The 72089-nt window shown below is 39.9% G+C and overlaps 1 long non-coding RNA gene across 1 annotated transcript; it reads left to right on the top strand.

Moving 5' to 3' along the window:
- On the top strand, positions 45468 to 52282 carry LOC110257300. Its single transcript, XR_002339732.1, has 3 exons — positions 45468 to 45572; positions 45779 to 45838; positions 50466 to 52282. It is a non-coding gene; the product is annotated as an uncharacterized LOC110257300 (long non-coding RNA).

Raw genomic sequence — 72089 nt, 5'->3', positions numbered from 1 at the left:
ATGCCACGCTCTATATTAGGTACAATCCCTTATGTTATTGCTGATTTGATCCTCACAAAAGCTCAAAGGAATATGAGTTTATTATACTCTCCATGAGGAGAATAGCCCAAAGATTTCACTCTCCTTGTCCAAAACCACACAGGTAGTAAGTTACTGAATAGAATGCAAGATCATCTGACATAAGCATCTTGTTCTTTAGGTACTGGATCTTGTTGATCCCTTAGATTACGGCACAAGCCAGTCTGAGGAACATTTGTGGAGATACTCCATCCAAAAACATAGTTCTCTTCATGTAAGGAGATCTCTTAAAATTGATAAATATGTATAAACTCCTGTGTATTGTGAAACATGTCATTCGGATTATTTCGGTAGATATCTGAGTTAATTATCCTTTGTCTTTCAAAAATCTGTGTGAACCACTGTGCTGAACTATTCCCTGCATTGTCGCATAAAACCCAGACATGCTAAGAAAGAACAGAAAGAGTCTGGAGAGAGCCATTGTAATAGATTTCACTCCTCCTGGAAGGAATCAGAAGTATAAATGAATAACTCCGAAACAACTGCATGTGAACTGGCTTATACCAATTGTCCGTCTCTAATTAGATGTGGACTTCCATTTAATGGGAGTTGGAATGAAGGAGTAATATTTGGTGAGAATTGCCCTCAGGAATAAAGCAGGCAGTCTTTAGCTGCCCACATGCAAGACATAAACATAATTAACCACAGCTTCTAAAGAGTGTAAAATGTATGAAGTTTTGTAACTTCTTATGCTATGATAATTTGCTATTCTTTAGCTATTTCTCCATGATGATTAGTAGGAAAACTCATAAAAGACAAAAGACCTGGGTACTTGTACAGTCTATACTATGGTATCTTCAGAAAAATTTTGACTCTTACAGCCCTGAACTTCTACTCCAAGGAAATAACTAATTATGCTCTCCTGGGAAATAGCTCCCTTGTGATTTCTGCCAAAACACTCAAGATGAACCCCACACTATAGTCTTTTTACACAAAGGAGAATAATTTTGAACAAGTGCATAAGCAAAGCCTAAGAAATTTTTGCGGGTCATTACAAAGGCCCTAAGTAAGGACCAACATACTCTTGCGGATTGGTGAGAGTGGAAAATAGTGTAGGACTCAAAAGAAGACCATGGAAACTCAGGGAAAAAACTTGGACCAGAAAAATCAGACACTATTTTATTAATGGTTAAGTGTCCTTACCAGAGAGAGAATTGGAAATTAATATCAGACATTCCTGTTATGGCTTAGCAGGTTAAGAACCTGACACAGTGTCCATGAGGATGTGGGTGTGATCTCTGGCCTCACTCAGTGCCTAAGGAACCATCCTTGCTGCAAGCTGCAGCGTAGGTCACAGATATGGCTTGGATCCTGTGTTGCCATGGCTGTGGCATAGGCCTGCAGCTGCAGCTCTGATTCAGCTCCTAGCCTGGGAACATCTATATGCCACAGGTGCAACCCTAAAAAGAAAAAAAAAATTTTAATGAAATTAATATCAAATGAGCACTATATTGAATTTATGCTGAATATAATTATTCAGCATTAGTTTACCATGAAGATAAAAAACATACAGAGTTCTATTTTTTGTTGTCTTTAACATGTCTTGCATTAAAGCACCCCTCCAGGTATTCCTGTAGATTATTTGACTTTTTTCCTATGCTTGTTTAAAAAAAAAAATCTTCAAAGCAATAATCCTTCAAAATGTTGCTTTAATGGGTTTATTTCTGCTTGCATATGCTTCAAGATAGAAAGAAAATCAAGAGCTGCAGAGAGTGTGCTTATACCCAAATTCCAGAATAGAGCTGGAATAGGAATCCTAAGAGATAGAATGGCTCAGGTCAGCATTAAAAGACGTAGAAAAGCAGACTGTGTTTCTGGGGTAACATTTCAGGGTAGAAAATAAATCTCAGGAAGTGTCCTTGATCTCAAAAGTGGCCTCAAGGACTTAACAATAAAATGGTCACAGGATTTCAGCCATTTTAAAGCCACCCAAATAAACACTGGAGGATTTTGAGGCAAATTTGGCTAAGTCAAATATTTTGATACTTATTACAGTGTTGAAATCAGTGGACTATTCAGATATTCTTAGAGATCATCATATGTAGATTCTCACGAATGAGTTCAGGTTTGTTTTTGTTTTTGTTTTTCCTTTCGTATCCCACTGACAAACGATGGGGACAGGTCAAGTATTCATTCATTCAGCAAACTTTGGATAAAAAACTCACACTCCGCTAGCTCAGCCTGGATTAAGCGCCCATCCCTGAATTAAGTCAGCTTAACCCCCAAGGAAGTGAGGGTTACGGTGTAGGAACTTGGCTTTGATCTCTTACAAAGAGGATAAGAGAAGGGAAGAGGCATTTCCTACATGATGCTAAGAAGGTTACTCCATAAGTATCTGATATAGCACATATGATTTTTTCAGCTGTCCAGGTGGTTGAATTTTTGACTATTGCTCAAATTTTTTTTTTTGTAAATCTATTACCTAAGGCCATGCAAATAACCTGTTAAATGTTCTGCAAGTGTTGGTTCAGTGAATTAATGAAAAGTCCTCCATCTTTTCTTTTGCCAATTCCATAACCTGAATTTCAAAGATAACACGAATCTTTTATCTGACCCTGCATTTAGATTGAATTCTAAAAAAAAAAAAAAAAATAGCATTTTGTTTTCTCTCTACACTTTCCTTCTCTCAATAATTTGACCTCTTTCCATGGCTGTAAATATGTTGACAATTCTTAAATATTTATCTCTAGTAGAGATCTCTTTCCTAAACATGAAAGCATGATGAATGATACTTGAATAAGAGTGAGTGATCAATAGAAGAAGAGAAGATGGGCAAAGGGCAAAGTTCTGAGGAAAATATTTGGGGCACCTTATGCCAACTGGTAGTAGCCCCAGATCACTGTCCCATGAAAGATTCTGATTCTGATTCTGATTCTACATCTGGGCTCTGGAGGAAAGGATGCCTGTTGTAGGGGGCAGAGCAAGAGGTTAGGATCAGTGGTGCCACATGTTTGAGCCATTCAGTAGTTATCTCCAATGAAAAGGCTGTACTGAGGGAGACAAGCCAGCAAAGAAGACAGAATAATTAGGTAGGAAGAGAATTAGGATGAAGTCTTCTCAAGGAAAAACACGCTTATGGCAGGAAGGGAGGCTAAAATATGAAACACCCAGTATTGATCAAGTATTATAAGGTCAAAAGATATGTCTCCTCATTTGGTAGTAAGTCACTGAAAATAGCTGTTTCAGTGGACAGTTCATTAGGCAAACAGAATGAGTAGATTGAGAAGTGAGTGGAAGGTGAGAAAAAGTGGACAACAGTGGCAGTCTACTCAAGGAACTGCCTATGATTGAGAAGGGAAGGTGGTGGCTGAACTGGGTTACAGGGTTTAGAGAAAAGTTATCTTTTTTAACAGGAGAAGTGAGCAGATTTGAAGCCTGTGTAGGAGCAAGGGAGTGGAGTATTATTGGAAATTTACTTTGAGCCTTTTATTTTTTGGGTTTTTTTTTTTTTGGCTTTTTAGGGCCACACTTGTGGCATATGGAGGTTCCCAGGTTAGGGGTTGAATCAGAGCTGTAGCTGCTGGCCTATGCCACAGCCACAGCAACACCAGATCCAAGCTGTGTCTGCAACCTACACCACAGCTCATGGCAATGCTGGATCCTTAACCCACTGAGCGAGGCCAGGGATCAAACCCGCATCCTCATAGATGCTAGTTGGGTTTGCTAACCTCTGAGCCATGATGGGAACTATACTTTGTGTCTTTTAAAAAGATTTCCCAAGGAGTTCCCGTTGTGGCTCAGTGGAAACGAATCTGACTAGTATCCAGGAGGATGCAGGTTCAATCCCTGGCCTCGCTCAGTGGGTTAAGTATCCAGCATTTCCGTGAGCTGTGGTGTAGGTCACAGATGTGGCTCAGATCCGGCATTGCTATGGCTGTGGTGTAGGCCAGTGGCTACAGCTTCAATTCGACCCCTACCCTGGGAACTTCCATATGCCACAGGAGCAGCCCTAAACATAAAAATAAAAAAAAAGTAAAAAGATTTCCCTTCTAAATTAAGAGGGGGAAAGTCTAGCTTCATGAATGCATTACTCTCTTTGAAAATCTTGAGGCCTCAACTATCTATAAAGAGTAAGAGAGATTTGGGGATAATGACCCTTAAGAGTTGGCCGCACATTTGAGGAAGTTGCATTGGCCAGATAACCAGGTGCTCAACCCCTGAGCATCTGCTTGTGTCAGCATTTTGGGGAAAGCATCAAGGAAGAAGGAGTATTCAATAGATGGAACTTTACTGGTAGAAATGATTGGCTGAGATGATGGCAGAGGTAGAAAAAACACCTGGAAGCAAACATACATAACACACATAAAGATGTGTTCAAATTATGATCAGTTTGTTTGGAGTTGAGAATGAATGCACAGGATTTGTGGGCAATAAGCCTGGGCATATTTAGGAAAGCTCAAGTCAGTGCTGGCTTACAGGCGCTTCCACCTTGGAATGCGCCCAAACATCTCTGCTTAGGACCAGTGACTCCAGGAGTTCCATATGCTAATACCAGTGACAAACATAGGGAGATCATGATAAAATGCTAGGTATAGATAAAGTTGACTTCCAATTCAGATACACTGAATTTAACTGAGGCATCTAGTTAGGAATGTTAACAAAAATTTGGAAATGAGAGATTGAGCTCCTAAAAGGGATTAAATTCTGGTATTAATGAAGATGATCTACAACTTAGGTGGTAAATGAAGCTGGGACTCTATGAGTTATTATGGTGATATAAATAAGAGGGTGATTAGAACAGTATTGTTTAGATATACGGAATCCAGGCCAAATAAAACCAGAGACAGTCATACAGTGGACTACAAAGAAGTTATTTGGACATGGTAAGTTATCCATAATACATGAAGTTGCCAAAGTAGGTTGCAGAATACATATAGTATGATCAGTTTTGTAAACACTGACACACATAAAAACAAAAAAGTTAATATATGTTTGTATAGGGATAAAAATCTAGAAAATATACAAATAGTAATAATTTACATTCATTCATTTAACACATACTTAACCACCTACCATGTGCCAAGCATTGTGCCACGTGGAGGAAATGTGATAATAAATAAGACACATAGTCCCTGCTCTTGCAAAGCCTGTGATCCAGGGAGAGAGAAAGAGATTGTAAATGAGTAAACAGATGAGTAGGTTATTAAACACTGTGATATAATCAGGCACTATTCTAAGCACTTCAGATTTATTATCTCATTTACTCTCTTTAGCAATCATAAGTGTTACTCTTAATAGTTTCATTTTATCCATGAGAAATGCTTAAGGAACTCATTCAAATTCTTGTTTCTGTAAGTATAAGAGATAAACCCCAATATAGGAGAATAGCAGATAGTGAAAAGATTAAAAATTATGGATTTTTTGCAGTAATTTTCACATTATTTATTGTCAAGATAAGTGATAGATAGAGGAAGCTAATAACAATATAAGTTTCTTAACTTAATAGGTAATTATAGAAATGCAGATTTAAATTATGGTAAACTAATACTTCATAGCTGGTAGATTGGCAATATTTTCTTACATGATAGAATCAATTTTTTTATTATTACTCAGTGAATTTTATTACATTTATAGTTGTACAATGATGATTACAACCCAATTTTATAGCGTTTCCATCCAAAACCCCCAGCGCATCCCCCCACCCTGCAACCTGTCTGGTTTGGAAACCATAAGTTTTTCAAAGTCTGTGAGTCAGTATCCTGCAAAGAAGTTCAGTGTGTCCTTGTTTTAGATTCCACATGTAAGTGATAGCATTTGATGTTGGTGTCTCACGGTCTGACTGACTTCGCTTAGCATGATAATTTCTAGGTCCATCCATATTGCTGCAAATGCTGTCATTTCTTTCCTTTTAATGGCTGAGTAATATTCCATTGTGTATATGTACCACATCTTCTTTATCCACTCTTCTGTCAAGGGACATTTAGGTTGTTTCCATGTCTTGGCTATCGTACATAGTGCTGCAGTGAATATTAGAATGCATGTATCTTTTCAAGTCACAGTTTTATCTGGGTAGATGCCCAGGAGTGGGATTGCTGGATCAAGTGGGATAGAAGCAGTTGTTGATAAGTTTTGGAGCAAAAGGTACTCTTATGCCCTGCTTGGAGGGAATGTAATCAGTACATCCTCATGGAGAGCAATTGGCCTTATGTGATAATGTTGGAGATGTACATGATCCAGAAATTCCGTTTTTAATCTTTAACTCTAGAGAAACTTTCACATCTTCTAAAAGGGAAAATGTACTAGAATCTTCATCGCAGCATTGTTTATAATGACAAAAAAATGGAAATGATAAATACCCATCAATAAAAAAGATAATTTTTATATAATCATCTATACAGACACACACACAAACACATGCACATTCACAAATGGTTGAATGGTGAGTTCCTAACTAGAATAGTTTCTGCAATTATTTATTAAATAAAATAACTGTACACTAAAAGATCAATATTTGCTAACCTAAATTTTACTTAGTGTCTGTCTCCATCTATTAGACTATAAGCTCAATGAGGGAAAGGATCTCTGTTTTGTTCAGTGTGATAACTCCAGTATCTAGAACAAAGAGTACTTGGCTCACAGTAGGTGCTCAATAAAGATCTGTTGAATTAGTAATATGGAAATCAACAAACCAGAGCTACACAAATGAATATGGACAGATTATATATAATTTAGAATGAAAAGAATGTCTCAAAAGAAATATATAAATGATGCCATTTATGTAAGTTAAACTTGTATAAAGCACATTGTTTTGTACATTGTTTTGAGATAAGCACATACCAAATGTGAGATACAAATATATGATATATGCAGGATAGACATATACAAATAAGTGTGCACAGATACATGCATATATACATACATACATATGTGTATACATATACATGTATACATGTAAGTTGTTTTTCACCATTTATAATAATCATGTTGTATAAAGTTATCACAAATACTGATGTGGCAAAGTCTCAACTATTTTTCCCAGGGGAAATTCAGGGTTAGGTGCCTGTGAGTCTCTGGTCACAACATTTTTGTCAACTGATTGATATATAACCTTCTTTTATATGTGCTTTATTTAAAGACCACTTATTTATTATACATTATTGATTCATTAGCATTGAACTCACAGCCAACAGTACAACAATGCATGCCTGAATGAAGCTTATCTAGCTCAAGGGTTTTCTCTGTAAGACATTTCAGCTTGCTTGCCCCTAGGAACCTTAGGCTGCACTTGAGCACTAGACTTGGAGTCCCATTGCAAACAGTGAGATCACTAATAAAAAGCACAAAAATGCACAAAGAATGGACTAAATAGACCACAAAAAGGTCTCTTGTTTATAGTTTGAGAGCTAAAATGAGAAAGCAGAGTATTGCCTGGCTCAGCAGCAGCTGGGAAATGACTCAGAAATTATGGTGTTCTCTGCATGTCCATGAGTGACCTAAAAAGTGCTAGGGGAATATTGATTTGTTCTTACAAATAAGTTTTAGCAAGTAGACAAATTTACAAATATGGTAGATTCTGTACATTATGGGAATCAACTGTATATTCGTATATCTTGACTGAATTATTGATTAGATTATTATTCATGTATATACACATATGCATATACATTTATACTATATATTGTTATTTTATATAGTATGGTATATATTTATGTACAGTATAAATAAATATGTGAAAATGACAAAAAGCAAATTAAGGCATAGTGGGAGCGACCTTGAACTATGGGAAAGAATAAGGAAAAGGGATTGATTACAAAAGTAGATTAAGAATATTTTTGTTTGAGCCAAACGGGAGATACACAGGTATTCCCTGTGCCATATAAACCTTTATTTCTTTTGTTTATTTGAAATAGTTTATAATATATTTTAAATTATTATTTTTAAAATAAGAGAAAATAAGTATTGATAATTCTCATAACAAAACAAGCAATGTCCCACCTCCATCCTCACTTAGAATCCTACTTCCTACTTCCTAGAGGCAATTCTATTCAAGTCAGGTTTTTTTTTTTGTTTTTTTTTTTAAGAATTTAACCCCATTAAGAAAATGCCTAGTTCTTGATCCTATATGGAATTTAGAATTGCACGTAACGAATGCATTATCAAAGGAAGAGTGTAGATTCTCCTTTAGAGAAATGGAATCCTGGAGTTCCCGTCATGGCTCAGCAGAAATGAATCTGACTGGCATCCATAAGGATGCAGGTTCGATCCCTGGCCTTGCTCAGTAGGTTAAGGATCCTGAGTTGCCCTGAGCTGTGGTGTAGGTTCAGATCTGGCATTGCTGTGGCTGTGGTGTAGGCCAGCAGCTACAGCTCTGATTCAGCCTCTAGCTTGGGAACCTCATATGCCACGAGTGTGGCCCTAAAAAGACAGAAAAAAAAAAAAAGGAGAGAGAGAAAGAAAGAAAGAATGGAATCCATTGCCAACATAGAGTCATAGCTCAGGTTCATCACCAGTTAGCTTTCAGATCAGTGTCACCCTTGGGAATCTAAACCGAGTGGCATATGCAGCAAAATTCCTACCATATTTCAAAAATTGTATGTTCAAAAAGACTTTGTTATTCAAAGCCTATGTATGGAAGTGAGGAGGAAGGAAACTGGAGATTTGATAGTGGAGGGAAGGATGGAGAGCAGGCTGCTGTTTAAGAGGCACTAAAGGAAGTCAGAGAGCAATTGTTATGGTGAAGAGGGTAAAGATGAAATACATATGAAAAGGTGGCCTAGAGAGCCTATTGCCAAAATATATTCCATACATTTTGTCTGCCTTCGCCTCCTTAATGAACATGGATTTGTCTGTTATATTCATTAATTCCTGCCACATAGTAGGCACTTACATATTTGTTGATTTAAAAGTGAATGAATATAAAAGTAGATGGAGTGTGGCAAATGTAGTAGAGTAAGACAGCCCTGGTGTTATGGATGCTTTCCCCTGAAGCATTCGTCCATGAATATAAATTGAAAATATTTCTCATCCAGGTTGGAGAGCTAAAGAAAAATGGACTTTGTGCTTCTGGCACCCTTACGCTGTTGGGGTCCCAGTGGAAATCTGATAGTGTAGGGTCAACAGCATGGCTCTTCCTCTCTCAGGAAGTTACAGTCAGAAGAACTCATTTCCCAAAGTACTTAATGATAAGCGTTCATTTAAAATCAGAGGATGAGGGGGGCTTCATTTGGAGAGAATGAAGAGGTTCTTTGGGGTGCTCAATTTTAGAAACTCATACTCAGATCTTCTCCTGTTTATCCTTCCCGGGGAGTCTATTTGCTTTGTTTCTTCCTTTACCCTGACTTCCCCACACACTTGGGCTGATATTTTCATACTTGAGACATTTTAATTATTTACAGAAGGATCTATTGCTGAAGAACTGGCTTAGCTGCTCATGACTTTTTCATTAGCATGTTGGTTTTACGTTTTTTTTTTTTATGTGCTACATTCTGGGAGTTCTCACCGTATTTTGTCAGTTTATTTATCACCCATCTTTCATTGCCAGAATTGGAATTAGCAAATGTATTCTTCTGTTTAATCTTATTGGGTTTTTTTCCTCTTCTTTCTCTGTACTTAATTCTGAGTAGAAAAGTCATCGTAGTGTTTTATTCTTTTGGTTCTAATCCATTGCTAACATGACTATAAAGACCCATGAATTCCCTGCTCATGCTTGTTTTGAGGATGATCAGTGTTCCATTTTTTTTTTTTTTTCATGATATGTCACAGCCTGTTGTGGAAAGAGTTGGGATTAAAAGCCCTGGTTTTCATCCAGGTTCTGAAATGTGCCAGCTCTGTGAATTTAAGCTAATCACTCAGATTCTCTTTGCCTTAATTTCTTTATCTGTCCAATGAGTTTAAGAATCCTGTACTTGAAGGATAGTTATTAAATCAACTGAAACAAAAGGCTGGTAATAGCTTCTGGAGCCAGCAAAGCCCTTTATCAATCTACAACACTATTGCCAGATGTGCTGACCCAGAAATATTAGGACAGGCCGAATCATAACCAACCCCTTGGTAGAACTGAAATATTGTCATTCCTTGAAACATTACTGAGCACTTGCTATATGCCTGACAGTTTTTGAGGCGTTGCAAATACACTGGTTAATGTTACAGAAGAAGTCTTTACTCCCATGAGTTTATATTTGAGTTAGCACAAGAGAATAGAAAAAGAATAATTATTGCAGAATGGATATGCACAGTAATATTTATATTATACTGCAGAAGGGATGTTATGTCATTAATGTCATAAATTATGCATTTTTATAAGAATTAAATGAATAATGCATGGAATATACTTTATGATGCAGAATGGTCACCCAATCAACAGAGAATGGCAGTGTTATTTCTAGACAGGGTATTTCATCTTAGTTTTACCATACTCTTCTAACAGAGAGCCTGGTGGCTTTGAGAATGAAAAAGTTTTGTTAGATAAATGTAAGCTCATATTGGTTCATGATTTCGAATGTAGGAAGCTGTATAATAGATGAAATGTTTTAGACCCTGGTATGTGTGACCCCAGGTAATATGTTTGATTTCTCTGGGAGATCATTTCTTTGCTCACTAATTACACAAAAGGGTTCATTTCAAGTTCTGAATGTGATCTTGGAAGGAAGAGTTGCAGAAAGGAAAAAAAAATTATAATGAGGACTCAAAATTATTCAGAGGTGAAACATGAATAAGAATCAAATGGAGGAGTTCCCGTCGTGGCGCAGTGGTTAACGAATCCGACTAGGAACCATGAGGTTGCGGGTTCGGTCCCTGCCCTTGCTCAGTGGGTTGGCGATCCGGCGTTGCCGTGAGCTGTGGTGTAGGTTTCAGACGCGGCTCGGATCCCGTGTTGCTGTGGCTCTGGCGTAGGCCGGTGGCTACAGCTCCGATTGGACCCCTAGCCTGGGAACCTCCATATGCCGTGGGAGCGGCCCAAGAAATAGCAAAAAAAAGACAAAAAAAAAAAAGAATCAAATGGAAAAGGTTTTAAGTTGATGGACGAGAAGAACAGAGAAGAGTACCTCAAGTCATATCACTTGATACAGCCCCATGACCCAAATAGAAAAGGTAGTTTGAAAGGCTTCTGGATCATGAAACCCATGAAAGATAGAACAATTAGCTCTATGTGTCAATTTCCTGAATTGTTGAGTGGATGAAATGACAATTAAAGTGCTTTGAAAATGATAAAATTGCTTCTTTAAAAATGAGAGACCATTTTAAAAATAGGCACATATGCTCTTTCAATAATAGATATTTAGGGCCAAAAAACAGGATGCTGTGTTGTGCTCTTTCCGTCAGCATCCTCTTAGTTTGACAGACTTAAGGTATGGAGTGTGTAACCCATCATTCCTTATCTGCCACCAATTTGATATTTGAAATGACTTATTTTGTGTGTGTATTCTTCCACTTCTTTCAGCAGGATTTTTGACCTTTGCTGTTGTTATAGAATGAAAAATAAATGTTCTTCAGTGCAGCCTAGAGTATGACTGCTCTGTACTCTAAAGTCATTCTGATAGGGATGGAGTAGGGTAGTTACACAGCTAGTTGTAGAAGTCCCAATAAGGGACCATGGATAGAGAGGGAAATCTAGGGAATTTGGGGAGACCACTATAAGTTAAGGATTGCTCAAGAAGGCCATCAGAACGAGGCAGCCTTGCTTGACTAGTGGAGGCATGAGATATGCCTCAGGTCATTGGATAGGGAATGGGGGGAGGCCTGCATTCAAGTTCAGAATGGTGGGAGTTTAAGGACCACCCTTATGCTGATTTGAATAAGCACCATGACAGTCCTAGTTTGATCTTATAGGGTCATATACTTTCTTACCAGATATTAAGGAGGGGCTACTACTCAAAGAAAGAGGAAGAGGTGGTCTTTCCCCACCCCTATCCCCCTTGGATTATAAAACTGGATTATTTGGATTATTAGCCCACCTAATCCTTGGGGCAGAGCTTCCTTGCCTGCCCGCTTGCATCGCTCACAAGTGTCCTATCATAATAAATCTACTTCTTGCCTATCACTTTGTCTCTTGCTGAATTCCTTCTGCACTGAGGCATAAAGACACGGGGTGAGTGATTCTAATTTAAAAACTGTGGGTTCAAGTCCCAACCTGTTTTCTGGCTAGGTTCAAGTCATAAATGCTGACCGTTTCGATTCCGTAGGTTTAGGAAAACTTGGACTTACATTTGAAATAAATCTTTATAATGGGACAAGGAAGGAGGTGAAGAGGGCAACGAAGGCAAATGCCACAGGACCCTGGAAAATCCCAGACAGTTCATTAGCTAAAAAGAATTTGATCAGCATTTTGACAGTTGTGCATTTATCCATTGATGTCAGACTCACTTTTACGTCTTAAAATAATTCCTAAAAGTGTCAACCCTTGGTGTTCAGTGAGGGTTTGGTTATAACCAAAGATGATGATCTAATTATGTTTTTCTTGCAAAAGAGCGTTTTCAGTTCCTAGGACAGTATTCTTTCCCCAGAGGCCCTATGCATGCATGCATTTTTAGCAAACAATAATAATTTTTCTGTATGTCTAAAGCTGGCTTGTGAAACTCACGCAGACCCAGGAGGCCTGGAAGGGAGATTTTCTCAAGATATGAGAAAAGGCATCTAACAAGAAATAAATTCTCACTATGTCAAAATGCCCATTATAGTAGTATTCCTTGAAAAATATTTTTAAATGTGAATTATCCTTTTGATTACCCTTTTTATGTCTCAACCCTCTGTCCTATTTCCGTCTAATGCGCATGGGATCAGAGACTTTGCTTTTCCCTCTACATTAAAATTATGTTGATGTGGAAGGAACCAAGAGAGAATGAATGAAAATTTTCCAGAATGTTTAAATCATTTAGAGGAGAAAACAGTGAAAGGATCATGTGACTTGAGACTGCTCTTGAACAGCTAACAATCCAAATGGTTAAGATGAGCACTAAGGGTAAATGGCACTGGGACCGAGGTGGCCCCAGTGATGCCCTCTTCCTGGTAATCACACCCTCCCCTCGGTATCAGGATGGGTCTGTATAACCAACAGGATATAATGGGGTGATGATGTATGAGGTCTGAGATTAGGTTATGAAAGATAAGCTCCCATCTCTGTGGCTTCCTTTTTCTACCTCTTAGATAACCCCCTAGAGGGAAAGTCAGATGCCACACAGGAGCCACCTTCTTATAGAGAGGCTTACAGGTGAGACCCTGGAGCCTCTGGCCAAAAGCTGACAAGAACCTGAAGCCCAAAGCTAATAGCCCCATGAGTGAACTTGTAAAAGGATCCCGCAGACCAGTCAAGCCTTCAGAGGATGGAGCCTAGCCAGCATCTTGACTGCAACTTCCTGAGATTCTCAGAGCCAGATCTGCCTAGCTCTTAGAAACTGAAGTAACACATGTTTATGGTTTCAAGCCTCTACATTTGAAGATAATTTCTTATGTAGCAATATACAACAAATGAAGGGTTCTTCCAGACTAAAACTGCTCTCAGAATTAGGAAAAGGTAGAGGGCAGTGAGGAGTCAGCTCATGTGGATACGCAGCTTGGAAGAAGTGTGGCAAAAGTGAAAGGCACTTCAAAATGAGACTGGATCTTTCTTCCTCTCACTCCTAGTCCTACAGTTCTTCTTTCCAGGAGAAGCACTGTTACTAGTGTTTTGTGTATTTCTAGTATATTCTGGACATTCCCAATGTTCATTTTGAATATATTTGATCTATATAAATACTAAGAAGTTCTTTTTTTTTTTTTTTTTTTTTGTCTTTGTCTTTTTGTTGTTGTTGTTGTTATTGTGGCTATTTCCTGGGCCGCTCCCGCGGCATATGGAGGTTCCCAGGCTAGGGGTCGAATCGGAGCCGTAGCCACTGGCCTATGCCAGAGCCACAGCAACGCGGGATCCGAGCCGCGTCTGCAACCTACACCACAGCTCACGGCAACGCCGGATCATTAACCCACTGAGCAAGGGCAGGGACCGAACCCGCAACCTCATGGTTCCTAGTCGGATTCGTTAACCACTGCGCCACGATGGGAACTCCAGAAGTTCTTCTTACTATATGTGGAAGAGAGAAACATGTGAACTTGTGAAAACTTTATACTGTGTTTTTAAACCCACCTGCAAAGCAGTTTTATTCTTCAATCCTATTTTTTCACAACTATTGTCTGAACATGCTTCCTTTTAGTCTGCTTGTCTATGTTGTTCAGATCTATAGAACAGACTATTCAAAGTTGCATTTGTACTTGGGACAGTTTCAAAATCACTTGAATAATAAACTTTTGCTAAATGATCACTTTCCTTCATGCCGCAGACTGCTTTCCATTAGTTAGTCTTTTTTTTTCTGGAGCTCTTTAGTTGTTAATAATTCATTGTCGGTTTTTAATAAAGGTGATGTTGGATCTCATTAATAATTCACTATTTGTTTTAACAGTGTGCTCCAGCTGAGGGTCCCTGGGTATCAAATTTATATCCTCTTAGAACTGTGATGCTATCTTGTTGTTATGAAATTCACACAGTGATCAGTAGAATTTTATTCTGTCAAGCTTCCGAGACTTTCCAAACACAGGCTGACCAATAAGTTATACTTTTCTTTTGGGGAACTTCATTTGTATTTTATGTCAGCTTTTGGAATCACATTGCCTGCATTCTGCTTCTTTTTTAAGCCTAACTTTTTAAAAAATGTTAAAGCCTATCTGAATCACCATTTGAAGATTCAATGATTCATTACAGTCTCGGGCACATGAAAGTTCTCTCTTTTCCTTTGCGAACAATTTTTTCTTTCAATCATGACATGTCCATGTTTCTTTATCACTGTTTCCATGGTTATGCTTTAGGTCTTCTTTGTAATCCCAGTTTACTTTTTCACGTGCTTCAGTTCATTTTAAAATTGGCTACACACTTTATTTTAACCCGAGTCCACAAAATGTATTTGCCTGATTTAAAACACACATTTACACACACAATAAGTAACATATTTTAAAACCATAAAAACCATAGCAGTCATGCTGTTTTTCTTGGTCAGCAGCGTGTACTTGTTTTTATTTTTATTTTTTAGAAGGTTCGTGTTTGCCCTCAGCTATGTGTTTCTGGAATTTGTTCCCTATTTTAGTTAATTTTAACACAGCTTTGCAGAATACGCAGTCAGTGATACAATTCACAGAACATCTCTCCAGCTCACCCTCATTTGCTTTGTGACGCCATAAGAATAAATATTTGCTCCCAGGCTCTCCTAATTTTCTCCATCCAAACCTGAGCTGGTTGTTTTCTGTTTCTGGCCCCTGCCCATGAAGCCAATCCCTAACAGTCTACTGAGAATGATTTTCCAGGTGTTCCAACTTTGTCTGTCTTCATAGTCATCAATATCGATTCCCCTATCTACTAACACACAATGCAAATCTGTCTTCCTCTGTGGAAACTTACTGGGTGGAATACACTTTGGGGCTTGATAAATTATTGTCTTTAAAAAATAGGAAGCAGCCAAGAGTCTTCTGATAAGGCATGCTGCATCAGTTCAAACCCATAGAAACAGGCCTTGCTCTGGGATTCTTGGAGGTTGTGACAAAGATGGCAGCACATGGAGAGAGAGCCTACAGATCAGTTGTTCTCCACATTTAGAGCACACCCTGGGATGCTTGTATGAGTTGTGATGTCTGGGCCCCACTCCCAGAGATTCTGATTCATGCGTCTGAGGTGGGAACCAAGAAGCTACATCCTACAAGATTTCTACAAAACCAGGTTTAGTCTTATGTTTTGAGGACCTTTTCACTGAGTGACATGGAAAGCTCTTATGAGATCAGTATGTGTATGTTTGTATATTGAAGCAAGGAGGAAGATGAATTAAGTGTCTGTCATGTACGGGACATAATCATCCCTTTTATCAGATTTTCTAGAAAGTTCGTTAAGGAAGGTGTAATTAAAGGAAACTTTTAAGGAATTCAAGAGAAACATACCTTTATGGGAAACTGTCTTGCAAGGAGAGTAAGGAACCAGCTTTGAAACATGGAAAGACAGAAAGATCTAAGGGAAAGCAGGCATTGTTGACAAGGAAGAAAATTTTGAAATAACTAAGATGAAGGCTAATTTCAACCTTACAAGGTCCATTAATTGGAGTTCAGCCTGCATCATTAGAAGTTTATGAACATACAGCCAGCTCCCATTTAATCTAGAAAAGATATTTGAATTGGGTCTTTGCCTGGAGAGAAATGACTCTCATTGGTGGCTGCCAAATAGAATTATCTGGGAACTTTAATAAATATTTATGCCTGGTTCTCACATCCTACATATCAGGCTTTAATTGGTTTTAGGCATGGCCTGGGCATCAGGATTTCTGAATGCTTTTAAGGTAATTTTAATGTGCAGCCAAGGTAACAACTACTGCTCCAGTTAACTAGGTGAGTAATGCAGCAGAATGAAAGTAACCTAAGACAGACTGATCCTAGAGCAATTTACACACAACAAATAGGGCTTTGTAGCTCATGATCTCTGTCTCTTTTGACTCTTTCTCCCTTTAGATTACTGTTGTCTAAAATAAAAAACTCAGTAGTGTTACTCAGCACTGTACACTTGGGGAGAGAGAGAGGGAGACTAGATTTAGGAGAGAATAAACATCGATCGCTAGAGGAACCTTTTATTCTCTGAGTAGAGATGAGTTCCCAGGTTTCACCATGAACAAGAGGACGCATTCTCAAGACTATCTTAAGGCTCTTGGCTCTGGGTCCATAATCACTGCTCAGTGTTCTGACTCTAATTTCAAGTCCCTGGAGATGTGAGTACAGAGTGCACTGGCCAGAAAACCTATGTATCTCAGTGCCCTTAGTATTTCTTTTTCTCATCGTGAATTCATATGTTGACCTGAGGTGTCTAATATTTTCGACATTAAGTCTGGAGAGTATTAGCTGAGCCTCTGGTTCCAACAGCCTCTCCAGTTATGGTGTCAAAATAAGTTTCTTGACTGCAAACTTGAGCATTAAGACTCTGTGCAACTCAGCTTAATTGAGCAGCTGGACTCTTTCAAAAACATTTCTGGGTTATTTCTCAACAATCGTAAAATATGTTATAGACTTTTTGGAAATGTTAGGAGTTGATCTTTTCCTACAAAGAAGGAAGAGGTCCAAAGAGGTAAAGTGATAAGCCAAAGACACAGGGCAAGAACATAGAATAGGGATGCAAAACTTTTTTTTTTTTTCATTTTTCAAAGTGTTATTGAAGTCCCTGTGATTTACAAGGTTGTGATCATTTCTGCTGTAGGACAGGGTGATTCGGTTATATGTGTACACACAGCCATTCTCTTTCAGAGTCTTTTCCCACACAGATTATCACAGAACACTGGGACGCAAATCTTTTGAATCTAAGGGCAACATTGCTTCCACGGCATTATAGCATCTCTCACAAATGGTCTCTGTCTTGCCATAGTGATTTGTTTTCATCAGCTTATAAGACCATTGGGCTTTTAATGACAGTACACCTTTGTTAGAAAGCAAATCTCTCCACGGATAAAATGACTTAATAAGTAGAGAAGTTTCACTTGGGATAGTTTTTCCCAAGGACTTACTTACAGCTTCCAAAACCAATTTGTGTTGATATGTGATGATATTCTTCTTAAGCCTGGTATGGATTTCTTCCTTTCTTTGCAGTCATCCAAAAGTACCCCTGCCTAAGCGTACTAAAAACCAGATTGAAAAAGCGAAACAAACTCACTTGCTTGAAAACATGATCTTTCTTACTTTGAAAATAACTCTCAAGCTTTGACAAAAATGCTCGTATTCTAATAAACAAAGCCACCATCCATTAAAGTGATTTCATACTTAAGAAACACACCACCAAGAATTAAAAGGGAAGGTCAGAATGCTCCACGGATGGGATGTGATTTATTTCCTTCAGTGTGTTTGGACAGACCTCCTACAGAGTTTCTTTCCAAGGTAACAGCCATATAAAATTTATTTTATCTGCTTTGCTTCAAATTTGTTACACTGTGTTTGCCCAGTTCTTATGGGGCTAGAGAATAACAGAAACCAGACCAGAAATCACTATATTTTTGCTGGGCTCTAAATGTCATGTGTCAAAAAAGTCACTGGACTCCTACCAGTTTGCTAATTGGATTCAGATTATGACCTCCCCACTCATTCCATTTAAATTACCCTGAAGGCATGAGCTCACCAGGGCTCTGAGACGGTGTTGGCACAGGCTGAGTCAACAGCCCATACTCAGAACTCAGGAACATGTCACCAATAGCCTAAGAAAATCTCTGTTATAAAGCAACTTCTGCATTTGATGTAAATTATGCTTTCAATCAGTTTGGGAAAAATATCTACATGATATATTGTAGTTTGTTTGAACTGAAGAAAAAAAAAAAAGGTTTCAAATGATTGTTCAAAACCCCTTTAAACCAATAGTGCCTCCAAAACAGTGTATTGTGATAAACAGCTATTAAGAACTTTTAAACGTGGTCTGTCCCTACTTCTTTTCCTATCAGTTTTTCAGGTAGTTGCAACCCTCTCAGGCTAACAGCTTTCTATTGTAAACTTGATATGACAGTGGGTGTCTCTGTGTACCTGGATTATGCATGGTGGTGAAATGTATTACTGGGATCAAGTTCAGAGAGGAAAGAAGAGAGTTATAGAAGATGCAGAGGTCCGGATTCTACAAAAATGCTCCCTTGGATTAGAAAAAATAGTTACATAACTTCCTACCTGTTGAATGTCCAGAAAGCCAGAACATAGAAAAGCTAACAATGGTTGGTCATACTACCCAACATCTGCATATGCAAAATCTAGTTGAGGTCTCTGAATTGCAAAAAGACCATCCCAACCAAAAATAGGTGTGGCCAGAATTCTACTATCTAGTTTCTACATAAGTGGGCTTCAGAGCAGAGAAAGCAAAGGTCCTTTATTAAGAGAGAACAAATCAATCTGCAAAGTAAATTAACATGTTACAGGAGTTTTAACTATTTAAAAACAAGAACCATACCTGCTATTCACATCTTTGTTCCTAATAGCATTAGGAAGGAAAGAAGGCAGGGAAAAGAGAGGGAGAGAGAGAGAGAGAGAGAGAGAGAGAGAGAGAGAGAGAGAGAGAGGGAAAGAAAGTAAGAAAGAAAGAAAGAAAGAAAGAAAGAGAAAGGAAGGAAGGAAGAGAGAGAGAGAGAAAAAAAGGGAACAAAGAAAGGAAGGAAGAAAGAAAGAAACCAGAGTTTCCTGGAAAAAATGGCTCATCCTGGGCTTATAACAAAATGAACTTGAAACATTTTTAGTGCCAAAAAGTAAGGAAGTACCCCAAAAACCCAAACATATTGATGCAGATATGTCCAAGGGACACAGGAGCCAACAGAAAGAGCTCCTGGTAGCCATATCTAGAAAAATTTGACCCCCAGAAATAAAGCCCTAGTATTAAGCCAAAGTAGAAAATAAATATCCATCAGATCATAGTGATATAAATGTGAATTCCAAATGATATAGGTTGATACCCCACCCTCAAGGAAGAGGATCATAACTTTTCACTGTAAAATGATGCCCTTTCTCCCTGCATTGTCATTAGCAGTGTGTGCTGTACATAGTAACCTCCTTCTACCATGGAAGTGTGGGGGGAAGGCATGGTTTTACAGTGGAGAAACCTGACAAACACTGCCTCAGCCAGGAGACCAAATTTGACATCACCAGTGTGAACAGTATGAATCCTTGATGTGATGTGATGAAAATGGCATTTTATTTCTGTGGCCCTTCTTCCCCAAACCCACCACTGTGAAAAAACAACACATTTTGCAAAATACCTGACTAGTGTTTCTCAAACAAATCAAGGTCATCAAAAACAAACCAGAAGTTCTTTTGTGGCTCAACAGTATTGAGCCCAACTAATATCCATGAGGATGCGGGTTCGATCCCTGGCCTCACACAGTGGGTTAAGGATGTGGCATTGCCATGAGCTGCATTGTAGGTCACAGATGCAGCTTGGATCCAGCATTGCTGTGGCTGTGGCATTGGCTGGCAGCTGCAGCTCTGATTTGACTCCTGGCCTGGGAACTTCCATATGCCGTGGGTGTAGCCCGAAATAAAAAAAGACAAAAAACAAAAAAAATCAAAAAGTATGAGAAATGGTCATAGCCAAGAGGAGCATATGAGGGCCTAATGAATAAATGAAATGAGGTCTCCTACATGAGGTTCTGGAACAGAAAAAGAACATTAGGTTAAAAAAAAAAAAACTAAGGAAATCCAAATAAAGTGTGGACATTATTTAATAATTATGTATCAGTATTAGTTCATTGAGTAGTTCCTGCCATGGCTCAGCAGAAATGAATCTGACTAGCATCCATGAAGATGCAGTTTCCATCTCTGGCCTTGCTCAGTGGGACAAGGATCCGGCATTGCTGTGAGCTGTGGTGTAGGTCACAGATGTGGCTCGGGTCTGGCATTGCTGTGGCTGTGGTGTAGGACAACCGCTACAGCTCCAATTCGACCCCTAGCCTGGGAACCTCCATGTACCGCCAGTGTGGCCCTAAGAAGATCAAAAAAAAAAAAAAAATTGGTTCATTGTGAAAAATAGACAATGTAATATAAGAGGTTAAAAATAAGGGAATTTGGGTGGGGGGTATATAAGGACTCTATCATCTTCATAACTTTTATGTAACTTTAAAACTATTCTAAAATTACAATGTTATTAAAAATAGTAATTTTTTAAAACCCAGAGTCTTGGAGTTCCCTGGTGGCTCAGTAGGTTAAGGACCTGATATTGTCACTACTGAAGCTCAGGTCACTCTTATGGCCAGGTTTAATCCCTAGCCCAGGAACTTCCACGTGCCCTGGTTGTAGCCAAAAACCCAGAGGGATAAGATGGCTGGGTAAGGAAAGGAAGGAATAAAAGAACAGACTTAGGTAATGTGATTGAGTTTGTTGTGAGGTTCTAGAAACTTGGAGACTCTTTCTAGGGACAGGGGCTGTGACACTCAAGGTCCACGTAAGACACTGTCCCTGTCCACTGACAGTGCATGTTTGCATGTTAGAAGACAATGAAGAGGAAGAGATGGATTCCTGAAATAGGATCTCTGCCTGGGGGTTCTTGGAGGGAAGACTTGCATTTACTGATCCTTAGATTATGGGAAGAGGGTTTCTCTTAAACCCAATTATGGAGAATTTAAATCTCCATGATTCTCATTTCTGCAGGCTTGTCCTATTCTAGAGCTGTGAGCCTGATTCTGGGAGAGAGCTTCTCAGGAGTCCTTTTCATAATCAAGGAGCATCTGCTGAGCAGCTGCTATGCATCAGGAATCAAAGATGCAGAGATGAAGAAGATGTGGTCCGAGGTCCTTGGTGTCAAGAATCTCCCTGAATAGTGGGGATAGGTTCACAGGGACATATGAGGATCGCTAAAGTAGAATGTAGGGTGCTAAGGGGGCAAAGAAAAGAAACATCTAGATTGGCCTTGGGGTCGGTGAAGACTTGAGCTATATGTGGAAGGATAACTTAAAAATAGGCCAGGTGAAGGGCTGGGCCTGGAGACGAGAGTGAGCAGCTGAGCAACATCAGGGAGGCAGGAAACAATACTGGAGGGAAGGCATAGGTAGGATGGTGGCAAGAAATGAGGCCACGAGGTTAAAAGGATGGGCAGGATAATAAGGTCTTGAGGAATGACTTAAGGACATAAACTTTTTCTGGAATATTACAGTCAAGCTCCTCAGTCTCTCATATACCACTTCCAAGTATCACAGGTGCTTTGTAATAACCTGTCAAATAATCCTACCAGGCACATGGAGAGATGAACGAAAGATCAGACAAGGCTGGGAGACGGCAGGCTGCAGATTGATGCGTCACTGCCATTTTTGTTGTACTGTAGATCTCGGTTCGATCAGAGGGCCCATATTTTAAAGGAAATAAAAACTCATGTGATGAGGGTGCCAAATCTCTACCTCATGAAGATGATAAAGGAATGGGAGGGGGGAGTTCCCGTTGTGGCTCAGGGGGTTAAGAACCTGACATAGTCTCCGTGAGGATGCGGGTTCTATCCTTGGCCTAGCACAGTGGGTTAAGGATCCAGTGTTGCTGTGGAAGTGACATAGATTCTTCCCCTAGCCTGGAACTTCCATATGCTGCAGGTACAGGCCTAAAAAGAGAGAGGAAAAAAAAAAATTAGAATGTGAGGGGAAATTCTAAACCAGATTGTGCCATAGAACATATTTGGACATACCCACCTGACATTCTCAGGATGAAGCGCTATTTATTCATCCAACCATAGATTTAATTTGTCCATGATCTGCACATATTCTTTGAGGGCCTTCCGGGAACAGAAAACCGTATTTCGCATGAATGGAAATGGCCTGAGAACTGGAAATGTTTCACTTGGAGAAGAAAAGGCTACAGGGTGCACGTTTAAAGAAGAGCTTGGCATTCCATTGGCCAAGGGAATACGAGGATCACAAGAGCCCTGTCTTGTTTGCCCTGTGTCCCCAGTGCCTCACAGACAGCCTCGTAAGAGGAGACACTCAGAACTGCTGGGCAGAGGGCAGGATGGAGGAATGCCGGAGGAAGGGTGGGTGGAAACGTTTGTGGTGATACTGCCACCCACACAAGGCCGGCACTCTTAGGAGAGCCAGTGGAAGTTGGCTGCTGAAAGCTGAAATGGGCACAGTGTCACCTGGTTCTGAGAGCCCAGGGTCCGAGACCAGGCCCCCTGGAGCTGCTTCCTGTCTTTGCGACTTTCTAGCCTGAAATGGGCAAGAAACATCACCTCTCTGTCCTCGGCTTCCTCATTGGTAAATGAGGGACCTTCAAAGATGTAAAAATTCTGTTTATATCACACAGTGTTGTGAAGAATAATAACATATAGCACAATATATATGAGATTTTAATTTATATGTAAATTTAATTTATATATAGTGTATATACTATATATTATATATGTAGTTATACATGGTGTGTGTGTATGTGTGTGTGTGTGTATTTTATATATATATATAAAATCAGCCTCTAACAGCTCAGTTCTAACAAACAGACCCTAACACCCAGAAATCATTAAAATACCATTTATCTATTCATTTTCAGGTGTCTTTTCTCTTTGGTACTTAAATTTTCAAACACTAATAACAAGAAAAAAGGAGAGACAAGATAGGAAATAGTATACCATGTTCCATCTTTTTAAAAATCTTATTCTGAATTTTTAAAAAATGGAATGAGAACTATGGAGAATGATCATTGTTGAAGGAGTCTAGTAAGTCCAAATGAACCTACAAAAATTCCCACAGTGTAGCTTGATTAACCTAATAAAGGAGCTTTTCAGTTTGGTGAGCTGGGTTGACCTCAAGCTGAATTCACTGGGACAGGAAAATGGGAGGAAAATAAGAGGTGGAAGATTATTCAACCCAAACCGGGGCGTGGAAAATGCATTCCCACCTAACAAGGAATCTTTTCTCTGCTTTAATCCTCGAGGAGAAAGAGGGAAGCAAGCCCTGAGGGTTGAAACCCAGCGCTGCAGCTGCTCTGTGCTTTCCTGCGGCGGCTGAATTGCTGCCTGGCTTACTCATCCTGCTGCGGGATCGTCCTCACATCGCACAGATTCCAGGAACTTCTCAGGGTCACTAGTCAGGGAGCAGATTATCTGCAGCAGGTGGTGGTGATGGGCTCCGCAATGACACTGGCTCTGGGCCATCCCAGAGGACGCCCCGTCCCCACTTCTCTGTGCCCCTCCATCTCCCCGTTCTCTTCACACCCACCAGACTGACATTACCTGTGTCGAGAGGATTCAAGAGAGGAGATGGTGATTCTGCCTTGGTGACAAATCTCTGATTCTTGGAATTGTTTGCCCAGTGGATTTGCTGAACAAATTTCCCTGACTTGAAAACAAGATGAGAAAATTGCAAGAGCTGAGATGCGTGATGTTGCCTGGCTTTGAGAGGCAGACTCTCCCACCGGGGATGGGGCCTGGTGCCTTTGGAAGGGGCTGCCATGCGTGAGGCCACCTGACTGTCAAAGTGGAATAAGTCCACTTGGGTGTTCGTTGCGTACGTGTTGCTTTGTCTCCCACATACCCGATCCATCCTTGTCCACTGAGTAGTAAAATTCATTTGAGAAAATTGGGAAATTGACCTTCGTTTTTAAAGGGGCCTGATCAGTTTATAAGGTTTTTCTCATCCCCTTTACCAAGTTATTGATGTAGAAATAAACACATGAGCCTATCTGGCAGAAGAAGCTTTTGCTGGAGGCTGTGGCTTCACCAGACATAAACACAGCAGGCATCCTGTAACTCCCAGGGGAATCGGTGATGCTGTGGATGGATTGCTGGCAGAGGGGAAGCTGAGTCCAGAGCAGTGTTGTTAAACCTGAGTGGGTCCTACCTTAGGACATCCTCCTGTGAGACCTAATAAAGGTCTTTGCTTTTCCAACCATTTTCAGTTTTCTTATTTGCTGCTGGAACATCCTAAAATACAGAAATCAACTTAAAATATGTGTCTTTTAAATTGCTACTTTTTTTTTAAATCTTTTTGCCATTTCTTGGGCTGCTCCTGCAGCATATGGAGGGTCCCAGGCTAGGGGTCTAATCGGAGCTGTAGCCGCCGGCCGATGCCAGAGCCACAGCAACGTGGGATCCGAGCCGTGTCTGCAACCTACACCACAGCTCATGGCAACGCTGGATCCTTAAGGCACTGAGCAAAGCCGGGGATCAAACCCGCAACCTCAAGGTTCCTAGTCAGATACGTTAACCACTGAGCCACGATGGGAACTCCCTAAATTGCTACATTTTTATGTCACCATATAGGATCAGCTTTCTAAAGAACACAGGATTTCTGAATGATTAAATGAATTAAAGCAGGTCTAATCATCAAATTTTATATTATTAATTCTGTAAGTCTTAGTTGAGTGTCCACTTTGGGTCTAGCACTATACTTAACAGTGAAAGTAAGTGGATAAATAAGACCCTGCCCTCAAATTGCTCATGTCTACTAGAAGATACAGACACAGGAAAAGAACATGGCAATACAATGCGATAAATGCAGTGAAGGAGCTATGCAAATATTCCTGGGTTCCTGAAATGTGATGATGCCAGAGATGTGTCTTATAAGATAACTGGATCTAAGTCAGGGAGAGAGGAAGCAGATGAGCATTTTAGGCGTTGGGGACATGAACAAAGGCAGGGCATCCATCACTCAGACTGTAAGACAAATGGTAACCCTTAGACTTGTGCAGTGCACAACCTGCCCTACTCTAGGCAACGACCCACAGTGAAGACAAAGGAAATGAAAAACTGAGAATTCACAGAACTGTCATTATTGCTGCAATAACAGAACTGTCATTATTGCTGCAATAGGAGACAGGATTAGAAAGGCATTCAGAAACATGCATTCTTCCTGTAGAATCGCCTTATATTGCATATTAAGGAAATGGAACTTTGTCCCATGGGTTAGTATTTCCCCCAAAGTGTTTGCACTAGCAGCACCAGGTGAATATTTTTCAAGTGCAGGCTTACAGGCCCAACTGCTGCAGATGGATTTCACAAGTCTGGGGAAGGGCTAGGGATCTGCATCTTTAACCAGATATCCAACTGATTCTTTTACCTCCTAAAATTGGGCAGAGGGAGGTGAAAGCAGGAGTTCCCAATTTGTCTCAGAGGTGATGAACCAACCCGGCTAGTGTCCATGAGGATCAGGTTCGACCCCTGGCCTCACTTGGTGGGTTAACGATCAGGCATTGAGGTGATCTGTGGTGTAGGTCACAGATGTGGCTTGGATCCCTAGTTGCTGTGGCTGTGGTGTAGGCTGGCAGCGGTAGCTTCAGTTTGACCCTAGCCCAGGAACTGTCATATGCTGCAGGTTTGGCCCCAAAAAGCACACACATGCACACACAAAAAGTGGTGAGGGCAACGTGATATCACTGATGGAGATTCTTCAATTAGAGTGGCATGAATTTATTTAAGAGAAGACCATTTTGGCTGCTAGGTGAGGAGTCGGTTGGGAGCTGGGAGGGTGGAGACAGTGAGGAAGACGTGCAGTCATTAAGATGAAATATGAAGAGACGGGCAAGGATGGTAGGGTTAGAGAGGAGGCCGAAGATTTATGCAGCTTCTCAACTATGCCCAACGGCCTCCAGGTCAGGGGACCCTCACTCCTTTTCCAAATGAAGAACCTTTTTAGGAAGTTCTTTGGGAGTGGCAGACAGTGACAGAAGCCTGTGTGTCATCTCCTGAAATTGTTGCAACAACTGACTTTCTGGTTCCTGCTGAGAAGGTGCCAGTTCCAGGAGTTGAGGCTGAGGGGGTCCCTAAGTGCTTTGGTTCCAGGCACCATAACCCTTCTCAGGGACAGACAGACAGATCACATACCTGCCCCCAAATAGTGGCAAAATCCCCCCATTGGAAGAGTACAAACTGAGTGGTTAATCTTAGGAAGCCTAGAGGCACCAAGCAAAGAAAGAAAGGGGAATGGGGAGATAGGAAGAGTTGGGAAACCCTAAGTTTTCATCAGACCTTTTCTCCCCCAGGAATCTAGTCAACTGCTTGAGGAGAAGAACATGCACATTCAGTGATCCTACACCCCGTGTTTAACCACAACTCCAAACACAATTGGCCACACGCTAACTTTATGGCCATAGGTTTCTTACCTAATCGCTCTCTTCCTCAGTTTCCTCACCTGTAGAATGGGGATAATAATTATATTGCCTCAGAAGTTTGCTCTAAGGGAGTTCACATTGGAAAGCTCTTGTAAAAGTGTAAGCACATTGTGTAACAGCAGTGCAACACTTAGCCTGCCCTCGCAAGTGCTTATTTAAATTTAACTTCATCGTGGCTCAGCAGAAACAAATCTGACGAGCATCCACGAGGAGGCAGGTTCAATCCCTGGCTTCACTCAGTGGGTTGAGGATCTGGCGTTGCCGTGAGCTGTGGTGTAGGTTGCAGACATGGCTCAGATCCTGAGTTGCTGTGGCTAACGCATAGGCCTTCGGCTACAGCTCCAATTCGACCCCTAGCCTGGGACCCTCCATATGCTGCAGGTGTGGCCCTAAAAGACAAAAGACAAACAAAAATAAAAATAATTTTAATTGGGGTAGAATATATTTAATAAATCATATTTAAGATACATTAAATTTAAATCTGAATAAAATGCAACCCAGCCCATCTGCAAAGACTGGCCAGGGCCTATATTAAGCCCTGGTCTCTGCATTTTGAGGCTTCACTTCCATGCTGAGACGGATGCAGTGGCTCATACATTCTAAACCCACAGATAGCTCTGACAGTAGCTATAGAGAAGTCCATGGCTACATTCACAGTACCACTTTGCAGCCTCTTACAGAGGCTCCTCTGTCATTATTGTTTGCTTAACATTGCTGAAAGCTTCTGACACTTTCATTTTCCCCTGGGTATCTATCCTCGTCTATTTTAACCTGTGGTTTCCAGCCTTCTTTCCCCCACTGATTTAATATCCGAACATACAGGAAAAAACATTGGTTAATGCATTTCTTATTTCAACCTCCCCAATGAGATTTTTTCATTCTCCCTTCCACAGTGATGTTTCTATAGAAAACTATTATTATCTCTGTTTATGGTTCTCCTCAAAGGTTAATAGAGTTGTGTTTATATACACAAGGCTTGGCAATACTGTTAGAAGAAAAAGCTGCCTGGTAGACCAAAGGAGAATCTTAATTTAATAGTTTAATTCTTGCAATTCCCATCGTGGCTCAGTGGATTAAGGTAAGGACCCGACTTTGTGAGGATGCAGGTTTGATCCCTAGCCCCGTTCACGTGGTTCAGGATCCACTGTTGCTGCAAGTTGCAGCAAAGTTTGCAGCTGTGGCTCGGATCTGGTGTTGCTGTGGCTGAGGTGTAGGCCTCAGCTACAGCTCCGATTTGACCCCTAGCCCTGAAACTTCCGTATATGACAGGTGCAGCCAAAAAAAAGGTTAATTCTTAATTCTTTTCCAAAGAAGTGTGAGCTGGATCAGAGTTGATTCCCACATTTCTGAAGGAGAGTTAGATGATAAGACACAGTCTGGCAAAGCTACCCTTGACTTTATGAATGTATTTTATTACAAGAAAGAAAAAGCAACAAAACATCTAATGCCTTTTCCAGCTGAAAGACATTTGTCACACTTGGAGGAAGCATCTATAATATAAAGTTCCTCAAACTGTGGTCTTCAGACTATGAACATGAGACACTCCTAAGGTACTTATTAAAATGTCCAAGGCTCTCGCATCGACCTAAGAAAGCAGTTTCCTGGGAAAGATCCACAAGCCCCCATCTCCAGAATCCTGCCAAATTTTGTGCACACTAAAGTTTTTGAACATGCTAACAAAGTAACAGATGTTACCTTAATGGTTCTGATACTTAAACGGAGGAAAGTTGCGAGTGAGGGCCAAAGTTTTAGAAATTAAGGTAATCTTGGGACAAAGAAACCTATATACCTAAGATGTTGATATGTAAGTAAGCATCAAACTTGAAGAAATTATAACCCAACAAAAGGGATGCACAATCAATTATTAGAAGACAGGTCTATAGCAAGTTATGGAAAATCTGAGGGCTTTAAGTCACAGGGTCCCCACAAAACCTCCCTTGGAGATGCTGTCAGAAATTGACCCTGAGGAGTCTTGTATTTGAAATTTGGAGGATACAGAAGACTTGATACTATACTGCCCGTGCCCCCATTAGATATTTTGTCCCCCAGGACTGAAACTGTGCCTCTTATATTCTTTGTGTCTCTGAGGCTAACAGAAGGCTTGTTAATTATAAATAATAAGCCTCAGCAAACGTTGAAAATATATCATCTGCCCAGAGAGTGTTGGCTAAAATGAACTGGGGGGAAGGATCACTTTATTGGGAAGAGTCCGCTGTAAAGGAAAAACCCAGCCTAGTTTGATGGGATATGAAAGTGAATTCACCAAAGTCACACGCGTTGCTACTCAACTTATCCTTGACATTTCACTGAAAGTGGCTGTCAGCATCACAGTTTTTCATCCTGTCCTGACAGTATTACATGCAATTTCGTGTACAAAGATTTATCACTGTTTCTCCCTGTGTTCTTGGCTACCCAGAATTTTACTAACCTTCAGCTAATTTAGTAATACAATCTATTGAATTTTTGCAATACTTAAAACTCTGTTTTATAAGTTAATTACCCTTTAAATAAATCTTTCTTTGGACCTCTAGGGTTGTTTTTCAGGTTATTTCAAAATTACGATGGCTTAAAAATATTCCTTTAAAACAAGTCTTCTCTTTTCATCAGTTCCACTGCAATACCAAGGTACAAAACAAGGTCTTCCATTGGTTATGACATCTCCTGGAATCAGGCATGATGACATAGCCCACAGATAAAATTGTGCCCCAAAGAAAAGCCTCTTTGGTCTGTGAAAATCACATGTATAAAGGAAAAGAGAAAACAGATTTTTTTCAAGTTTTATCTCCCATAGTACATGATCCCTTTTGGGAGTGCAGGGGTCAGAGGAAAGATTTGAGTTTAATTATTTTTGTAAAATCCTTATTTCTATTTCTGAAATAAAAGCTGGTGAAAGGGAGTTCCTGTCGTGGCTCAGCGGAAACGAATCTGACTAGCATCCATGAGGACGCAGATTCAATCCCTGGCCTCAATCAGTGGGTTAAGGATCCAGCATTGCAGTGAGCTGTGGCGTAGGTCACTGATGCTGCTCGATCTGGCATTGCTGTGGCTGTAGCATAGGCCAGTGGCTACAGCTCCACTTAGACCCCTAGCCTGGGAACCTCCATATGCCACAGGTGTGGCCCTAAAAAAGACACACACAAAAAAAACGTTGGTGAAAGCAGCTTTTACACATTGAGAGGGCTTTTAACAGTGTTATGAATTATGTAATAATATGAGCTAAGGGCAGATGAATGAAAAATACATAGACTAATATAATTGTCTATCATATATGTGTTTAAAAATTAAGAGAAAAAAATATGTTGTAATACACACACAGAGAACTTTTCTGAACCAAAACTGTGCTTGAGATGTAACTGACAGTATTCAGGAAGCCCCCAGGATAAAGGCTTTCAGTACCTTTTTCCACAGCTATGATTTTTAGACAAGCACAACATGGGCCTTATTATGTCAAGAATGCAAAATATGGTTTTTTGTGCAGAAAGAATAATCTAAAGACATCAACTTTATACTCAGAGTCAGTTTATTGTGTCGGCCTGCCAAAGTGAAATGGATAACAGCAGCCTAAAATACCATGCTAGAAAAGCCCCTAAACATTACTGGTGACCCTCTCATATTGATTTGGGGTCAAAGATGAAAAATTACTTGCCTGAGATTATATAGTAGGTGAAAATCACGATTAGGATGGGTTCAAAACTCTTGATATTAATTCTTAACAGGAAAGAAGAATTATTAGGCAATACAAATATCAGAAATCCTTGCTATTATTCAAAGTTATATGTCCATGAACCAAAAATTTCACTCTAATCATTTATAAACTCTGCAGCAGATATTTAACAAAATTAAAATCTTCCACTTGTGCAAAGTAGCTCTATGATGCAAATATATACATATATAGTTTTGCCCACAGCATGTGGAAGTTCCCTGGGTCGGAAACCAAACCCACATCACAGCTGCAACCTGCGCCACAGCTACGACAATGCCTTAACCCACTGCACCACAGGGCAACTTCCAAAAATATATATTTAGTAATTTACAGTGCTATAAGAGAGCTCTAGATAGTTAGTATTTCAGGATTTTTATTCTATGATTAAACCAATCTCGCTATGATTAAATTTTAAATATAGAATTTTAAGCATATAATCCATTTATATTATATAAAAATGCAATACATTTAAAAATATATGTTATGCATGTGAGAGATCTACCTTATTGGTAGGTATGATGGAACAGAGAAGTGATTCCTAGGTGCTCAGGCTGTTTGGTTAATGTCCATAATATCACATTCTCAAAGATAAATCAGATTTGAACCGTGTGCAAGCATTATCTTTCCTATTGTTTAATTTTTAAAGACTAGTTTTGTAGAATGGGAGAAATGACCCGGTAATGATTTTTAACCTCTAAAATCAAAATGCTGCATTTATGAAATAAAATAAAATAAAGGATATGGAAAACATTTAAAAATGAAAACGTTTACAAGATTTGTAGGCAGTGGGAGAAAATCTTGAAAGGAGAAGTGGATTTGATGTAAATCTTTGGTTTATCCAATTTGAACTGATCCTTCTTAATGTTATTTCTCAAAACTATTGTAAATTTATAAGATCTTCTCTTTCACTCATCCTTTCATATCATTATTTTTTTTTTATTGCCACTGACTATGCTTTTTTTAGTCCTTTTATTATTCCCTCCAAGTTGTTGAATAAATGTGTGTTTTTCCTCTGTGGCAATTTTTTAGTTATGACAAGGTTGGCACTTAACTAAGATAATTTATCCTCTAGACAGATCATTAATGATGTATCAGGGCTGTGTGTGCTCAGCATACCCACGTGGTCAGGTATCTTACTGTGGCATTTTCATGCAAAACTTCAAGTTTAAGTCTCTAATCAGATAAATAGTTCTCAGGGCCATTCAATTTGCATATTTGTGTCCCAGGTGTATATGCTTGTCACACATTCCAGATTCTTCTATTTCAAGGCCGTTATAATTTTTCACCAGGAGTATCTGAAGCATGAGATTACAGAAATTTTGTTCCAGGAACACTGTCAGCCTAGGAATTAATTATAGACAAAACAAAACAAACTCCTCAGAGTAGTACATGTATATTGAATCCAATCTCACATTGTCAAAAGAGTGTCTCAACTTGGGATATTACTCTTTCTTCATTATTTATTTTGAGGTTTGAATTTTATTTTTATAATGTCTTTTAAAACTATTTTATTAGTATATTAAGGGATAATAATAAGACTACACCTAACTTAAAAGCAAAAGACCATCAACAAAATAAAAAGGCAACCTATAGAATGGGAGAAAACACGTGCAAATTATATTTCTGTTAAGGGGTTAATATCCGAAATATATAAAGAATTCCTACAACTTAATAGCCAAAAAACCAAAAAATTCAATTAAAAGTGGGTAAAGGTCTGAATAGATGTTTTTCCCAAAGAAGACATACAAGGAGGATGGCCCACAGGTCCACGAATAGATGTTCCACATCATTAATGACCAGAGAAATGTGAACAAAAAGCAGAGTGAAATAACCACTTCACACCTGAATAGCTATTATCAGAATGACAAGAAGTAGCAAGTGTTAGTGAGGATGTGGATTTGCCCTGTTGGTGAGAATGTAAACTGATGTACTCTCTATAGAAAGCATTATGGAGACTCTTCAAAAAATTGAAACAGACCCACCATATGATCCAGAAGTTCCACTTCTGGGTATTTATATAAGGAAAACAAAAATACTGACTCAAAAAAATGTATGCACCCCCACGTTCATTGCAGCGCTACTTACAATAGTCACAATATGAAAATAACCTAATGCCCATTGACAGATAAATGGCTAAAGATAAAGAGCCTGAGTTGTAACCTAGACTTTAATGAAATTAGCGTGGGCTGCCATAATGAAAATAGTCTGTGTTTAACAATAGACATTTATTTTCTCACAGTTTTGGCACTGGAAGTCTGAGATCGGCATACCAGTATGATTGGTTTCTGGTGAGACTTGTCTTCCTGGCTTGTAGACAGCTACGTCTTTTGCTGTGTGCTCACGTGGTGTCTTCTTTGTAAGAGCTCCTCTAGAAGGAGAGGGAGGTGGATGGGGAGTTGAGTTTGGGTGTCTCTTCTTATAAAGACACTCATATCATCAGACAGGACACATACATACGCCCTCTACCCCCCACAACCCACATGAGATCATCTGAAGCTAATTACCTTCCAGAGACCACACCTCTAAACATCATTACATTGAGAGTTAGGGCTTTGACATATGAGTTGGGTGGGGGGTATAATTCAGTTTGTATCAATGAACCTCGATAATATTTATTCTGTCTAAGCTGAGTTTCTCAATTTGTAAAATGTGGGTTAGAACTCAACAGAGTCATGGTGAAATTTAAATGCTTATTTTCTTCTGTTGCTGTTTGTGTTGTTTTGGGATGATCTCCTCTTGTACAGAGATGTATTACTTTTGTTAAAGAAAAACTAAAAGATGCAACCTCCTAGGAAGAGAGGCAGTTCTCTTCTGTTCTTATAGGCTTTTGTTTCTGCTTTTTGCCTTCAGAATCCTTCCTGATATAGCCTCAGACTATCTTCTAGCCACAGTTCCCTTCTACCTCCCCAGGTAGTGTATCTTCTGGTTACTCCTCACCTCCATGCTCTAGGCCTGTTTGCCTAGACTATGCTACTTAACCAGATCTATCAGATGAAATTTTACCTCTATAAAACATTTCTAAATCTGTCTCTGAAACAAAGTCTCAGAGCATCAGCAGTCCTCTGGGCCATTCTTATAAATATTTTTTTTTCATCTGCTTTGTGTTATAGTTAGTCACGTGCAACCATCACTTATGTCCCTAAGGGTGAAATCTCCCTAAATGAAAGATGAACCACATTCTCTCCCATGGAATTTAGCACACAGTAACCTTCCACTTCCTAAATGAATTGAAACAACTGTGGGGGAAGGTGCTAGATTGAAATTTTCCTTTTTACTTTTAATGCAAAAAAGAGATGGTCATATTTATTATAATAAGGTGCTAGGTTGAAATTTTCCTTATCACTTTTAATGCAAAAAAGAGATGGTCGTGTTTACTACAATAATAACCATGGAGTGAGATGGTCTTGTCACTTGAGAGAAACAACTTTTGAGCACCCAAGAAGCAGTCAGTATATACACAAAGTTGTTGTGTTAATTTCAATCATAATCAAGTATTCATTAAGGGAAATTCCCTGAAGATCAGTATCAGGCAACTCTTTATTAGCTTAAGTTGTTACTGCATATATTTGAATACAACAAAACTATATTTATTCAGCATTGCATGGGTCATGAAATACTTCCATGTATATAGATCATCACATCGGATGTGAAATGGACAAAAGAATTATGTTTACATCAGCTCTACAGACAAAAATTCAAGTCTGAAAGGATGTGACTTGTCCAAGGTCACAAACTATTACACACTGAAACGAGAACTAAATTGCCAGTCTTCTTGCTCCTGATCCACTTTCTGTAAAACAATGTTATTCCCCTCTGCACAGATTGTTTTAAAAACCACTCCATAATCTGTACATTTTAACAAATCAAAAGAGTGGCTTCCACCACCTTCAGGCCCTTAGTCAGTATCTGAATTTTTGCTACACTCCAAGTTTGCATTTGATCAAGTCTTCAGTGGAGCAGATTTCAAGGAATTGTCAAGGAAAACCCTAATATGATTAGGCCAATTCTTTTTTTTCTGGTGTGGTTTTGTTTTCTATTACTTTAGTAAACTGCTGTACTGCATTTACCTAATGTACTCAGTTTATAAAAACTATCATCTTCCTATTAATTCTCTATTTGCTGTTATAAAAAATCTGAAATCCAACTAAATAGCTTTAATTTTACAAAATTCTAGCATCGCCTCCCTGCAGAATGCATCAGTTGAAACAAACTTAATGCATGACATACCACATACTAGTTTGTTTCTTCTTAAAACTAAGAATGTTTCATCAAAGCAACTAAAGTCCAAGGATGTTAATCGTTTCTCATTGGTGCATTTGCAAATAATTGACTTGCTTTGATCTGGATGTCTGTTTCCCTTAATTTTTTTTCCTTATAAAATGTTGTTCTCAAGCTTTGTTACCAAAATTACTGCTCGTGTAGTAAGTCATACTAATGTAATTTCCATTGAGTAATAAATTTGATTCCATTTCTCCAAGGAAAACTAACCAGTCTTTAGTATTTTTTAGGAACCTTAAATACCCCTAATGAAATATACACAGATGGAATTCATTAGGTGATTTCCTCTGGAAGACAATGTTCATTTATATTGTGTTGTAGTGGATACGGTGTTTGATTCCTTTTTATATGCCTCTCAGTTATTTGAGTATGACCCTCTTTGTTTGGAAGGTCTGCGCCGAACTTTTAGACTTGCACTGGGACCAACGACCTCATCCCAGTGGTAAGAGTCTTGTTCTGTACTTACAAGTCTTTGGCTTGGCTTCTCACCAAGGTGAGAAGGGTGCCAGTTGATAACAGGAAAAGAAAGTCCTTCAGACTGTAAGTGCTACTTCATTTAGATTCCAAGATCATAGCTTTCCACTGAGTTCCCTAGGAAGTGGTGTCTGCCAGAGTCCTACCTCTTAGAGTTCAAAAAAGTATTTTGCAAAAGTAGTATCATGGTAAATGAAAACAGGTTCTACTCAACTTCAAGATTTTCTGAATGTTTTGTGGTGGCTGAATAACTTCAGAGATAAATGACTTGTGAGAGCAGTATGTGGCAGAAAGATTGAAAACTTATGTTCTCATGATGTGGACGAGTCAGGGTATCTGGGAAATACAGTAGAAGACCAGGCAACCCAGCAAGGAGGTGTCAGGATGGTATTGAGCTAAAGAAGCTGAATGTTAATCAGTGTCTAATTCTGTAACTACAAGGTATATTCTTTCCCAGTTGGCTCATTCCTCCCAAAGACTGCACCTGAACCACATATGTTGTTATACTGTTACACTGGGTGTCACATTTTAGTAGAATATGGAAAAGGTCCTTTGCAAACCAATTGTACTTGGAATGTTATGGCCTTAGAAATCCCATGTTTACCTAGGACACCATTCTAAAAGGCAAATGAATACAGGCTATTGATAAATTCCATCTAATTTTTGGTATGACCACATAAAGACCTGAAAGGTGATAACATGTCCAGATGTGCAACTGGAAACTCAGGTTGTGTGTACTGGGTCATGTAAACAAACTAATGTCAACAAATGTAAAAAATATGAACAGAATCACAGCTGCTATTTAAGCTTCTTCCTAAGAATAACCAATCTGTATGTATATTTACAATGCTTTTTGCAAGAAGAAAATGTTCTTAATCTTCAGAGATGTTAGAAAACATCAGTGTAAGACTGACCCACAAGCACACATCCCAGTTTCAGGGTTACATGACTGAGGATCAGTTACCTACATGAGAAGAAGGAAATTATAGGAACACTTGGAGTTTGGTTAGACTTTGGTTAGCCTCACAAGCCTTGGAGAAGTTAGCAATGAAAATTCAGTTCTTTAAAAGCCATACTTAGGTATTCCAGGATGGTTTTCATTACCAAGATGTGTATTGATTGCTAAATTAGGCATATGTCTTATTGAAAATCTTGAATGCCGTTCGACATGGCTAATGTCTAGTGAGCTCCCAGATGTCGTCTAGGATAGCCTCCAATGTACTTCACCTCCTGGTATTCATGGATATGGTGGGAATGACAGTGTGTGACTTCCAAGGCTAAGTATTCAAGGCATTGCAGCATCTGCCTTGCTCTCTTGGATGACTCTGGGGAAAGCCAGGTACCAAGGTATGAAGACATTCAAGCAACCCTCTGAAGATATTGACATGAGGAGGACCTGAGGTCTCCAGCCAAAACCCAGCATTAACTTGACAACTGTGTAAGTGAGCTGGCTGCCTTAGAAGTGAATCCTCCAGCCCCAGTCACCTTCAGGCATCCTGAGCACAAACTCAGGAGATACCCTAATCCAGATTCACTCAGCAAAGCTGCTCCCTAATTCCTGAGTCAGAAATTGTGTAAGATAATACACATTTATTGTTTTAAAACACCATTGGTGAAATCATTGTGGGGAGCGAAGAATTGGCAGGGTGAGGATAACATACACACCACTGCATAAAAGAGATGATTAATGAGAACCTACTGTATAACACAAGAAAATCTACTCAATTGTTTGTAATAACTTATATGAAAAAAAGAAATGGGTATATGTATATGTATAACTGATTTACTTTGCTGTAAACCGGAAACTACAACAACATTGTAAATCAACTATATTACAATAAAATTAAATAAAAACAAATACATTAAAAAACCCACTAAGTTTAGGTGTAATAGTTTATAGAGCCATGGGTATGTAATATAAATGTGTAATGTATTGTTCTCTACAACCCAGTTCATCAAAACTTTGCTTCTGGACAAGACCCTTTCAGATCTTTGTCAAAATGCTAGTCTAGGTCATAGATAAACAATGACAGAATGGGGATAATGAAGCATTGTTCCAACTCTGCTTTAGTAACTTGGTCCTAATGATTAGAGGAATTGGAAATATCCTGGTTATTCTGCTTTTCTCACTGTCTGAGATTATGATGCCTCAATTGGAAGGACTCTGGAAATACATGTTCCAGACATTTTTGCTTGAGTGCCCTAAATTTCTAGCTACATCACTGGGTAATTCAGAGGTGAAAGAACCAGTGAGGTGGTAAATATTTAAAGATATTGCACTGAAAATGGCTGAAGAGAGCAACATGAGAAGGGCTCAGTTAGGACCCAAGATTCAAGGAGGATGACCCATTCCAAGTTCTCTTTATTTTTTTAAAATTTTTATTTTATTTTTTGTCGTTTTGCCTTTTCTAGGGGCACTCCCACAGCATATGGAGGTTCCCAGGCTAGGGGTCAAATTGGCGCTGCAGCCACCGGCCTACACCACAGCCACAGCAATGCGGGATCCAAGCCGTGTCTGCGACCTACACCACAGCTCACGGCAACGCTGGATCCTTAACCCACTGAGCAAGGCCAGGGATCGAACCTGCAATTTCATGGTTCCTAGTTGGATTCAATAACCACTGAGCCATGACGGGCCCTCCCCAAGTTCTCTTTAAAACACTTGACCTCATGTGCTAGACAGCCTGCTTGCAAAGTTGCAATGTCTGGAACAGAAGCTGGAGCAGACCAGGGCTGCAGCTACAATGGGCCATGTAGGAAGCGTAGGGCATGTGCATAGTGAAAAATCAAGGAGAAGATACTGCAAAAGCAAACTTGACAATTGAGAAACTCTTCTTTTGAGTTTAAATTGTCTGTTACTAAATGAGGCACAGATTAGAGAAGACCCTCAAAGGCTTGCAGAAGGTATCTTTACTTGGAACATAGGAAGTTGATAGTAGGTGAGTAGCCTGGAAGAGAGACTTTCAGAGTACAAGGAAAGAACCAGAGAAAGATCAGGATTGTATGAGGAGAGGTGACACCAGAGGGATGCTAGGCACATCAGCAGAACTTGTAAAACATCTGAGAAGAGACCACTTCGAGGGTAGCCACATGCAGGGAGCCGAGGAGATGCAAGGACTCACAAAAAGGACCTTGCCTGAGGGCAGAAAAACCTGAAGGCAAGTTCCTAACCAAGGAAGGGAGCTCACCTGAACGGTACATGCCGAAGGTGAGCCTCTGGACAGGATAAAAGCTCACCTGAATGGTACAAGCCGAAGGTGGGCCTCTGGTCAGGATAAAAAGCCTGCCTGAATGGTACAAGCCAAGGGCAGGCCTCAGGTTACACAGCTTTCATTTTGATGTTTATGGGGAAGAATTGGGGCTTTCCTGGGAAAACAATTTCCATGTTTGCGCTGGAGAGCATGGATTGTTTTTCGGGTGACCTAGTCTTTCCTGCTGTTTTATTTGTTCTTCAGTTTTCCTCAGTCTTTCCTGATTATTTACTTATTACTCTTATTTCCCATTTTTATTTTCCTGTGGTGATTTGTGATTTAACAAAATTACAACAATAATATAATAAAAATTTTATCCTAAAGGACTTTCCCCTATTTAAATCCAACTTAGTTAAAACATAGTGTTTATCTACTAATTAGTTAGACAGTAAACTTTAGAGTTAGGATTTTAATGAGGTTCATAGAAGTTAGACATATATTATTCTTGACCAAAAGACACCTAGCTATGAGTTATAGAAGGTTTTAAGTGATAGCTAGTTAAGTTGGTTTATATTTTCTTACACTGTCTCCTTGCCATAACGCTTTAAAGATAAGCACCAGTCTAAAAACAAGATTTGTGAATGCCAAATTCTTGTGTCTGTGACCTCTTCAACTTGTGGAGACTTGCTGGCCACGGGATGATTTGTACTGAGTCTCCTCCTTTCCACATGATGTATTGTACCTAATTGCCCTTAAATTGTACTCACTAAATTTAGTTAAGACAAAGATGTTAGGACGCGATGTATAGCTGCTGTGCCATGTAAAAGTTAACCAACGCACTTTTAACACTGTGATGTAATCTGTAGTGAAAAACTGTCTATATAATCAACCACTTATGCCAATAAAATTTGAGCAGTCCAGCGCCCTGAAAGAAGGGACAAAGAGGCTGTCTCTGTTGCAAAAGCCGACATCCGTCCCTCTCCTTTGGGAAAAGATTACGCTCTCTGGCCACCAGAGCTGGCCTCCGGGAACAGCCACAGAAGACCAAAGAGAACATCCCAATAGCCAGCAGGCTTAGACCCTCCCAGCTCAAGGCTCATAATCCCCAAGGGAAAGGTTAGTCTCCTAGAGTAAGATGCCAGTTTGAAGGGTCCTGGATGGATGGTTGTTGGATGGCAGATGCTCAGTAATCCATCATGTTAAATTGATTAAACACAAATAAAACAGAAACACTTTTGATAGCATTCATGAAGACAACAAATAACTCTTTCACATGGCTGAGAATTGCCTCAAGAAAGAGAGCTTGTCTGTGACCTCTCTGGGTGCTCAGCTGCCTGGCATAATCCTTGGCATATGGTTGATCATCAGCAATATTTATTCAAACAGAAAAATCAAATTTTAATATTTTTTTTGGCCAAGTTGTGCAATTCATCTTTTTGACCCCCTGAGAGTCTTGGGAGCTAACAAGATTTTGGCTTTGGCTTTGAGGTTGGTTTGATCTGCTTTTGCCATAGTTGCTGTAATGTTCCAGTTGGAGTAAAAATAGTTTCACTTCATCCCCCAGAACCTCATATTGTTCACACGGTAGTGCAGGAGCTCTCCTGTCCCACACAGCTCCATGATTAGTTCTCTGCCATTGCTCCATTTTGTTTTGTTTTGTTTTGTCTTTTTGCCATTTCTTGGGCCGCTCCCGTGGCATATGGAGGTTCCCAGGCTAGGGGTCGAATCGGAGCTGTAGCTGCCAGCCTACACCAGAGCCACAGCAATGCGGGATCCGAGCCATGTCTGCAACCTACGCCATAGCTCACGGCAACGCTGGATCCTTAACCCACTGAGCAAGGCCAGGGATCGAACCCGCAACCTCATGGTTCCTAGTCAGATTCGTTAACCACTGAGCCACGACAGGAACTCCCATTGCTCCATTTTGTAAATGGAAAATCTGAGGATTCCCCCAGGGCACACAGCTAGTGAAGAGTGGAGCCATGACTTCTTGGCCACGCCGCAGTCCTCTTTCCATTCTACAACTTCATCAACAGACCCATATCAGCCACATTCCTGATTCCTGCCTCAGAATCAGCAGTAGCTGATCATGAGCCATGAGCTCTTTTTGTCATATATACATCCGGAACATCACTTTGGATTCTACTTAGAATTACTAAGTATGATGATGGCTTGGAAGATGAGTTGACCACCCTGGGAAATAGTACTTTCTTTCTCACACAAATGCTGGTACTGTGGATTCTAGTCCTCACTGCCATGTCTTTCACTAGCTACAGCTATCTGAGAAACATGCTAAGTGAAAAATAAGAAAGGTTATTCTGCATTTGCCATTCCTCTACCCAACTCCCATCTCTGCAGATGCATCACAAATAAGGTCTTACTGCTTCTCTGTCTTGCTCTGTGCCCTGGGAGGCATCAGCCCTGAAGCTGCAGTTCCTGGGTGTCTTGTCCTCTGGCTTCCCACTGGGGTTTTGGTGGGAGATCTAGGGGAGGAGGGGGATAGATTGAAGTCATTCTCCCTTTGCTCCCTCCAGGCTTAAGCACCAAGTTCAGGCAGAATCTGTGACCATAGATCCCGTCATGCCATGCCCTCCCTCTATAGCTCCAGCTCTCCCTAGGCTCTGGAAACACTACCTCTATGCCCTGGATTCTTCATACCTCGGGAGGCCACACTTTTCTTCTGTTGCCAAACCCTGGGAGCCTCTATATCACTTGCTCATCTCCTCAAGTTGCCCATAGCTCTGTTTATTCATTCCCTTCCAAGACCCCAGCTGAATGAGCCTTTTTGCTTCCTCCCAGACCCCTGCCTGATAGAGTCACCCTAAGAGAAACACCTTTCAGCATCTTAAAAAGACTTTATAATCAGGGTTTCCCAACCTCAGCAGTATTGATTGGGCAGGGTAATTCTTTACTGTGGAGGAGCCAGTCCTATGCTTTGTAGGATGTGTAGCAGCATCTCTGGCCTTAATGCACTAGATACCAGTAGCACCCCTCCCGGAGTTGTCATGACTGAAAATGCCTTCGGACATTGCCAAATGTCCCCTGGGTGGCAAAACCACCTCCAGGTAAGAATTGCTTTTTAAAACATGGATGGACATAGAGATTCTCACACTAAGTGGAGAACGTCAGAGAAAGACAAACATCGTATGCTATCACTTATATGTGGAATCTAAAAAATAGTGCAAATGAACTTAATTACAAAACAGAAAAAGATGCACAGACATAGAAAACAAATTTTTGGTTATCAAAGGGGAAAGGTTGGGGGAGGAATAAATTAGGGGTAAATATATATATATATATTAGTCAAAAATTTATATATATATATATATACTACAATACATAAAATAGATAATCAACAAAGACCTACTGTATGGCACAGGGAACTATAATATCTTATAATAAACTATAAAGGAAAAAAATCTTAAAGACTCTATCTATCCATCTACCTATATGTTTATGTGTGTGTGTATAACCAAATCATTTTGCTGTAGACTGGTAACTAAAATAACATTGCAATTCAACCATACTTCCATAAAAACAGTTTTTTCAAAAAAGAATTACTACTTTATATTGGTCATACCTTTTACAGAGCTTCATCTCTTTATGTCTCTGTTCCAATTGACAGTTGACTTTTGTGTTACTCATGATGTCATTTACAATTCATATTTCATGTATTAGCTGATTTGAATTCTGTAGACATAGGCTCAGCCACTTGATTTCTTTGGGGGCATTCAGCTACTAAGAGGGGGAAGTTGTACTGAACCCCAACCTTGGCCTACAATCCCTTGCTGCATCCCAGTGGTTCTCAACCTGGGGTGATCTTGCCCCCCAGGGGACATGTGGCAATGTCTGGAGACACACTTGGTTGTCACAGGTATGCAAGGGATGCAACTAGAATCTGTAGGGTAAAGCCCAGAGACGCTGCTAAAATCCTATAGTGCACAGGACAGCCCCTCACAACAAAGAATTATCCTCCCCAAACACCCATGCTGCTGAGCCTGAGAAACCCACGACCCACTGTGCTACCCACTATGCTACATTGTCTCCTTTTTTATTATTATTATTTAAATTTCATAATGATTTTTATTTTTTCCATCATAGCTGGTTTACAATGTTTTGCCAATTTCCTACTGTACAGCATGGTGACCTAGTTACACATACATGTATACATTCTTTTTTCTCACATTATCATGCTCGATCATAAGTGACTAGATACAGTTCCCAGTGCTACACAACAGGATCTCATTGCTTACCCATTCCAAAGGCAAGAGTCTGCATCCATTAACCCCAAACATTGTCTCCTTAATCAGCAAGTACTTTTCTTTGACTTCCTACGCTTTCACATTTATAAAGATACATTTTAGCCATAAATCAATAGTCGTTCACATTTCAAGGAACTTAAATCATGCTGCTTTATTTTTAAAATGTAATAGCCCTGCCTTTATACTGATTTTAATGTGCTTTCTTCCCTACAGGCTATGTTGGTAAAAAAAAAAAAAAAAAAAAGAGTCTACAGAGAAATTTTTATTTTCCTAGTGAGAATTGGAAACAATTTTGGAACATAGGAATGATAAAAGGGAAAGGAAAATTGGTAAATCTTTTGAACTCTAAATAGAATTTTCTTTCTTTCTTTTATTTTGCGGGGGGGGGGGGGGTGGTGGCTGCACCTGCAACATATGGAAGTTCCCAGTCTAGGTGTCAAATTGGAGCTACAGCTGCTGGCCTACACCAGTCACAGCAGCACCAGGTCCAAGCCATGTCTGTGACCTACACCACAACTCACAGCAACACCTGATCCTTAACCCACTGAGTGAGGCCAGGGATTGAACCCACATCTCCCCATGAATACTAGTCAGTTCTTAACCTGCTGAGCCACAACAGGAACTCCTAAACAGAATTTTTATAACTTGATTATGAATGAAATATTTATAAAGGATCTTAGGGGAGGTATAAAAGTTTTAATATTTTTCAACCTTGACCCAGAAATATTGTAAACAAGGGGAACAAGGAAAAGAAGCTTTAGGTGATGTTTGAACAAGAAAAAAAGGGTATAAGAAATGTGATTTAGGAGTTCCCAGTTGTAGCTCAGAGATAACAAACCCAACTGGTATCCATGAGGGTGCGGATTCAATCCCTAGTCCCCCTCAGCGAGTTAAGGATCCTGTGTTACTGTGGCTGTGGTGTAGGCCGGCAGCTGCAGCTCTGATTTGACCCCTACCCTGGGAACTTCCAGCTGCTGCGGGTACAGCCCTACCCAAAAAAAAAAAAAAAGAAACTGTGATTTAGAGTCTGATGAGTTATTTTTTAGTTGTCCTGGACTGGCTCTAAACTCTGCTGCTTTCATTTTCTATCACATTTTAAAAATTGATACATATGCTCACCAACACTTAACCTTCTGGTAACCACAGCCCTGCTCTTCGTTACTGTTGGTTTTGTCTTTTCAAGAATGTCATCTAAGTTGAATCACAACTTAGCATTCAACTTCTGAAGCTGCTTAGGATGATGCCTTTGAAATTTAGTTTAGTTGTTGTGTGGATCAATAGCTTATTAATTTTTGTTGCTGAGTACTTTCCATTGTATAGCTATATTCTAGTTTATTTATTTACCTCTTAGAGGAAATTGGGTTTCCAATTTGGGGGTTATCATAAATAGAGCTGCTATAAATATTTATTTACTTATTTAAATTTTTGTTTGTTTGTTTTTTAGGGCCGCTCTCAAGGCCTTTAGAGGTTCCCAGGCTAGGGGTGGAATCTGAGCTGTAGCCGCTGACCTACGCCACAGCCACAGCCACAGCAGTGCTGGATCTGGGCTGCTTCTGGGACCTATACCACAACTCATGGCAACACTGGATTCTTAACCCACCGAGTGAGGCCAGGGATCAAACCTGTGTCCCCATGGATACTAGTCAGATTTGTTCCCACTGAGCCACAACGGGAACTCCTGCAATAAATTTTTAGTGCACATGTTTTTGTAGGAACATAGGTTCATTTCTTTTGGTAAATACCCAGGAGTGAGATCACTAGGTCATACGGTAAATGTGTGCTTGCCTTTATAAGAAACTGCCAAACTGATTTCCAGAGTGGCTGTTAACATTTTGCATTCCCATAAGCACTTAGATGAGGGTTCCAGCTAATCTGTGTCTACTCCAGCTCTGGGGTATTGTCAGAATTTTTTTAAAATTTTAACCATACTAGTAGAGATGTAGTGGTATTTCATTGTAAGTTTCATTAGATTTTTTTTTAATACTGCTTCATTTCAGCATAGTTTTAGACTTACAGAGAAGTATGAAAATAGCCCCAAGAGGGTCCCTATACCCTCCCACCCAGTTGCCTCAATTGTTATCCTACATTAATAAGGTATATTTGTTACAGTTGATGAACTAAGGCATTATTATTAACTGAAGTTCATATTCTATTCAATTTTCCTCAGTTTTTCCCCAATGTCCTTGTCTGTTCCGGGAGCCCACCCAAAATACCACATTACACTTCCCCATATGCTTTAATCAGCCAGTACATTGTTATTATTACTGATTTAAACAAACACATCTTTCAGATCCATGAAAAATATGGAAGTTTCCATGTTGTGCAATGGGTTAAAGATCCAGCATTGCCACAGCTGTGGCACAGGTCAAAACTGCAGCACAGTTTCTATCCCTGACCCTGGAACCTCCACATGCCACAGGGGTGGCCAATTTTTTATTATTATTATTAAGATTTTACTTGGAGTTCCTGTCGTGGCTTGGTGGTTAACAAATCCGACTAGGAACCATGAGGCTTCGGGTTCAATTCCTGGCCTTGTTCAGTGGGTTAAGGATCCGGTGTTGCTGTGAACTGTGGTGTAGGTCACAGACGCAGCTTGGTTCCCACGTTGCTGTGGCTCTGGCGTAGGCTGGTGGCTACAGCTTCGATTAGACCCCTAACCTGGGAACCTCCATGTGCGGCAGGAGTGGCCCTAGAAAAGGCAAAAAGACAAAAAAAAAAAAAAAAAAAAAAGATTTTACTTAACCTTCACTTATTACTTCACTGATGCTCCTCCTTTGTTTAGGTAGATCCAAGTCATAAATATCATTTTCCTTCTGCATGAAGAGTGTTTTTTAATATTTCTTGTGGGGCAAGTCTGCTAGTGATGAATCCTCTGTTTTCTTTGCCTGAAAAATTCTTCATTTCTTCTTTACTTTTGAAGGATAATATTGCAAAATAAAGAATTTCAACTTGGTGGCTTTTTTTTTTTTTTCCCAATGCTTTAAATTTTTCACTCCTCTTCTTGCTTTCGAATAGATTTGTTCTACTTGGTATCATCTGAGCTTCCTGGATTTGTAGCTTGAGGTATGTTATTCATTTTGAAAAATTCTTGGCCATTAGTATCTCAAATATTTCCTCTCCTCTATCCCTTCCCTCTCCTCCTTCTGCTATTCAAATTACGTGCATGCCATAACTTTGGAAATTGTCCTGCTGTTCTTGGATGTTCTATTCTGTTTGTTATGCTTTTATTTTGTTTTGTTTTTTCAATTTTTTTTCCCTTTACATTTCAGCTTGGGAAGTTTCTTTTGACTTGGCTTCAAATTCTCTGATTTTTTCCTCCATGGCCACTGGTAAGTATATCGATGAGCCCATTTCTGTACTGTATTTTTTGCTTCCTAGCATTTTCTTTGATTCTTTCCTGGAGTGTACATCTTTTTGCCGAAATTACTCACTTGCTCTTACATGTTGTCTACCTTTTCCACGGCAACCCTTAACATACTCATCATAGGTATTTTAAATTTATTATCTCATAATTCCGAAATCTATCATATCTATGGTTGGATTTCATGATTGTTCTGTCTCTTTAGACTACTTATTTCTTGACTTTTAGCTGCCTTGTAATTTCTTTCTTGAAAACTAGTAAACTCTAATGCGTTTTAGATGTAAGATCTTAGCTACCTCACTCAGTCACTCGGAACTCCAGGTACTTCTAAAATGAAGAAATGATGCCTACTTATGAATTTGTTGTGAGGATTGTTTAAAAACAAGGTCTGTACAAAAGTGAGACTTGTGAAACCAAAGGTGAGGTGCATGATTTGACCTTTCTTGGAGGTCAGCCCCTCTGATCTTAGGGAGTAGCAAGTTTCTTTCTTCTTTGGATTTTCATGGCAGCTCGCTCTGATTGGGAATGACAGAAATGGGGGAGTGCTGAGAATGGAGAATCAAATCTTATTACCTGTGGAAAGTAGCTAGGCCTAATGATTACATAGGAAGTATTCAATCAGCCATCGTTCCTGAATGTGGAAATCTGTTTTATTACACCAAGTGTTGGGTTGTTTCTGTTTTTCTTTTTCTTGTGTCTTTTTGTCTTTTCTAGGGCCGCTCCGCGGCATATGGAGGTTCCCAGGCTAGGTGTCTAATCTGAGCTGTAGACACCAACCTACACCAGAGCCACAGCAATGCGGGATCCGAGCCACGTCTGCGACCTACACCACAGCTCACGGTAATGCCGGATCCTTAACCTACTGAGCAAGGCCAGGGACCCAACCCGCAACCTCACGGTTCCTAGTTGGATTCGTTAACCACTGAACCACTACGGGAACTCCGTCGGGTCATTTCTTAGAGTTGTCAGAATGCATTTATATCTGCACAACCTGAGCTTTTCTGTACTAAAGACATGTGGGATGGTACTCATGGTGGGACATTTACAGTAAGGAGAAAAGAAAATTAGTTACCACCATTTAGCCTACAATAACTTAAAACAGACCCATCTAAGGAAGAATATACTTACGGGGAAAAATATTTCACAAAAGAAGAGGTTAAAAATAGCCTCTCAGAAAACAGACAGATTGCTCACATACACACATACGCATGCACACATGTACCAATCACAGTTATTTTAATTTAAAATTCCTTAAGCTGAATAGAAGTAACTTTTTTCTTTTTGTCTTTTTAGGGCCACATCTGTGGCATATGGAAGTTTCCAGGCCAGTGGTCGAATTGGAGCTACAGCTGCCAACCTACTCCACAGCCACAGCAACACTAGATCTGAGCTGCATTCACAACTGCAGTTGTGGCAATACCAGCTCCTTAACCCACTGAGCAAGGCCAGGGATCAAACCTGCATCCTCATGGATACTAGTTGGGTTCTTAACCTACTGAGCCACAATGGGAACTCCTCAACAGAAGTACTTTTAATAGGCAGTTCTGTTCCTCTATATTTCAGTGGAAAGAAAGCTATGGTGCTGCATGTTTGGGGAAAGTCTATAGACATAGTAAGCTATTTCCTATTAGAGATACAGTGAGTATACCTTGTGTGTCTGCATTTCTTAGTGTTGAAACTAGTACCTGCGAAAGGCAGAGTAATGGCTCCCCATGTCTTAACCCCTGGATCCTATAAAAGTGTTGTAAGGCAAAAAGGATTCTGCATACATAATTGGGTTAAGGAGATTGAGGTGGTTCCATTGAGGTGGAAACTGAGATTATCCAGATTCCAAAGGGGGCCAAATTTAATCACGGGTTAGTAAGAACAAAGAACTTTTCCTGGCTGTGGTTGGCAGTTGGCAGTCAGCCGAAGACATAAGCATACACGATGGTCAGAGAGATCCCATATCGCTGGCTTTTAAGATGATGAAAGGGAATCATGAGCCAATAAGTAGGGTAGGACCTGGAAAAGACAAAGGAAGGGATTTTCCTCTAGAGCCTCTGGAAAGGAACCACCGTGTTGACACCTTGATTTTTAGTCCAGAGAGAATAGTCAGATTTCTAACCAGCAGAATGGTAAGATTACATATATGTTTTTTAAGCCACTAAGTTTGTGGTAGTTTGTTCCCGTAACAAGTAGAAAACCAATGCAGCACTGTTTTAGAAACTAATTGTCTATTCTCCAAGTCTAGATACTTACATGGCCACACAGCAATGGGAGGGAATAGAATGTATACATGTATGTGTAACTTGGTCCCCCTGCTGTACAGTGGGGGGGGGGGGGGATTAAAAAAAGAAAGAAACTAATTGTGTTGTTTGCAACAGTTGTATCACTCCTCAAAAGGAAAAGCTTTTGTAGAAATTCTCCCTGCAAACATCCAGATCCCAGTACTACATTTTATAGATTATCAACATGGCATTCATGTCCTACAAAGAATTTTGACCATGATTTTAATTTTGAATATTAAAAATCCATATGAAAGCTATGAATCCTGACCTCCATGACAACCTGCCTCTTCATAGCTTTAGCAGCAGCTACTGCTGAAATGATTTCCAACTTTTAGGAGACAATACAGATAACCCAGACCTCAGCTTGGCAGAAATGTATATGTTCTGCTCTAGCTGGGGGTTTTTTATATGCTATTACTGGCTTGCTGTGTGAGTCACTGCATTTCCACCTCTTATAAGTCTCATAGTCCCCTGAAAAATACTGAGAACATGCAGTGCATTTTCTAAAGCTGAAAACAAACAGTGAACAAATGGGCCCATGATTCTATTAATCATAGCAGAGATCAGAAAAGGATAATATTTCAGTGTAATTGAAAAAAGCCAGCACATAATAGTAAGGAAAATGAAATTCTAGGTTTGTATACCAAATAAAAAGGAAACTGTCCAACATCTAGCAGTCCAAAGAACTAAAAGTTAGACAGTACGAGTCATCCAAAACTTCCTTTCTTAGCTCTTGGGGAGTCTGCTGGGGCAGTCAATAAAAATCTGCTCCAGGGAAAACTCAGCCAATTTTAATGAGAAATCAGCACATGTGCCCACACAGCAAATGAGTGACAGTTTCATTTGTTGTGAATCCCCAAGAAGCTGATGTTTTTAAGAATGTATTTCTCCTTTACAAAGATTTCTTCAGGAAGACCTTAATAGAAGGACCCTAAGATTAGTGCCAGAATTATGGCAATTGAAATCTTCTGCTATGAAAAATATTCCATTGGACAGTTCAACATTGTGGGCTCCTTCGTATTGCTGCTCCAGTTATGGTAATTGAGTGATTTTTGCTTTTAAAAAAATAGATAAAAGCATATTTGAACTCAACAGGAAATGTGACAAAATAACCAGCAATTATTTTCCCCCAAATGCAGTAACTGAAACCATGAAAGCTTAAGTTTTTACAGCAAGTGAAAAAAAAAAAATTCTTTGTTGAGGACACTTAGGCACTTCGGTCTCAACTTTATCTTGTGTATTTTGGCAAATATAATTTTTCTCTATGATTTTTAGCCTGATTTTGAGTCTAGGTGCTTGTTATGTTTCTCAGTACCATTATATAATTGCATGTTAAACAGTATGAATTCAGAGACTCTTTTATTGAGAGTATCATTCTTTTACTGGATAATAAAAAGTAAAGTGTTTTAGAGAATTCATGCTAAAGATAAGTAGAATCCAGTAAATACAATACTCCTTATTTAGTTCTTGCCATGCTGCTTGGCTTAATCCAAAATGAATTGTGTGGACACACTTTGGAAAAATAGAAGGAAATACAGATCAGAGAATGACACCTGTAGAAATTACATTATCTGGCCTGTAGTGGGCAGCAGAGAGAGCTTGCTTGTCAACAATAATAATAATTAGGAGTTTTTTGTTTTTTGGGGTTTTTTTGGTCTTTTGTCATTTTTTTTTAGGGCCATGCCCATGGCATATGGAGGTTCCCAGGCTTGGGGTTGAATCGGAGCTTTAGCTGCCGGCCTACACCACAGCCACAGCAACGCAGAATCTGAGCCATGCCTTGACTACACCACAGCTCATAGATCTTTAACCCACTGAACGAGGCCAGGGACCGAACCCGCAACCTCATGGTTCCTAGTCTAATTCGTTTCCACTGTACCACGACAACTCTCCAATTAGGAAATTTTAAGCCACCTCTTTTCTCAATGAAATCATATGGTTGATTCAAATGGAATCACCAGATTTTGACGGAAATTACTGCGCATCACAAGGAAAAACTGTCCACTTTCTTTGCAACCCTTAACAACATACAGAACTTTGCAGTTATATTTCCTTTCAAGAATCTACAGCTCTGCTACACAGATTTGCAGTTATTAACAATTACACATATGTAAACAAAGGACAAATTCCAGAAAGAATTCCCCTTGATATTTAGTAATTGTAAAGTGAACACTTCTTCAGAGAAATGTAAACCTTTTTTCATACCTGGCTAACGTTAATGAGCACTTATTATGTACAAGATTGTGTTCTAAACTCTTAATATGTACTAACTCCTTATCACTCACAACAGCACTGTGAGGTAACTATTGTTATCTCCTTTTGCAGATGCAGAAACTGGCTCCAAATGATTGCCATTTGCCCAAGGTCATACACCTAATATAAGGTAGGGCCAGTAGTTGTGACTCTAATTATTCTGTGTATCAATTACAAGAGGAAACTGCCTCAGGGAGTCGAGGCACAAACTGGGGACCCATCGGCCTTATATTAATGCTGTATCTATTTTTTCTCAGGGCTGCAATCCTATATTCGCAGTCAAGAAAACCACCCACTTTAAAGATGAGTTGTGTGAAAGGTTGTGTCTCAAAAGTTTCTTTAGCTCTTCATATTAACAAATGGACATGGAACTCCTGGGAGTTGAGTGGATGCATAGAGAGTCCAACTTCGCACATGTCCTGCTTTTAGCAGCAGCTTAGCAGTGAGCAGTTTAATGGAGAAACAAATGGAGGCTTTTCCTTCCCTTCCTTTACTTATGCAATAATTTGATCAATATTTATAGATCCTTACTATGTACTAGGAAATGTTCTAAGTTCTGAAGATCCAGTGGTGGCTGAGAAACACATCCTGCCTTCAGAAAGCTCAAAATCTAGTGAGGAGACCAAGGAGTTTACAAAACCCATTTACAATGATGGACAGTGAGTTCTCTGTTTTATTAAAGCAGAATGTTCTGAGTACAGGAGGGAAGAAGCCTAACTCAGTCTGGAGGACAAGGAACGTGTGTTAACTGAGATAAAGTGATGGTAAGTTCTGGTATTTTAAATTGCTCAGTGAAAGTAGACAAAAGCTAGCAATGAATTTAAACAACTCAGATTTTTGGAGAAGATTACTTATGTATGTTTCTCAGGCATGCATAAAATCTTGGATTACTGAAATCAACAAACAGGTTGAACTCCGTGGGCTCCTCAAGGGAAGAGACTGTGTCAGACAAATTTATATCATCAGTGCCTAAGCACCTAGCACCCAGGAGGTGCCCAACAAATGGTAATTGAATTGAATCTGACAGAAGGGTGGGTGATCTAATTTCACTGAAGCACCGTGTTTAAGAGTGATCACTAGGGAAGATGAAAAGAAGAGTGAAAGGATGATTGAAGTCCGCATACGAAATCTTGGTTCACAATTAAAATTTCTGAGTTTTTCTGCAGCCCTGCTTCTGAGAAAATGGGCTTGTTCTTGAACCTGATCTGCTTTATCCAAAGCTCTCTTGGGGAATATTAAAAAACATGAGTTGCAAGGAACAACTGACCCAATCTATGCTTTTCACTTCAGGGAAAGAATGAAGGATGGGATTGGGATAAGATGGCAGAGTAGAAGCACTTAAGCTCAGCTTCTCTCATGAAAACACTAAAATTACAACTAACTGCTGAACAACCAGCAACAAAATAGACTGGAAACTATCAAGAATGCAGGATAAAATCATCTAAAAAGTCAAGAATCACCTGCCTCCAAGTCCCATTTAAGGATGAAAATTTAAACCAGACAGTTGAATTAAATTTGAAGTGAACTAATAATAATAATAACAATAACAATAATAATAATAATTGAATTGTACCCAAGATTCTACTTGATCTCAACCTCATGTCTCTTCCTTTTCTCCAGTTCTTCTACTACTGGGAGATTTGGGAGTGGGAATAGAAAAACAGGGAAGAGGTCAAGTTCAAAAGGTAGGTGGTACCACAGGAAAAGTTTGTACAGACTCACTGCAGAACCTAATCCCCACCAAAGAACAGAAGTACTAGGAAACTGCCCCACAACCCCTCCCCACTACCTACCACCATCAGATGTAAACACACATAAGAAGAAAGCTCTCGGAGTTCCCACTGTGGCTCAGCCAAAACAAATTTGACTAGCATCCATGTAGACGCAGGTTCGATCCCTGGCCTTGCTCAGTGGGTTAAGAATCGGGCATTGCTGTGAGCTGTAGTCTAGGTCTCAGACTTGCCTTGGATCCTGCATTGCTGTGGCTGTGGCGTAGGCCAGCGGCTAAAGCTCCAATTCAACCCCTAGCCTGGGAACCGCCATGTGCTATGGATGTGGCCCTAAAAAGACAAAGAAATTTTTAAAAATTTAAAAAAAGAAGAAGGTTCTGACATTCCTTGAAATGCCAGAACTCTAAGATAGAGAACACTCCTTGTTTTTTAACTTTTTACAAAAGGGTCATTTGTGGGAGGTTGCGGGGGTGTGGGGGGTGATTATACACTAGAAGATCCTGTGGTGTTTTTCTGGTTTTCATCCTATGTATTATTTTCAAAATCACTCAACTTTTTTGAGAAATGGAAAAGTAAAGAACCATCGAATTTCATAAAAAACAAATCCAGCTCTACTAAATCATCACAGGATCTTAGCCTCAAGGCCCCAAATAAACTGAAGCAAACCCCACATGCAAGGGGAAATTAACCATTTTAATAAGGATTTAAATGATATCCTCTAGCACAGGTGCAGCTGAAGAACCACCATCTATTTCAATGTGGGGACATCCTGCTAAGTGGGAAGTGGATCAGGAAAGACTCTGCTGGTTGGAAAGATGTTTTATGACTAAGTCTCCTTTAGATGGGCTTACATGTTCCTCACCACGAATGGGGATGCATGTCATAGCTGTCAGATCTGCAGTGTTAAGATTGGACCAGAAAATATTACAGTTTCAGAGCTGGGCACAACTTAAAAATTTGTGAACTGATTTGCATCAAGATAAGTACAGAATTTAAGGGTATGCTTTTAGAGTGCTATGCACCAGCAGTTTGATAGTTATTTTGTATCTGTTGCATGTCTTAATTAAACAAACAAACAAACAAAAGAACCTGGCTGTAGTTCCCATCATGGCTCAGGGGTAGGGAACCCAACTAGTATCCATGAGGACTTGGGTTCAATCCCTGGCCTCCTTCAATGGGTTAATACAGCATTGCCAGGAGCTGTGGTGTAGGTCGCAGATGAGGCTCGTATCCGGAGTTGCTATGGCCGTGGTTTAGGCCAGCAGTTACAGCTCTAATTGACCCCCTAACCTGGGCACTTCCATATGCGGTGTGTGTGGCTCTAAAAAGACAAAAAAAAAAAAAAAAAAAAAAAAAAACTGGTTGATTATACTGTTATGTCCTTGTTTTTAAGTGCATGTCCTGGTCACTCATTTTATTTTACAAAAATTTTACTCCTTGAGAAACCAGGATTTTTTTTTCTCAAATGGTCCTGTCTGAGACCTGTCCCCAGGGGTGGGTGTCATGCTGGGATGTCCCCTGACAGGCTGGGACACATGGGAGTAGATGAGGGGGTCGTATGCACAGCTGCAAGTTCATCTTCCCTTGCTTTAGCAAAGCAGCACGCTGTTAACCTGTTCTCAATATTGCAGGTCAACAGGATATGTGACAGTAACAATGAGAATCACAAGGATGAGATGTATGTTGGGAAAGATAAAAAGGAAGCTATAAGCCTGCAGGGGCTCTTTCAAAGCAGCCAGAATTTCTACCGCTTTTATACCTTTATACTCTTCCTCTCTCCCCTAACCCATTGCCAGGAATGGGAGCTCAGCCTAAAATGTAGGATCAGGTTGAAGGAGAAGATCTAATTTTGAAGTTTCTCCCTGTGCTCTGTGCTGTAGACAGAAAAAGTAGCTGTCCTTCCTTGTTTAGCAGAGCATCAGAGGTCAATTTAGGGGAGGGGGTAGAAAATCAAACTGATCTTTACAACCAACATTGGAAATGTGAAGATTAGGGCTGGCTAAGGTGGTGAGGGAGAGAGAGAAAGTTCTGGGAAGATGACCTAGAGATCAGAGCTCAGGAGAAATTCCCAGTGACAGAGAAAGGCTGTGGATTTTAGGGCAGTATGGTTTCCTATTCCATTTTCAGTTACTGCCGGTGCTATACTGTTATAAGCAGGGATGTCCCTCCATTAGCCCAGTTTCAGTACAAGTCAGCTTCCTCCAATTGCTCTGTATTAATGGAACTCAGGGAAAAGAAGGAACGGTTCTGTGTTGTGTGTTTGTGCAAAGAGGGCTTTCCAGGGCAGTGTCCGTTTCAAGACAAATTCGCAATTGCAAAGAGCAGCAGGGGCAGAAGCAGAGATGCAAAACAGAGATGGAGAATCCATCAAAAAAGTTGATGAGACATGAACGCCCAGAGCGACGATGGTTACTGCTCCTGCGTCTCCCCTGGCCAGCAGTCCACAAACACATCGTGCGGACGGGAACTGGGTTTCTCACTGAACTTCAGATGGGAGCTCAAAACATTCATTTTGAACTTGAAAAGAAATGTGAGGTGGTGATGCTGAGGGTGCCAGGGAGAAGCAAGCAGAACCTCGTGGTCTGAATGCTATCAAGCAATTTCTATGTGCCAGATATAAGAACTTTATCTCTTATTCTTTTAAAGAGACCCCAGCAGTTGAATTGTACCAGTATTCTATTCACAAATGTAATTATAACAAAACTAAAAATGCAATAGCAACAAGTCAAAGATCGCTGATTGAGTCTAACCTCCTTTATCGTTCCAAATAAAGAGAAAACCGAGGTCCAAAGATAATAAGTTGATCTGATAACACATGAGAGTAGGTGTCAGGGTCAAGTCTAAACGTCCAGAAGCATTGATAGAAATTTTTTCTTCTAACAAGAGAGCAGAGAAAGGCTCAACAGCATTTTCTTAAAGAATTTAAATCTCTACCTGGGAGATTAATCTTAAATAACATCTTCCTTTCCTTTCAACCTTATCCAAAAAGTTCCTCTCTTATCTCATATGCGTAGTTGGCTTTTCCCTCTTCTTTTCTTTCACCTTCTTTGCTATTGAAACCACAGGAGAAGAAAGATGTGCTCCTCTAGCTGATTATTCCCAAAGAAGATTCTATAATGACAGAAGTATCAGCCAAAGGTGGCCCTGGGTGCATGGATAAGCCTTATCTGGAGACTGACCACCTCGCGGGATACACTTACTAGACTCTCCAGTTTGGGGCAAATGATGTGTGAATTCAGTTCAGTGAGCCATCCATCACAAGACGTTTCCTATCTTCAACAGGCGTTAAGCTTTCCTGTTTGATAGCTGAGTTCTTAGTGTCACAGCCTGTCTTACATCAAGGAAAGAAACATTGTCCTGACATCCTGGTAATCCTTAATCTCACCCAAGGAAACATTCTTTCCTAGTATGTCTTGACTCTTGATTTACTTACATACATCTAGTTAACTAACGTATGATTTAACTAGTTCCCCAGACTCAGATACGACGAGCGTGAGACTTTATTTCTTCTAGTTTATATTTGATTTTTTAATAGACAAATAGTATAATTGAGACCATAAAGATCCTCTGTGAAGTCTCTTTGATTTCCCAGTTGAGGAAATGGAGGCTTGGTTCCCAGTGATAGTGGATACTCAAGGCTTATTGAACCACTGGATAGAATAAAACTGGCCTGGGGTGGCGGGGCAGGTGTTCCCATTGTGGTTCAGTAGAAACAAATTCGACTAGTATCCGTGGGGGTATGGGTTCAATCCCTGATCTCGCTCAGTGGTTTAAGGATCTGGCGTAGCCTTGAGCTGCGGTGTCAGCTGGCAGCTGTAGCTCTGATTCGACCCCCAGCCTGGGAACTTCCATATGCTGCAGGTGCAGCTCTTAAAAAACAAGCAAGCAAGCAAACAAACAAACAAACAAAAACTGACCTGGGAGGTCGCATGGTAGAGATGTGAGGAACTTACAAGTCTTGGAACTTCTTGCTCGAGGCCCTTTCTGCTATTTCACCATCTCTCTTCAGCCTAAACACTTGTCTATCAGCTCCTGCTGCAACTGCTCACAAAAAGAGAAAGTAAGTAGATGAGAGTCAAAGGGGGAGCCTAGGTTCCTAAACAATTTACATCTGCATCTACCTCAAGGCAATCGATGGGGACCATGTTTAAAAGAAAGCTGAAGTAAACACAAGCAGAGGCACATGAGAAGTGAGAACACTTCTTCCTTATGCTTCCTTCTCTCTCCCTTTCCTTAATGGCAGCCAAAAACTTCAGGTGGAAAGAGGTGTCTGGCACAGAGCAGCAGGAAGCAGAGCTGGTAGGAAAGCAGTCCCTGGATGCAGTGAATGTCATCAACTTACTAGTCTCAGCAGTGGTTTCAAAGGACATGTTAAGCTTAAAATAAGCAGGGGCCAAAGGCAAGGTATGTGTTGCCTAATACCCTTATGAAGACTAGGAAGGGAGACCATGAGAAAGAATTTTCCATTTCAACTCAAGACCTGGGACAGAAGCCCAACTCTGTCCTCTGTGCATGCCTTCCTTCCACCTCTGCCCAAAAGTGGGGTTGGGGGGGGGAGTGGGATGAACTGGGAGTTTGGGGTTGGTAGATGTGAACTATTACATTTAGAATGGATAAGCAATGAGGTCCTACTGTACAGCACAGGGAACTATATGCAATCTCTTGGGATAGAACCTGATGGAAGATAGTGTGAGGAAAAGAATGTAAATATATACATATATATATATATATATATATATATATATATATATATATATATATGACTGCGATGTTTTTCTGTGCAGCAGAAATTGGTACAACAGTGTAAGTCAACTATAGTTTAGCTTAAAAAAAAAAAGAATTTAAAAGAGGCCCCGGTCTATTCCAAAGAGAGGCTTATTAGCGTTGTTATAGCCAACTTTAAAAAACAACAGCCCAGTCTGCTGTATCTTTCTCTCCTTGGGGACTTCTTCAAATACACCCAGCTTTCCTAACCCTTTGTTATAATTTTCCCAACTCTGAGCATTTTATCAGCCACCCTAGGCCAAGATTTTCTCTTCTTCCAGCAGGCTTTCCAAAAAAGACATAACAATGTCAAGTCTCTATGCCTTGAACCAGAGAAGATTTATTGCTGATAACCAAAATGATCTGTAATGCTACACTTGCCATCAGAGACAAGTCCCAGCTTCCGGTGGCTTCAGGCTCTCAGCGTGTCTGTTTAGATACTATCAGTGGGTACACTGTCCAAACTCAGGAAGATATTTAGGGGAAATGATTCCAGAAGCTAGTGCAGTTGGGATGTTAGAATCTACAAGCTCTAATACTGATATCTCTAGTAGTTTCTTTGTTAGTTGGTGTTTGTACACAGCAGAAAGACTGTCACTCGAATGAGATAGAATATAATAATGAGTTTATGTATGTATGAGTCTAACGTTTGCTTCTCCAATTGCTAGCAAACAGGGAAAGTGTGGTGAAAGTTGCCCTTCACACAATTCAAAGAGGAGGAACATTCTAAGAGTGTCTAGTGCCAAATGTTTAAGGATATTTCCTGAGGTCTCTACCTGGGAACAGGAACTTTGCTCATGAAGGTAAGTTATGTGTACCTTCCAACATTAGATTTTTGCTTCTATCCAAGTGTGCATAAGCTAAGTGTTTGGATCAGATTTCAAAAACTCTTATAGAATTCTACCAGTCATGGTCCACCCATGAGTGTCAGGATCATGCTTTTCTTGTTCCCCAATTAATTCACACCACCTGGCATTCAGACGCTTGTTTCACCAATGAATAGATGGTTCATGAATGGGGCAACCTTTGGAGTGCTCCCTAGTCTTCTATGTGGAATGCCTTCCCAGGTCTTTGCAAGATTGGTTGGTTCTCATCAATCTGAACTCTTCCAGGGTTATCTTTTTAGGGAAGCTTTTCCTCCACCTTTCTTTAATAGTCTTTTAACCTACTTTGGTTAATGCATTTTTACCCTGTTTTATATTGTTCATACTTCTTCTCATGATCTGATTACTTATTTATGTGTTGAACGACTCACTTTTCTAAAATAAAAGCTCCATGTGGGTAAGAGATTTGTCTTGTTCTTTGCAAAAACCACAGTTCCTGGTATGATAGAACCAATAAATAGTGAAAATTAAAAGACTCATTTGATTAAATAATATATCCTTCTAGGTGCACTGGGTCAAAAGAGAAGTTTTCAGTAAAATTCTTTACTTCTCATCGTTTGGGGGCTGGGAATCCTCAATTCCTTTCATCCCTCTTATGTGTGAACCATATTCCTCAAAACATTTCTTTGGATTCTGATACCTCATTGTCCTTTGTTTTTCACCAGTTCTGTCTTTTCCTTTCCTCTGTCTTGTCCTTTCCCCCCAGATTCTCCTTAGATGTGAATCTTACTTGCTTTTTTCCACACTGTCGAGTGATGAGCAGCCCAGTAAAAGGACCACCTTAGCAGGTAGTAGGCATCAATATTTTTTGAATTGCTCCATTTAAAGATGTCTCTGTAAAGGTCTCCACATCTAGGTATCTGGGAATATACACCCGATACCTTTCATTCTCCTGCTCATCACCCAACATTCACAGCCCATTCCATCTCCCCAGGGTAAAACTAAAAATTCTTAGTTTTCTGGTAAGGTTGGAATATCACTTGGTCAAAGACAAAAGTCTACCTTCTTTTCTTGATTAAAGTCAAGTATTGATGAATAAAGTATTGTGGGTCTTCAAAGGCTAAAGTTATTGCTGCAGCTTATAATATATACATTTCTTTACATTTAAAGGGACCAGGAGGAATCTAGGATTCCCTCTACTAATGACAAGATCAATTACACAAAATGTCCATGACTTCTGGTTTGCCCTAGATTTTAGGAGGAAGAGTAGTTTCCTATTCCTTACGTCACTGCTTCTACCCATTAAAAATTAGCTCTAAGTAAACCACTAGGAAAGAGGGGACAGAAAACTAGCTGGCAGATATATTCATGCTGTCTCTTGAGAACCTCAAGGCAGTATGTCTAAATCATTTGCGTTATTCCTGACTTTATTTCTTCTTAAACACTATGTTTAAGGTCAAGATCGGTGCAATGTTTTGTTCTCTATTGATCACATCACAGAAGCCAGCTCAGTGTAATACATTACTGAGCTGAAAATACTAATCTTGGTATAATGGGATACAATAACTCACTTTTTTTTTTTGTCTTTTTTTTTTTTTTTTTGTCTTTTCTAGGGCCACACCCGAGGCATATGGAGGTTCCCAAACTAGGGGTCTAATGGAGGCTGTATCCACCGGCCTACACCACAGCCACAGCAACACTGGATCTGAGCCACGTCTGCGACCTACATCACAGCTCATGGCAATGCCGGATCCTTAACCCACTGAGCAAGGCCAGGGATCAGACCTGCAACCCCATGGTTCCTAGTCAGATTCGTTAACCATTGAGCCATGACAGGAATTCCAATAGCTCTCTCTGTTTTTTTTCTATCCCCAAGCACCTGAAACATTCCGATAGATGGCAGAGATCTACTATGACAGTGCTTCCCCTGTGAAGGACAGATTGAGATAGCCATTCAGTTGATGCTAATTATTTTACACACACACACACACACGTTGCATACAGAACTAAAATATAGAACGGATCTTCATTTCTGTAATGTCGTTCAATATTGTTGTAATTTAGTGTCCTGCCATTCCTAGCATGTGTAGGACAAATATTTAAGTGCCATTACTTAAACAATTCTGTGACCAAAAGCCACCAACCACACAGTGACTCTGAGACTTGAAATGAACAGACATTTTAACACTTTGGCTCATATTTTTTTTTTTTCAATGAGCTGCTTTTAAGGGACAAGCAAGGTCAATGCTTTATCAAGGCCAGAAGCTTAAACGATGCAAAAAAAGAATTTGGAAGTGGAAAGGTGATGGCAAATACTTTACACTTAGAAGAGGTAATTATTTTTAAAATAAAATAAGAGCAATAATTGCTTGAAATGAAACACAAGATTGTGAGATGGATTTGGCTCCATTCACATCCATGTCGTAAGAAGAAGGCACATGTCAAAATTGGTCAGGGAATTTTTCCAGCAAATACACACCTCCCATCTCTAATTGAGTGCCCATTTCCCCACCTCTGTCCATGAACTAAAAAACCTCCAAGTGATACGAATGGCTCCCTCACATCCACTCTTCTTGCAGTGAGTGTTACAAATTTAGTGAGAGTCAAGGCAGTAGGTATTTAAGAAGGGGGAGCAGAAAGGTCCAGTGATTCCTTTAAGACTATGTAGCTTATAGAAAAAGAAGATAATCTCAGATTTAACAAAGTTGCAAATATAACAAAATATCTAAAACTTATCAAAGTTTGTTGTGTGCCAGGTACACAGAATAAGCACTATCACCCGTCCATTCATTAATTTCCTCTCCACTCATTCAGCAAATATTTATTAAGTACATATTATGTTGTATATACAATAAGATCCCAAACAGGTTTGCACCTTAGAGTTATAGAGCTTACATGGTCGTTGGGGGGAGGTATTCATTCAACCAGGGAAAAAATGTGGTTAACTATTCTGATTTGTTTATGAAAGACTGAACTAATATGAAGGGAAACAAAAGGTGAGAAGAGCACATGGGACCCCACTTATGCCAGAGAAATCAGGAGGAAGGGTTTCTCTGAGAAACGTACCTGTCAGCCCAAGACTCCAGGATAAACAACATTCAGCCACATGAGGCAGATGCATCCAGTGTCCTGCTCCAATCCCTTCACTCTTAACTCCAGTGCCAGGGGGCTGACTTGCAACCATCAGCACCTGCATCTCTTTCCCTGAGGGCTTTCTCAGGTAGCCAGAGTCCACTGTGTCCCAGTGCAGCCGGCAAAAGTGGACTTACCTACAGCAATCATGGAACACTGCAAATCACAATCCCCTTCTCCCCTCCGTCTCCCAGAGACGTCAAGAAACATTTACCAGCACCCCACTGCCCAGTCCCCTCAAGGTTAAAGGTGTGGCTCCAAGGTCCTGTAGTTTGTATGCGTGGGGGTGGGTGGGGAAGGAGGCGGGTGGATGGAAAGGAAGGAGGATCATGGCTCAGCCCTGACTCTTCTCTAACTCTGATACTGGTATTGGGGGAGGACTGTCCACTGCAAGCTGACTGTTCTCTCCTGAGCTACAATTTATGTCCTTTATGTGAACTCCCACATCTGTGGTCAGGAATTTCCTATCTCAAATACTGAATTCTATGTTGTATGCACCTTTGTATCACCTGGGCACTGCTGGAAGCTTTGCAATCAGGTTCCATCCTCATTGATCCCCAGCTGATCGCCTCATACCTGATTCTTCTGACACACATGCCTCTTTGCCCATGATGGAGAGACCCCAATATACATGCAGGCACCATATTTGTGCACCTCGTACGCCCCAGTTCTGGGTGTGTAGGTTCAGGTGAATCCCTGTTCCTTCCCCTTCAGGAACCGGGAGCATCAGGAGGTAGACTTTATAACTATTTTCCCTGACCTTCACACTGCGCTGCCTTACTGCTTTCCAACCACGAAGCAAAGGTTTCGAATCCCCTTCTTGCAAATAACAGAGGCATCATATGCAAGTCTTGTGTCTGCTCCTAAATACTGTTTTCCCCAAATAAAGACCCCATTCTTCTTTCAGTTCTCTTCCAACACCCCTGTTGGGCTGTTGCCCAGTCTCCTAACTTATTTGGCCTCTCACACCTCCAGTCTCAGGCCAAGAATCAAATTTTCTTTAAAGTAGACCTTGCAGAATGCTGACATTTTGTTTTCAATCCAGCACCACCACTGTTCCCCACATCTTATTTCAATATCTCTGTTACGTATAATCCTGCAAGTCATGTTATTTGAACAAGAGGCATTGGAATTTATTGACATCAATTCAGTCTCAGAAGAGGAGGTCAAATTTCAATTCTACTTTATTGAATTCTATGTTGTGTGCACCTTGCATCAAATCTTTTAATATCTTACTTTATGATAAAAAAATAAAAGTAATGGCTTATTCTTAAGGAACCCTTGCTGACAGAGAGTGAAAGAAGGCAACCGAGAAATATTCTGCATCTGAAAAAACATACATGACAGTGTAATTTTTAAAACAACATATCGTATATAATCAAATGTTGGTTTTAATAGCTATTTTTAATGGCCACATCTGTGGAGTATGGAAGTTCTGGGGCCAGGAATTGAATCCAAACTGCACTGTGCCCAATGCCGGATCTTTTTAACACACTGTGCTAGGTCCAGGATGGAACCTGTGCTTCCACAACCACCCGAGCTGCTGCAGTTGGATTCTTAAGCCACTGCACCATGGCGGGAACTCCTGGTTGTAATATCTTGACCAAATAAGAGTGTGGACACATTTTTCCATCTCAAGTCACATATCATGTACACTTGAGATTGCACATGGGAAAAAAAAAGTTACTCTAACACACAAATGAGGAAACATATAATTTTATTTTGTACAATAAATTTAAATGCTGCTGAAAGATTCTTAAAAGGAAATAGTGATGGTGGCTCCAAGATAAATAATGAATAGGGTATCCAGTAGGAAAAGAATGGATTCTGTTCACACATGAAATCACATATGTAAAATAAAAGAGAAGTTAGGATAGCAAGAATGAGGGTCCTAAAAGCTTTTAACCAGGGCAAAAGTATCCAGGGCATCCAAGAGACAGCATCGGTTTCCTAAGCTTGGGTCAGTGAAATGAAATGATACACATGCTTCAGAGGACAGGTTTACTTTCAGGTACTGTTGCATTATTTACGATAATTCTAGTTCCTATGGCACATAAAGCCCAAAACATATAATGACCTGAAAACAATAAAAAAAAATTAAGTTTTTTACTTTCATATACTTTTTTAAAGTTACTTTCTATTTACAATTGTTGGAAAATATTGGCTATCTTCCAGTGTTGCTCAATATATCCTTGAGCCTATCTACACTCAGTAGTTCGTGCCTCCAATTCCCTGTACCCCTAGGCTGTCCCTCTGCCCTTCACTTTCCCCACTGGGAACCACTAGTTTGTTCTCTATATCTGTGAGATTGCTTCTTTTTTGGTATATTCACTAGTTGGTTGTAATTTTTAGATTCCACATATATGTGGTATCGTATAGTATCTGCCTTTCTTTGTCTGACTTATTTTAGCATAATGCCTTCCAAGTCCTTCCGTGTTGCTATAAATGGCAAAATCTTGTTCTTATTTATTTATTTATGTATTTATTTTATTATTTTTTTCCTTTTAGGGTCTCACCTGCAGTATATGGAATTCCCCGGGTAGGGGTCGAATCAGAAATGCAGCTGCTGCCCTACGCCATGGCCACAGCGATGCCAGACCGGGGCCTCATCTGCAACCTTCACCACAGCTTGCAGCACTTCCAAATCCTTAACCCACTGAGTGAGGCCAGGGATAGAACGTTCATCCTCATGGATACTAGTCAGGCTGTTAACTCACGGAGCCATAACAGGAACTCCGATTTTTTTCTCCTTTTTATGACTGAGTAGTATTCCATTGTATACATGTACCACATCTTCTTAATCCATTCATCTGTTGATGGACATTTGGAAATATACCTCTTACTCATCTAGAACAGGTCGGTGGACAGAAGTAGCTTGAGAGTCTTCTCCACAATCATCCAGAGATGCTGAATGAGGGACGCTTCATCACCATCAATAGGTTGTTTCCAGGGCCATCCTGGGCTCTTCTCCATCCTAACCAGAAGGAAGAGGACAAGTATGGAGGTGCACTCATGAAGAGTCTACATGGTCCAGCCTGTGAGTGGTACTGATTTCCAACCCTGTTCCCTGGCTTAAGGTCAGTCACGAGAACACACCTAACTGCGAGGAAACGTGAAAAATACACTCTTGCCCACAAAGAACCAGAGGACATGGATTTGACAACCAGCCAGCATCAATCAGCGTAAAATACCTTCTCTGTAGGTTGTTCAAAACAGAATAGCCCTTCATCTGCCTGCAACAGGATGTGTGTAGTGTGGACCTCTGATGCAAGCATACTCTTCACCAAATGGTCTCTGAAGGATCCTTCAAATCCTCTAATTTTCTGAAAGATACTTGTATTTTTGTTTAAGAAAAAAAGAATTCAAGTAAGAAGTACCTGTGGAAAGGGGTATGAATGGAGCAACTGGGAAATTATGTAAAGTTTTATGTTGGTGAAGAGTGTGGAAGTAGGAATGTTACAGGGGAAATTATAAAAAACGAGAGAGAGGGAGCAGGGAGAAGGGAAAAGACAAAGGGTGGGGAAAAGAAGGGGCGAACACTCTTCTTTTTCTATGGATGCTGAGAAAAGCATCAAAACAAAAATGAACAATGTTCTTGAAAGTTAAGAGAAAATGTCACAGTCAGTTCAGTGCCACTTATCCCTAAGTCTATAAACGTCATGGGTGGAAAGAGTTGCAAATGTGAACATGCAGACTCAGGTTTGGGAAGCCTCTATTGTGTTGGCTTTGGGGCTGCCTTGGGCGGCCAGTAAATCAGAGCTGATAAGATTTGAACACAGTAGTTACACTTGGCTAATCACCTTCTCATAGCGACAATTTTTGAATCTCTTCTTGATAATACTCTGATTTGATTTTGATTGCTTATTTCCTTTCTCTCTTCGCCCCTCTTGGGCACCCCAGTCAAACAAGACATTCTTTAGTTCCTTTTAAGAGATTAGCTCTTTTAAAGAGCTTGAGGTTTTTAACTTAAAAACAGAAACATAAATCTTGTGGGTGGGAGCAGTTTAAATCTTGCATGAGACCTCCAGGCTTCTGTGCCCATGTTCTCATTGATTGAAACTTTTGAGTGAGGATGCCAAAGCCACACATGCCCTCAAAAGCCAAGGTCAAGCAAGGCTGCTGATGCGAGCTTTTTGATTTATTGTAAACCCAGGTGTTTATTATGTCTCCAGAAGCCCAGATGGAGAAGTATTGCAGTATTTTATCTGCTACTTTGTGTTCGGTTGGCATCAAAATGGCATGTTCCAAAGGGATCAGGAGGGACCTTGAAAATGCACCATCAGCTAGAAGATTGTTCACCAGCATTTTGCATCCTTGCTTTTTATTGAAGCAGCCAATGCCAGCTGATGGTCTTATGGCCTGAAGAGCGTCTGAAATCTGCAGGGCCCATGAAACTTATTTTGATTCCTTGTGTAAGAAGAAAGCAAAATGTAGATGCAAGGTATAAATTTCAGTGTGACACTTCTCTCCATCTCCTTTGTCTCAAAGAGGCCGACCTAAACTTTGCCTTTTGTTTTGGACAATAGCAGCCACTGAAGCCAAAGTTATTGTCTTAGTGTCATGACTTGGCTAGACTTCCAAGGAACCTTTGCCCCAATTTTTTATAATAATGGCTCAAATTCCCTTGTCCACTGAAGACATAAAATATATAGCATGGAAAGAACTATATGCTATTGGCTATTGATGATCGATGATTAGTCTCACAGATGTTGGAAAGGAAAGGATGGAGGAATTCAGTTCCAAAACAGACAAGTTAGTATAACGTAGATTTGCTATGGCCTGAAGACTTTGGCAAAGGGCACTATTCACATAAGGATATATCATGTGAAAAATCTAACCATCACTGAAGGCAGTGATATTTCCTTAAAACATGAAAAAACATGGTATGTCAAATTTTATTGGGGATTAATGATACAAGAATTTACTCAATAGAAAAGTTTTCTGTTTTGACCTAGTTTTTCTGCTTATAGCTTTGCAGAAGAAATGTCTTTGGTCATCCTTTAAAATGGGAAATGATGGAGTTCCCTTGTGGCACAGCAGGTTAAGGATTTGGTGTTGTCAGTGCAGTGGCTCGGGTGGCTGCTGTGGTGAGGGTTCAGTCCCTGGCCTGGGAACATTCATATGCACGCCATGGGCTCGGCCAATAAAAAATGAGAAATGAATACAGTTTTAAAATTAGATATGATCATATCAGTTTTTCATTTGAATTAAGATATATCTGGTCTCATAGATACATGCGTGAACCTATGGTCTTTTCTACCTATGCCCAGCCTAAAAAGGCACTTTGATTGGAAAAGCAAGGTATTTATCTTACTGATTTGAGTTTTATAAAGATAGGAAGTTAAGGATTGCTTCTCCTTGTTTAATGGACTTTCCATGATATTAGAATACATTGTCATTAGAGGACGGTGCGATAGCAAAATGATGGCCCCTCAAAGTTGTCCGTGTCCTAATCCTCAGAATCAATGAATGTGTTAGGTTTTATGGCAAAGAGGAATTAAAGATGCAGATGGGATCATAGGTGCTAATCAGCTAACCGTAAAATAGATTATCCTGGACTATTTGGACGGGTTCGATGTACACAGGGGTCCTTAAAAGTGGAAGACGGAGGCAAAAAAGCAAGTTAGAGTTTTGCCACATGTGAATTGCTCAACCCACTGTTGTTTGCTTTAAACACGGAGGAAGCAAACCTGACTCAAGAACTTGGGCAGCCTCTGGCACCTGTAAACAGGCTTCCCTAGGGCCTCCAGAAGGGGCTGTCTCTCTACCAACACGCTTATTTTAGTCTATTAAGACCAAGGTGAGACGTCCAATCTGAAAAATAAGAAATCTGTGTTGAGCCATGAATTTTGACAGATTTGTTACGGCAGAAATCGGAATCAAAGACAGATGTCATCAGGGTGTTGTCGGATATCAATACTTGGAGAACAAATAGATTCCGGCCACAGAGTAGATGCAGGGAACACAGCTGAACTTCGTGCCACTCACTTTCAATACCGCATCAGCTATCACAGCCCTTTACAGCCGTATAGAACTAAGCTTTAAGGGAAGCAAAATAAAATCTGCTGAGGGGAGAAATCAAATTTAAAACTGGGGGCAAAAACTCATGACTGGTGGGTGGAATGTTGAACCAGATGCAAATATTCTACTGGTGGTGGAAATAAGAGGTTCCAGAAGAGAAAAGAAAGGAGAAGTCAGTTATACTTGAGGATGCCAGGGAGCCTTACAAACTTCCTTGACATGTAAATTGGACAGGGGAGGAGTGGAATTTCACCAGGTTAAAGAGGGAAAGCTGAAGGGCATTAAGACCAGAGACATTTGGCATGAGACTATAAGGTGCCGTCCAGAGACTACGGGGTGGTTTGTGTGGGATGACCTACACGTTTCGAGAGAAAAGTCAATAGGATCCAGATTACACAAAGTCTTGCATATCTTCCCCAAAAGTTTTGACCCTTTTATAGGCCAAAGTTCATGAACTAGAGTCCAGCAGATGTCTTTTAGTTGGCTGTCATAGTATTTGTGTGTGTGTTAGGGTTTTCTTGGTTTTACCTCGTTTTGTTTATAATTTGAATTACAAAATTAAAAACATTTTAAAAAGTGGGAGAACTAACATAAAACTCTAGACTTCCAGCTCCCCTTGGGCAAGTGACAGCAATAACAGAAACTAAAACAGATGATTTGACCACACTGGGCCTCACTTGACCACAAATGGTTAGAGCTGAGTAGCATCTGACGCTATAGTCTAAGCCTGATCTAGCCAGTCCACCACAATTTCCAAACTCTCCATCACCCGCTGTCATATGATACCTGCCCCCTTCAGAAATATTTGTACCTGCTGAACTACCACAGGGTTTTGTGTTTGCAACCTCTGTTGTAAGCAGGTGGTAACCCACTGAAGGATTTTAAGATCAAATCTATGATTTGGGAAGAAAATCCTGGCAACAATTTTAAGACACCCTCTGCCTTCTGATGGCACTTTATGTGTATTTCTGCCATCGCACTTACAACATTGGCTTAAAATGATCTTTTTCTGTGTTTATCTTCCCTGCTAGACCCCAAAGTCTTATAAAGGGTCAGAGGTGTTTCTTACTCACCAGTGACTCTGTTGCCGAGTATCCTATCTGATAAGTAGTAGGTACTTCATGAAAAACAAGGATGGGTGAGACCTAGAGGCAGAGATGGGTAGGGAGATGATTAATCTCACCCCAGAGAAATGTAAGGAAGGCTGAATTAGGATGGACCACTGAACATGGTAAGAAGGGTATAATTGTCAAAGATGAACATGGTGAGAAGGGTGTAATTGTCAAAGATTGCAAGGAAGAATTCATTGGATTTGGCAAGTGATTGGGTATTGAGGATGAATAAAAAGAGAAATAAAAATGGCTCTAAATAACTCAGAAATAAACCCACACACCTATAGTCAATTAATCTTTGACAACGCAGGCAAGAATATACAATGAAGAAAACAGTCTCTGCAGCAAGTGGTGTTAACAAATCTGGACAGCTGCATGTAAATCAATGAAGTTTGAGCACACCCTCACACCATGCACAAAAACAAATTCGAAGTGGCTTAAAGACTTAAATATAAGACATGACACCATGAAACTCTTAGAAAAGAACACAGGCAAAATATTTTCTGACATAAATTATAGCAATGTTTTCTTAGGTCAGTTTCCCAAGGCCATAGAAATAAAAACAAAATTAAAAAAAATAGGACCTAATCAGATTTATAACTTTTTTTGCACAGCAAAGGAAACCATAAACAAAACAAAAAGACAACACATGGAACAGGAGAAAATATTTGCAAACTATGTGACCAACAAGGGTTTAATTTCCAAAATATTCAGACAGCTCATACAACTCAATAACAAACAAACAAAAAAACACAAAAAACAAAAAACAAAAAAACCAAGCAATCCCAATTAAAAAATGGGTAGAAGACTAAATAGACATTTCTTCAAAGAAGATATACAGATGGCCAAAAAACACATGAAAAGATGGTCAACATTGCTGATTATTAATTAAATGCAAATCAAAACTATGAGGTATCGCCTCACACCAGTCAAATGGCCATCATTAAAAAACCTGCAGGAGTTCCCATTGTGGCTCAGTGGTTAACGCATCTGACTAGGAACTATGAGGTTGCAGTTTGATCCCTGGCCTCACTCAGTGGGTTAAGGATCCAGTGTTGCCGTGAGCTGTGGTGTAGTTTGCAGACGTGGCTTGGATCTGGCATTGCTGTGGCTGTGGCATAGGCTGGTGGCTACAGTTCCGATTGGACCCCTAGCCTGGGAACCTACATGTGCCACAGGAGCGGCCCTAGAAAAGACAAAAAAAGACCAAAAAAAAAAAAAAAAAAAAAGCCATGAAAATAACAAATGCTGGAGAGGGTGTGGAGAAAAGGGAACCCTCCTACACTGTTGATTGGAATGTAAATTGATGCAGCCATTATGGAAAACAGTATGCAGGTTCCTCAAAAATCTAAAAATAGAACTACTGTATATCCAGAATCCCACTCCTGGGCATATATTTGGACAAAACTTTAATTTGAAAAGTTAAGTGAACCCCCATATTCATAGCAGCACTATTTACAATAGCCAAGACATGGAAGCAACCTAAATGTCCATTGATAGAGCGGATAAAGACATGGTATATACATAAATACATATGACTATTACTCAACCATGAAAAGAATGAAATAATGCCATTTGCAGCTACATGGCTGGACCTAGAGATTATCATACTAATCAAAATGAAATAAGTCAGAAAGACAAAGACAAATATCATATGATATCACATATTTAGAATCTAAAATATGATGCGAATGAACTTATTTATGAAAGAGAAACAAACTCACACACATAGAAAACGAACTTATGGTTACCATAGGGGAAAGGCAGTGGGGGAGGGATAAATTAGGATTTAGAGATTGCAGATACAAACTACGATGTATAAAATAGATAAACAACAAAGTCCAACTGTATGGCACAGGGAATTATATTCAATATCCTGTGATAATGGAGAAGAATATGAAAAAAATATATATATGTAAACCAAATCATTTCACTGTACATCAGAAACTAACACAGCATTATAAATCAACTATACTTTAATAAAAAGAAGTCTCTGAGAGACTATGATCAGACCATGTGGGATTAGTTCTCATAATCCATTGTTCACCAATCCAAAGAGAGTAACTATCCCATCTGAAGGCTGGGGGCCTCCACTAGTCCATGGAGCCCATGGTACAAAGCAATCCTCCTGAGAAGCAATAGAAGATCTCAAGGTGATTGACTGGAAGGGCATGAAGAACATTCTAGGATGCTGGTAATATTTTATTTCTCAACATATGTGCTGCTCACACCGATATGTATCTTTTACCAAAACTAGGGAGCTACCTAGATATGATTTTTATATTTTGTCATGTTTTGTAACCTCAGTAAAGTTTGCATTAACAGCAAAAAGCTTATTCCAGGGGCAATGGTCATGTTAATCATCAGTTAAAGGGGAATCTTCATCTTTGACTGATTTGGCATTAGTCCCAAATTTTATTTTTGTTGAGACTGTTTTTTTTTTTTTTTTTTTTTTTTATGTCCCTCCACCTCCAAAGAAAGAAAAAAAAAAGGTTGCAAGTGAGCAATGGGGGAGTTCCTGTCGTGGCGCAGTGGTTAATGAATCCGACTAGGAACCATGAGGTTGCGGGTTAGATCCCTGCCCTTGCTCAGTGGGTTAGGGATTCCGCATTACGTGAGCTGTGGTGTGGGTCGCAGGCGTGGCTCAGATCCCGAGTTGCTGTAGCTCTGGCCTAGGCTGGTGGCTACAGCTCCGATTGGACCCCTAGCCTGGGAACCTCCATATGCAGCGGGAGAGGCCCAAGAAAAGGCAAAAAGACAAAGAAAAGAAAAGAAAAGAAAGAAAGAAAGAAAGAAAGAAAGAAAGAAAGAAAGAAGGAAAGAAAGAAAGAAAAAAAGAAAGAAAGAAAGAAAGAAAGAAAGAAAGCAAGCAAGCGAGCAATAGGAAGATTTAGATTGATTGGGTCTCATCACTGTCTTACTATGTGTGACCTTGGGTAAGTAACCTCTCTGATGTTCAGTTTCTTCATCTGTAAAATGATGATTGCATAAAAGCACACTAATCCATTTACACGCTGTGGGAGGATGAAGTTAGTATCTGAAGGTACTTCGTAAATCACTTTGTTGTATTCCACAAATATACATAATGTGCCAAGCTTTCTGTTAGTCACTAGGGATGCAAGGATAAGGCAAAGAGGTAAATGCTCAGTTTTAAAGAGGTTGAGATGTTTTAAATGTGGTTAAATAAAGTGTAATAACAATGAATTAGATATGGAGATGAATGCAAAGATATTTAGCCATGTTTTTATTCAACACTGTCTTGGAATTCTTTCTGGAAGACGAATATTGCCAATATTGCTAATAAAACTAATATTTTGCAGCTGAGGACTACGAATTGCAGGCTAGTTCAGGTTCCTTGGCAGATATTTATATTTCCCCATCTTTGAGCTACTGTTTTTGCTGTGTTAACTAAGGTAAAAATTGCTAATGATATCACTTGATGATTGTGTAATTATTTTTAAATATTTTAAAGCATGAGAGGAATGTTTAAAAAACATAAATACATGAATACATTTTAAGTCTGTCTCACTCAGATCCTTCAAACCACAAAGAGATCCTCTCCTGTGACAGCCATTAAGCTACATATCTGGCTTCCATGGCACTGGAAAATTCCAGTGGAAAAAAAGATTAAAATAAGCCGTAATAATACAATCAAGTTCATTCTGAATAAATGTAGGTACTTAGATCATTTCCCTGGCCGTCTCTCTGCCCTCTTCCAGAGATAAGACACAAATACATTAAAATCCACTTAGAGCTTCTCCGACAATAGTATGTTAAATTGCTTCAGCAATTATGTAAGGAGTGAGAGTAGCTTAATTTCAAGTAACTGGCCCATTTGAAGCTGCAAATAGAAATGACATCAAGTGAAAGAGGGGTCATAGTACCAACAGATTGTAAATACCTCTACCCAGATAAATGAACCAAGTTGTTTTTTTAATTAATAATAGAAAAATAAAATTTAGATTATTCAATCACAGAGAAATTCACATGATTTGGGAATAAAATTGAAAACAAACCTAGAAAAGTTTGCAATTCACACTGGAAGGATTAACTGGCCATTTCCCATACAGAGCGAGGCAACGTGAGACAGTGCAATCAGTGGGAATGATCCGT

This window comes from Sus scrofa, chromosome 16 (genome assembly GCF_000003025.6).
Source record: "Sus scrofa isolate TJ Tabasco breed Duroc chromosome 16, Sscrofa11.1, whole genome shotgun sequence".
NCBI lineage: Eukaryota > Metazoa > Chordata > Mammalia > Artiodactyla > Suidae > Sus > Sus scrofa.
This window is presented reverse-complemented; position numbering and strand designations above follow the sequence as displayed.